This window comes from Gossypium arboreum, unplaced genomic scaffold, assembly GCF_025698485.1.
Source record: "Gossypium arboreum isolate Shixiya-1 unplaced genomic scaffold, ASM2569848v2 Contig00265, whole genome shotgun sequence".
Lineage (NCBI taxonomy): Eukaryota > Viridiplantae > Streptophyta > Magnoliopsida > Malvales > Malvaceae > Gossypium > Gossypium arboreum.
Window position 1 is genome coordinate 29,679 of NW_026440381.1, and position 72,089 is coordinate 101,767.

The 72,089-nt window shown below is 33.7% G+C and overlaps 3 protein-coding genes, 3 long non-coding RNA genes and 1 pseudogene across 6 annotated transcripts; all 7 read right to left on the reverse strand.

The window, feature by feature from the left end:
• Nucleotides 1–4,418: 4,418 nt before the first annotated feature.
• LOC128288704 (uncharacterized) lies at nt 4,419–4,898 on the reverse strand. Its single transcript, XR_008278784.1, has 2 exons — nt 4,807–4,898; nt 4,419–4,738 (listed from the first exon to the last, which is right to left on the reverse strand). It is a non-coding gene; the product is annotated as an uncharacterized LOC128288704 (long non-coding RNA).
• Nucleotides 4,899–7,545: 2,647 nt separating this feature from the next.
• On the reverse strand, nt 7,546–8,540 carry LOC128288707 (putative UPF0481 protein At3g02645). Its single transcript, XM_053024926.1, has 2 exons — nt 7,890–8,540; nt 7,546–7,809 (listed from the first exon to the last, which is right to left on the reverse strand). The coding sequence occupies exons 1-2, from the start codon at nt 8,469–8,471 to the stop codon at nt 7,546–7,548; spliced, it is 846 nt and encodes a 281-aa protein (XP_052880886.1). The 5' UTR covers nt 8,472–8,540.
• A 12,268-nt stretch (nt 8,541–20,808) lies between these two features.
• LOC128288706 (uncharacterized) lies at nt 20,809–21,288 on the reverse strand. The gene is made up of 2 exons (XR_008278786.1): nt 21,197–21,288; nt 20,809–21,128 (listed from the first exon to the last, which is right to left on the reverse strand). It is a non-coding gene; the product is annotated as an uncharacterized LOC128288706 (long non-coding RNA).
• Nucleotides 21,289–23,812: 2,524 nt separating this feature from the next.
• Nucleotides 23,813–24,931, reverse strand: LOC128288708 (UPF0481 protein At3g47200-like). The gene is made up of 3 exons (XM_053024927.1): nt 24,281–24,931; nt 24,002–24,200; nt 23,813–23,955 (listed from the first exon to the last, which is right to left on the reverse strand). The coding sequence occupies exons 1-3, from the start codon at nt 24,860–24,862 to the stop codon at nt 23,813–23,815; spliced, it is 924 nt and encodes a 307-aa protein (XP_052880887.1). The 5' UTR covers nt 24,863–24,931.
• An 11,921-nt stretch (nt 24,932–36,852) lies between these two features.
• LOC108452669 (uncharacterized) lies at nt 36,853–37,234 on the reverse strand. Its single transcript, XR_008278787.1, has 2 exons — nt 37,004–37,234; nt 36,853–36,930 (listed from the first exon to the last, which is right to left on the reverse strand). It is a non-coding gene; the product is annotated as an uncharacterized LOC108452669 (long non-coding RNA).
• Nucleotides 37,235–63,276: 26,042 nt separating this feature from the next.
• Nucleotides 63,277–66,217, reverse strand: LOC128288710 (disease resistance protein At4g27190-like). The gene is made up of 3 exons (XM_053024928.1): nt 65,241–66,217; nt 65,034–65,145; nt 63,277–63,372 (listed from the first exon to the last, which is right to left on the reverse strand). The coding sequence occupies exons 1-2, from the start codon at nt 66,215–66,217 to the stop codon at nt 65,136–65,138; spliced, it is 987 nt and encodes a 328-aa protein (XP_052880888.1). The 3' UTR covers nt 63,277–63,372; nt 65,034–65,135.
• LOC128288709 (probable disease resistance protein At4g27220) lies at nt 65,172–69,269 on the reverse strand (annotated as a pseudogene).
• Between the last annotated feature and the right edge of the window lie 2,820 nt (nt 69,270–72,089).

The window sequence follows — 72,089 nt, forward strand, 5'->3', positions numbered from 1 at the left end:
TATTTTATATTGATTAGGATAAGGTGTTTCAATCCTCTAGAATATGGCTTTGCAAGCCTATAAATAGACATAGTCTATTCCTCTTGTATTTGAGTAAAAATTTTTGACATAGTGAATTTTCTTCTCCTCCGTGGTTTTTTTTCCGAAAGGGTTTCCCTAAAATTTATGTGTTCTTTATTTTTATTTATTTTATTTATTTTTTTTCACAAATTGGTATCGAGCTTAGGGTTATTCATCTCGATCACGGTAATGGCGTCTTTGAAGTATGAAATTCATTGTTGGATCGCAACACCATTTGTGTTGTGGCAAATTAAGATGCAAGCGTTCTTCAGATGGATCTAGAGGATGCCCTAGAAGATAAGATGCTTGACATTAAGATGAAGAGAAGGCGTAAGGATCGGCATTAACACAATTACATGCATTTGTCCAACGAAATTTTGCGGGATGTGATGAAAGAAAACGCCTTTGCATTATGGAAGAGGCTAGAACAAATATGTATGAAAACTCTAACAAGCAAGTTGCATTGGCGGCGTCTTTATGCTCATCGTTTGGAGGAAGGTGCTTTGAACGAACACAACGTGTTTAAAGAAATTCTCTCAAACTTGGAGGCCATGGAGGTTCAATGATAAGGAAGATCTAGGGTTGATTCTACTTTGTTGGCCCCGTCTTATTCAACCTTTAGAACACGATTTTATATAGCGAGTCTCTCCGATTGATGAGGTTTATGATTCTTTAACCTCGTATGATAAGATGAAGCATCTTGTGGTTAAACCCAACTCTGGGAGAGGGTCTCATTGTTCGTGGGAGACAAGACCGGAATGTTGATGATGATCGTGGTAGAAACAGGCGGAATCCTCGTGGTAAATCTAAGGGTAGATCGAAATCTTCAAGCAGGTAAAACTTGCAACTTGCAGAAGAAAGGGACATAAATCGGTGCTATAAGCTACAAAATAAGATTAAAAGGCGCAAATCAAAAGGGAAAATAGCCGAAAATTCGGTGGGCGATGTTGTAGAAGACTACGGGATGGTGAACTTCTAGTTGCCTTTCAATGATTCTAAAGTAGCGAGTGGATACTTGATTCAGTGCACCTTCCAATGAGTCCCAATGGGATTGGTTTACAACTTAAAACGAGTCAAGGGTTGTTTTGATGGGAAATAATGCTTCATGTAAAATCGGGTGTTGGAACAATTAAAGTTAAGATGTTTGATGGAGTTGTCGAACACTTAGTGCGTCGGCATGTTCGAATTGAAAAGAAATTTAATTTCGTTGAGTACTCTTGATTCAAAGTTGAGATACAGGTGAAAGTGGGGTTTTAAAGATTTCCAAAGGGTTTGTTGTGATGAAAGGGCAAAGAAAGATTGCCAAGTTATATGTTTCTGGGGTTTCTTTCTTGGTGATGATTTGCTTCCTCTTCCTTGTCGGATGATATTTACTAAACTTTGGCATATCGCCTAGGGCATATGAGTGAGAATGGCGGGAATTAAGCAAAAAGGACTTCTTAATGGGCAAGGAATTTGCAAACTAAATTTCTGAAAGTGTTTTTGGGAAGCAAAAGAGTTCGATTCACTAGAGGAATCCATAACCGAAGGAAATGTTGGAGTATATCCATTACGATCGTGGGGCCGTCGAGTGCCTTGAGAGGTGGAGCTAATTATATGCTAACCTTTATTGATGATTTTTCCGGAAAAGTTTGGCGTTCCCAAGCGAGCGATGTGTTTTCTACATTTAAGTCTTGGAAAATTATGATTGAAAAAGCAGGCGGAAAAGCAGATAAAATACCTCCGTGAGACAATGGCTTAGAGTTACATTACGATGAGTTTAATAGATTGTGCAAGTCGAAGGATCATGAGACACTTGAATTCGTCATACTCCAAAAACGGCGTTGCGAGCGAATGAACACGATCATGGAGAAGGTTCGATGTATGTTGTCAAATACCAACTTAAAAGTCATTTTGGGAACGACCTCTTGCATGTTTTTGATCAACCGATCTCCATCCGTTGCCATTGAGAAAAAGACTCCCAAGAGGTATGGGCGTAATCCGCTAATTATTCGATTTAAAGATTTTTGGGTGTCCTGCGTATGCTCATGTTGATAATGGAAAATTGGAACCGAGATCCATTAAATCGTTTTCTTGGTTATAAATGGTGTAAAGGCTATAAGTTATGGTGTCCCGAAAATAGAAAAGTTGTGATTAGGAGATGTTGTTTTTGATGAAACGCTATGCTACCTAACTTATCTCTTAAAGACTCTTCCAATAAAGAAAACCAAAAGCGGGTGGAGCATCATTAATGAATCAACTCCTCAAGCCGTACAAAATTGAGAATAGAGTTGCTTCTTCACCCAATACTCTATCGCCAAAAAGGAAAGAAGAAAATTAAACCTCCAAAAAGTGTCGAGGTTGATCTAGTTGCTTATGCTTTAAATGTGGTGAAGATATAGATGCGAATCAAGAGCCATTTAATTATTCGGCGATTAGGGAAGACTCGAAAAGTGGATGTTTGCTATGCAAGAGGAGATGGAATCACTCCACAAAACAGAAATGGGATCTTGTAAAACTTCCTAAAGGTAAAAAGGCTTCGTTGTAAATGGGTGTTTAAAAAAAAGAAGGACTCGGGAGTTGAAGAACCGGATATAAAGCAAGGCTTGTTGCAAAGGGTTCGATCAAATTCGAGTGGACTTCAATGTGTTTCTCCAGTTGTTAAGCATAGTTCGATTCGAGCTTTGCTTGGTATTGTTGCCATGCATGATTTGGAGCGAGCGGTTAGATGTAAAAACCTTTTGCATGGAGAACTTGAGGAAGATATTTACATGCAACAACCGGAGGGTTTTATAGTCTCGAAAAAGAGGACTATGTTTGCTTCTTAAAAAGTCCCTTTACGGTTTAAACATCACCAAGCAAGGGTACAAGAGGTTTGATTCCTTTATGACTTCTCATGATTTCAAAAAAGTAGTTTTGAGGTTGTGTCTACTTTAAGAAAAAGCGTGATGGTTCTTTTGTGCATCTACTTCTTTATGTTGATGACATGTTGATAGCGACAAAAGATAAAAAGAGATAAGAAAGGTTAAAGCCCAACTAAGTGAAGAATTTGAGATGAAAGATTTAGGACCAGAAAAAGATACTTGGTATGGAGATTCTCGAGATAGAAAAGCAAGTAAATTGTACCTAAGTCGGAAGGGTACATTGAAAATTCTTTGGGTTCAATATGAGTCTAAGCGTTAGTACTCCTTTGACCCATTTGACTTTCATCGGCCTTATCTCCTCAATCGGATAATGAAATTGAGTACATGTCACATGTTCCATACTCTAGTGCATAGGATCTCTCGTATGCTATGGTTTGTTCCGTCCGTTATCATATCGGTCGGTGGATTAGCGAGATACATGGCGAATCCGGTAAAAACCTGGAAAGCGTTCGGGATTTTAAGATACTTACGAGGCACTACTAATGTTTGCTTACGTTTGGAAGAACTAAAGATGGAGTTATAGGGTATGTTGATCGATTTTCTTTGGAGACCTTGATAGAAGAAGATCTCTCGAGTTACGTCTTTAAATCGGAGGTTGTGCAATTAGTTGGAAAGCCACTTTGCAAACTACTGCTTTGTCTACCAAAGGGAGTACATGGGATTCTTGAGGCTTGTAAAGCTATTTGGTTGAAGGACTATTTAGTGAACTCAATGAAGACCTTCAAATCAGCACATTATTTTGTGACGGTCAGTGCCATCTTTCTTACAAAAGATCAAATGTTTCATGAGAGAACAAAACACATTGATATTCGGTATCATTTTGTTCGTGATATTATTGCTCGTGGTGATATTGTTGAGCAAAATTAGCACTCATGAAAATCCTGCAGATATGATGACTAAGTCACTTCCTATAACCAAGTTTGAGCATTGCTTAGACTTGGTTGGTGTTCATGTTGAAGTTAAACCCTTAAGGGGTTTTTGGAAGAGGTGAAGAACTTGTTTATTGAAAGTTCGCGATGAAGAACTTGTTCATTGAGAATTTGTGTCAAGGTGGAGATTGTTAGAATTAAGTGACCAAATTCTTATTTAAATAAAATACGATGGAAAATAAAATAAAAGTAAAATCCATATAGAACTAGACTTCTTTTATTTTATTTTAGAATAAGGTTTTAAACCTTATTAAACTCCATCTATTTTATATTGATTAGGATAAGGTGTTTCAATCCTACTAGAATATGGCTTTGCAAGCCTATAAATAGACATAGTCTATTCCTCTTGTATTTGAGTAAAAATTTTTTACATATAGTGAATTTTCTTCTCCTGCCCGTGGTTTTTTTCTCGAAAGGGTTTCCACGTAAAATTTATGTTTCTTTATTTTTATTTTATTCTATTTTATTTTTCACAGCGTTTATTAGATGGAGCTATGGATGGGTGGCAGACAGAAACATGATAAAATTCTTGTCACCAGAATCAAGCTCTCAATGTATATAAAATGCTAGATTCAAGTGCGCAAGAGTTCATTACAGAATATTAAGAGGTAAAATGTTCAACAGTCTGAGATTTCAACATTATATTGCTTCTGGGTAGCTCTTTTTGTATTAATTTCTATCTATGATAGATTATGTCTGCTATTCTGTCTTAAAATCTAAAACTGTTGATAATCAGTAGAGGAAATCATTGCCTTATTACCTGACTTAGTGGCTGAAAAGTGTTGAGAGATTAGAACAGAAAATGAAGCAGTGAAGTTGACTTCGTTGACTATCATACAAAGCTAGCTGCAATAACAGTAGCAGATAATCAAAAGCAAAGAAAAGCATGAATTAAGCAAATGAAAGAAAATTACCTTGACTGGATGCTTGATAGACCTTGGAGATGGAAACAAATTAAAAGCAGTGAAGAAGAAAGAATGTTGTGGGTACAGTAGCCACAAATAAGAAGAGTGAAGATAAAAACAGGGAAATTATGAAGTCAGTGGTGGGTTGCAGAAAGGCAGAATTATTAGTAAGAAATCCTATTTTTATTACTTTTCTTTTGGCTTTTTCTTTGCTGTCTGCCATTACAGATGGCATTTTAATTATTCTAATTAGCCAATGAATTTTATTGACAACCAGGTCAAATTGTAGTAATGTAATTGCTATAGTCGAGTTTTTTTTTTAATATAAAGTCAGGTCAAAATTTTATTTTACCAAAAAATTACACTATTAACAATTAGATAATAAACTATGAGTATTTTCGTTTTGGTTACTACATTGGTTTTTTTTATAAATATTTTATTTATAAATTATAAATTTATTTAACAACATTTTAAATAATTATTTTAAAATACATTATTAAAATTTTTAAATTTGTTTTAAATTATGGCACGTTGTTGGTGGATCAATCTTTGCATTTCCATTTGCATGTAATGAGCAAGGAAGCTATGAACAAGTAATGAGCAAACTTATTTTGCATATGCATGTGCCATAGAATAGTGTTGAATAGGGATACTCAAATGATTAACTGAATTGAATTATTTAAAATGTAAATAATTTTAATTGTTAACTTCATTGAATTTTTTCAAATACATTAATTGAATCAAAATATTTTGGTAAGTTAATTGATGTCATTAGGTAAAAGGCAAAAAATGATGTCATGAGTTGATAATAAGCAAACAAATTTTCCAATGAGCTGAGTTGCATATTTAAGGATCAAAGAATGGGAAGCACAAATTATCTAACTTAGAAAAGTCTTGAGAGATTAGAACTGAAAATGAAGCAGTGAAGCTGACTCCCTTGACTATAACTGAAGCAGATAATAAAAACAATCATTGCATAGTCATGAATTAAGCAATGAAAAGCATGTCATGGATTAAGAAAATCAAAGGAAATTACCTTGACTGGATGCTTGATAGAAACAGTGAAGAAGAAAGAATGTTGTGGTTACAATAGCCAAGAAGAAGAAGAAGACAAGACAAAAAAAAATAATGAGGCATTCACTTCTGTGGTGGGTTCCACAAAGGCAGAAATCCCATCTTTTCTTTTAGCTTTTGCCGTCTGACATTATTAGTTTGCATTTTGGGTACTTCATACTGACTTTTCTACTTGATACTAAAACCTTTGATCTGCTCTCAAAATTTGGAAGAAAGATATGAGGTCTAAAACCATGGAAATGTCCTTTCCATTATAGTATATTAACCGACAATACCAACTTTATTGGCACAAACATAAAAAATGTGATTTTTTAATAAAAGATATTTTAAAGATAAAATGTAAAATTGATACCAATAGAAAATTTTAACACGAATATTTTATGGCATTATCAATAATTTAATTTGAACTGAAATTAATTGAAAAAAAATGAGGTTTAAGAGGAAGTAAAAGTTTTGAAAAAAAGTAAAAAAATGTTTTTCGAGTTTGGGAAAAGTAAAAGTTTTAGAGAAAATAAAAGGAAAATTTTTGGGAGTAAAAGGGTTTATGAGGAGAGGGGTTGGGATATGGAAAGTAAAAAGATTTTATATTTAACTTTTGAGTTATTCTAATTCGAAAATTTAACTCGGTTCAAATTCAAAAATTTAAAACATTTGAGTTGATTCAGTTAACTTATTTAACTCAATTAATTCAATTCAGATAATTTTAATTTTTTTTTACTTTTGAAATCAAATCAAATTTTGTTCACCTACTTCACATGCCTATTACATAATAATGTTATTATCCTTTAATATTTGGTGACAAAATACCAATCACTATTTATAATTTTAATGTAAAAAGTTAATTTCAATTTGTCACAAGCATTTCTCTTGATTTATAAGTTTATATGATGTCCACAAAATCAACTAAAAAAATCAAATTAATGCCATACCAACAAGTTAGGATTTTCTATTTTCAAGTTATCATATATGTCAATAATAAGTTATGAATAGTATAGGTATTTTGTAAGAAAAATTCAAATCCTTTAAGATTAACTAATGTGATTAACTTAGAGAGAGAAGTAAAAAAGTTTTTGTACATTTGAGATATGATACAATAACAATAATAGTAGAAGAACTTAGATCAAATCGAATATATCCAAATGTTATTCTCATTCTTATCGCTTATTTTGAAAGAAAACAAATGACTAAGAGGTAGAAGTAGGCAATGAATTAGGTCATGATGAAAGGGTTTGTTAAGATTCTTGGATCTTTTACAAATGTAAATCCCGTTTGAATTAGTGAGAGATAAACAACTATAATAGCTCCAAGGGTGGAGATGCCTACCACCCAACTTCTGAAATAATGGTGTACCAACCGCTCTAAACCAAGCATAGGAGCCATTGCAATAAGTGTTCATATCGTGTACTACTTTGCATAAATAAGACTCCCCACAATCCATTGCTATTTCCTTGCACAGTCCATTCAAAAGTTTGGCCACTTCTTTGTTGCTACCTAAACAATGGTGAAGAACCCTTTGTGGTGAAGAAATCCCACATCTTCAGCTGAGTTAATCAAACCATCGAAAAGAACAAATACGATGTGACATAAGGTCTGCACTTGGGATGGCATTGTTCATAGGCCACCATGTTTCGAAACAGGGTTCCCTTGTGATCATCGACGTAGAGAGGAGGGACTTTAGCCACCTCCCTCAGAGCTTACATCTAGTGGAGGACAATTAACAGCTTTCTCAATCACGACACCAGCTTCCATTAGCTCCGTCATGGACCGCACCATGTCAATCCCCTCTTCTGCTGCATTGCTCGAACCGCTCGTCTTGATACTTTTTAGTCCTTGTGATAAGTTTATAGGAAATGGGAGGATACTTTGCCTGAAAAGGCCAAGAAAATGCAACGTGTTCTGAATTCCTTGTGCATTCATGGCCCGCACATCCCTTTGAGACTGCAATAGAGGATTGAAAAACAAAAGGCAAGCTGTTCCAAGCAAGTGCTTGATTCATCTGATCTTTTGTCAGCTCAAACAATTTCTGCAAAACAAAAGGAAAGCTGGTTTTCAAGCATGATCAGATCCCGACGAAGAGTAGGCAGCATCCACCTTTGAACAGAGGAGCACACTGAAAGTTGTTGTGCTTCAACTCTCAAGAGCTCCACAATAAAGCAGCCATCAACCAGCATCATCCTAACAAATTTATCCTTACTATGTTGTTCAGCATTGTCCCAGTAGCATCTACGAGCATCCTGCTCCAAATCTTCCATGGCTTTCATCGCTGGGTCTAGTTCCACCCCATTAGGCTGTTTTGGACGAAAGAGGCAGTGAAAGAATTTCCATTTTAGCTCTTCCATTGCTTGTAACCTTTGTCCAAGATGGTAAGGACTGATTGAGATGATAGTGGGAGCATAGGCGTCGGGTTGCACCTTACGCATGTTAATGGGGACCTTGTATATGCACGCATTTTCTCTATCATTGGGAACATTAATTGCCAACTCCTCCTCCAATGTGGTTTTCCACTTTGATAAATTTTGTTGATTCCAAGCTTTGGTAATGTCATGAAAGGTTCTGCTTGTCTTGTGCAAAAGCAACCTTGTAAGGGAGCAGTTTCTCATTTCCAGATGTGAAGATGTTACAAGAAAAAGAGTAACTGAGTCACTTAGGATAAAATTGACAAGGAAGAATAGTTCAACTCTTAAACAGTAAGGTTAAGTTGTCTATTAATTGAATCTATCCTCAACAAGTGTGCAAAAGCAACAGTTATTGCAATGGCTCCTATGCTTGGTTTAGAGCGGGGTTGGTACACCATTATTTCAGAAGTTGGGTGGTAGGCATTTCCACCTGTTACAATATGTAAATAATACACACGTTTCAATAAGGTGGTTAGGCAGTTGATAAATTAGTTTTATTGTTAAGGGTTGTTAACAGCATTTACATCTCTCTGTTTGTGTATGTGAAACCATTTTTTAAATCGAGTTTTAAAAATAGGAATCGACTTTAAAAACAAAATGGAGTCGCCACCAATCTTTTTAGGTGTGATTGGATCACCTTTAAAACATTTTGTTTTAAAATCATTAGTTTTGTCTCGAAATAAAAGAACGAGTTCAGAGTTGGTTACGTTCGAGGAAGGATTAGCACCCTCATGCGCCCAAAATTGGTACCTAATTAATTATCAAATGTCTTTAAGGTCGGAAATTTAAAAATTTTGAGATGCAATCCTCTTTAAAATATTTTGATTTTGAAAATTGAGATTCACTTGTATCAAAATATTGACACTAAGTTAGCCCCTTTTTTTTTGAGATCCTATCTCAAACAACAAAACATACATCCAATAAGTTAGGATACAATGCTTTGAAATTCCAAGACATTGCTTGTATTTTAAAAATCTTAAAAATTTAGAAGGGTACTTGACTATTCGAACTCAACGAGAAAAGTTGCAACCCAATAAGTTAGGGCACTACTTTTCTAAGTTTCCAAACATCAAGCATTGCCTTTTATTTTTAAAAAACCTTGGAATATTATTTTAAATGATGTTTTAGGATGACATATTAATGCATCATGAAGCATAGATGTACAAAATATTCTAACATTTCCATACAAACATAAATAATATCATTAAGACAAAACTAAATAACATGAACATCGTTTAATAAAAAAATCATACTAGGGTAAATATAAGATAATAAACAAATAAAAGAGTAAACTAAGAGAAAACATATAATACATGCAAAAATTATACAACAATATATATCATAAAATAGCACATAAAAGAAATAATTAAACATAGCATATAAAAAAATGAAACTATGCACAAATAAGATAAATGACTTACACTAAAAAAATGAATAAATAAAACATTTACAAATTATAAAAATATAATGCAATAGTTCAAAATACATGAAATGATAATATAATATATATACATGCATAGAAAATATATATTTGAAAATAAACTATATAAAAGGTTAAATATTATAATATATAAAATACATAATCAAATGTATAAAAGATAAGAATAAATATACATATTTGAAAAATGAAGAAATTAAAATAAAAAAGGTTGAAAAACTAAGATAGACAAAGAATAAAATAAGAACAAACCACAGTAAGAGCATGAGAGGAGAGAAATTTGAGTGAATGCTCTCAAGAATTCTTATTGCTTCCCAAAACTCAAGTGATTTACAATGGAGGAAAGGCCTCTATTTATAGTTGAGCCTCCCAAATCCAGCAGTGCAGATCAATTACATCAACGGTTAAGATTAAAGGATATCTACAAATTAAATCTTCAAGATTACAAAATCATATCTTCTAAGATTATATATCATATCTAAGATTGCAATCATATCTAAGATTGCATCATATCTAAGATTGCAATCATATCTAAGATTATATCATATCTAAGATTGCATATCACATCTAAGATTGCATATCATTGAAGATTATATTTCCATATGAGTCAAACTTGTAGATGGACCTTAAATCTTTTCAAGTAATGGGTCATTCGATCGGGCCAAATTATATTTGTAATCTGGATGAACTTGGACTTCGTTTTTTTGGGTTTATTATTTTATTTTGGACTTATTTGGCTCGGGCAAAATTGAGTGTCTATAGCTGCCCTTTTGCTCATTGTTGTATATGAGGAATAGAGCAAAGACTATAAAATGACCAATTTTGCCCGAGCTTGCCGACTTCAGACTTCATGGTCCTCAATCTGCTCCTTGCAAACTCAAGATTGTTATGTTGATATCTTCAATCGCTCTCCATCAAACACGAGACGCCTAAATTAACTTCTTCAATTTGTTCCACGACAATACGGAGATGTCAAATCATCTTAGATTTGCTTTAACGTAAGCACGTGAAAGCCAAATCAGCTATGTCTTTGATCAGTTCCACGTAAGCATAGGAATGCCAAATCATTATCTTCAACGTGTTCCCAGCAAGGTTTGAAATTTTCGATCGCTTCGCAAACTCGGGAAGTCAAGATCCGCATTCTTCAACCTGCTCCTTGCAAACTCAAGGCGCCATGATGAAATCTTTAACTTTGCTCCCGCAAACTCGAGAACGCCATGCTAATATCTTGACACCTTTGCTAACTCGAGAAGTCAAAATCGCTTTCTTCAACCTGCCTCTTGCAAACTCAAAGACGCCATCTGAAATCTTCAACCTGCTTCCTACAAACTCGGGAGCGCCATGTGATATCTTCGATGCTTTCTTGTGAACTCAAGAAGTCAAGATCGCTTTTCTTTGCTCTTGCAAACTCAAGGACGCCATCTGAAATCTTCAACCTGCTCCTCGCAAACTCATGAGCGCATCTTTTTTTGATCTGCTTCATTGCTGAAAGTCAAGATCACTTCTCTTCAACTGCTCCTGCAAACTCAAGGATGCCATCCTATCTTCAACTTGTTTCCGCAAATTCGAGAGGCGTCATGCGATATCTTGATCGCTTCTGCGCGAACTCGTAAAGTTAAGATCTTTCTTCAACTCTCCTCTTTAAACTCAAGGACGCCATGCTGAAATCTTCAATCACTTCTGCAAACTCAAGAATGCCATGATGAAATTTTGATCTACATTGTCCCCAGGATACATAACCTAGAATGCTTATGCTTAATGATTAGGATGCCATAATTGAAATGAGTCAAATGCTTTCCTAATTAAACATACTATGATGCAATAAATGTCATAAGAATGATTCCTATTTCATATGTTATCACTCATTCATCTATCGAGATTTCCACGTTGTTCTCGACGTATCAATCATACTCTACTTGTGTGTTTTGTATTTCTCCCATCAATTTGGTCCATTGTACCATTCCCCAAATGTTACACCCGAGATATTTGTGAAATGACCGTCTCTTAGGGTCAATACTTGCTTAATTTGTCCCATTTGGGATAATCTTAATTTCTTTATTTAACTTCTACACGAGAATCCTTTAAACAAATATCCCGTTTCATTTCTTGTATTATCTAAAACTTCCAAATATATATAAAACTTCTTTTGTAAAATATTATCAGTCATTAATTGATACTTCAATATAAAATGCTTGAAAAAGGTCACAATAATGGACGAGAAAGAAATTAATTAGGAGCATAGCTCGAGATAATTAATCAAAGATAGCCAAGAAACTAATTAGGGCTTATCTTGGAAAAGAAAGTAATTAAAGTTAGCAACTTCAAAAATAGGTAAGATGAAAATTAGGTGCCTGCATTCAAACTGGTTTCTTTGTACCAACCTCTTGAGGACCATTTTGAGTTCAATATGTGTTTAGGGATCCAAAGTACTTTGTCGATGCCCCAAGTCGTAACATACTTCTTCTTTGTCAATTTAGGTATAGCGAGACTACCATTCGCCCCACTTTGATCGAAATTTGAGCCGCTTTTCGGGTTTTCAACTCAAAACCCCTTTGGTCTCAAAGCGCCCTTTGGGTTTTCGCCTTGCTTCTCTTTTTTTTTTCTTTTCCTTTTTTCTTTTTCTTTTCTCTTTCTTTTTTTTTTTTTTCATTTTTTTTTTCTTTGAAGGTCACAAAGTGCCTTTTGGGTTCGCCTTGGCCTCTCTCTTTTGATATCCGAATCCGAGTTTGCGAGAATTTATCTCAGTCAAACTCAATGCTCCTCCGGAAAACCCTACATAAGGTCCTTCCTCATTTTGGCATTCTCCTTCATTTGAAATCCTTTTGAATAGAAATGATCTTCCTCAATATCAAGTCCATCATGAATCGGCCTCATTCGTTTACATTGTGCATACTTTCAAGCCCTTTTTTCAACTTCATCGACTCGACTAAATCAAAGTTTGAAAATGAATCTCAATGGGCAGAACCACCTCTATTCTATAAACTAAATGGAAAAGTGTTGCCCAATGAAAGTCCTAGTCATTGTAAGCATAGAGGGTAAGTGATAGCTTCTCATGCCAATCCTTGCAAGTCTAGGTCACCTTCCATAATTTTGTTATTTTCTTTCTTTTGTGCTTTTCTTTTTAGCATCCTTTCTTTGTCTTGTAATATGCCATTTGATCTTTGAGCAATTGTAAATTTTGTTGTTTTGATTAATTTATTGAACATGATCATTTTGGCATTCTTTGAAAAATTTCTTTCTTTTTCCTTTTTTTTGAAATTTGGTATTGTTGACTTTGCAATATTGGCATAAAAGCAACATTCACCCTCTTGATAACTTGATGTCAATGGCCTCATAACATGCATGCCCTATATATGAAGGAAATGAAGAAGTCACGTAACCCTTGTCTCTTGTAATTAGTCTTTTAGCATAGCTCATGCGATCCCCTTCCATGGTGAACCAACAATGCTCAAACCTCATATTTAGCCTTACCATTGTAAACTCCTGCATCGTCCTGGCTCTCTTTTAAGCTTTTGACATACTCGCGTCTCGATAGCCCAAACATGTCATTGATATGATCATGCAAAAGACCCTTGAATTCTCGAAAATGTCTTATTTTATTTTTGTGATGAGCTAGACTTCAATAATATCCATGACCCTTTGTAAAGTAAGATCCATTTCATCTTTATTCAACCATTCTTAACAAAGAAGATAGGTTATAATCTATGTTATCTTCAAAGTTCGAGAGATCCCAAAACACATTTCACTCAAAAAGAAAATTCGAGTCAACAGCAGACATTGCTCATATCATTGATATCTGGGGACCCATTGTGGATTCAAAGGAATATTCCAAAGAATAAATGATTCAAAGAATGATTGTTATAGGTATGAACATAAAAATATGCGAAAGAAAGTCTAGAGGATAAAAGAATTTATACATGGTAAGAATAAAAGAATATCGTATTCAAAAGATACATTTTATTGAAATAAAAATTTGGACACAAGCCTATTTCACAAAAGGATTCTTATTGCCTCTAGGCTTAAGGCAACAAGCATGTTTTGAGTATTACTCAGATTAGTCCTAAAATACAAGGATTACTTGGTTTCATTATTCAAAACACTCCTTAATATGTAAAAGCTAATGCCCATGATTTTTTGCTCGATCATCAATCCTCTTCATTTCATCTTCAATGGGGTTCTTATTTCTAAATATCCCCCATTGAACCTTCTCTAATCCTTCAATCAATTACACTTACCCCTTTGTCACCAAGGTTTTGTAATAGGCTCTTTGTACCGGGGTATCATTAAACTTCACAATCCCCATCTGATAAGTCTTTCAAGCTGTCTTCTTGAAAGCGGTGCAATTTTCTATTGAATGCCGTACTCCCGCATGGTAATCATGCAGCGTTTGAATCATACCATTTGGGGTATGGGGTACAGCAGTTCTATATAAAGCGGAGAGACCACATGCGCGTTAAATAAACTTTGATATACTTCCTTATACGACATTGGGATTGGTAAATTAGAACTTTGAGTTTTACCTTGTATCGATTCTGCCTTGTCGACCTGTTGCCCCAGTGGTTACTCTAGGTTGGTAACGATAATGGCTTTTGAATACCCTTTGTTATATGTACGTATTATTCACTTCATTCTCTTTTTCTTGAGAACGTGCCTCTTAGTAGCTTCACCGATTTTGCCACCTCTTATGGTATTTTCGATCATTTCACACCATGACTATGTCAAAAAGCTTTTAGTAGTACTTCCAATCATGTGAGTAATGAATGGAGCTTTCAAAGTATTGATGAACAACATAGTAGTCTCCTTTTCCAAGAGGTGGTTGAACTTGCATAAACCTCCTCCATCTTTGTGCATATTGCCTAAAATTCTCATTAGGCTTCTTCTTTATGTTCTAGCGTAATCCTATCGAGTCATGTCATCACATTATATTATCGTATGAAGGCTCACGAATCTCTCTATGAACTGATTCTGCAGCTCAATGATTGTACCACCTAGCATTGCCCAAACCAAACTATCTTGGAAACAATGGATCAACAATTGATCATTATTTACATCCTTCTATAGAACATAGTAATATGGGCCTCCGGACAAGTAGTCCCATTATGGGGAAGCACCGGATCTGGGACTAAGTTCAAACCCTTAGCGTCAATCCCATGATGACTACTAGCACCCTTTAAAACACGAACTTTTCTTCCAACCATTTGCAGCGATCCTCCAATTGTTTAGGATTCCATTGCTATTCTTTCTTTTTCAACCACATCAAGGTCAGGGTGATAGGATTAGTAGAGTTATCTCAAATTAAGTCCCAAACCAGTGGGAAATTCATAGGGATTACGTATCGCAGACTCATGTTGTGGCCTTATAGTGACAGACCTCCAGGGTACCTCACTTGTCTTGCACATGGGGTGGGGTAAACACGGAGGGTGATCTCGCCATCCCCCAATGATAGCCATAGGGGTTTTCCTTATCGGTGGCTCTCAGGTGATTGATTTTAGCCATCATATTCCTTTAGGACTCTAGCATCTGTTCCCTCATATCGCTTCGCATCTTCATAACCGCTCTTGCAAGCTGGTCTTGCATTTCCTTCTAAAATTGCTCAAATCTCGATCAATATTCTTAGTCTTATAAGTGCAGTTAGATGTGTAGATTCCAGTTAGGCCTTACTATAATAATTTTAACTAATCGAGGCTCTCTAAAATTTTAAATGCATATGATGTAATGTCATGCAAATGCATGAATGCAAAAAGCATCGATCTCGATTCAATTTCATTTAGAAAACTTTATTTAGAAAAGAATATCTTTACATATGAATGGATTACAAATCGCCTTAGCATGGACCAAAGCTTTAACTCTCCTAAACAATGAGCTAACTCTTGACCACGATCGGTGTAGCTTGTATTTCGCTCAATGTATCAACTTGTACCTTCAAGGTCCGTAAATAATTTACTACCATCTCGAATTTGAGCTATAGCTTTACCCATGAGATAATCCCTATAGCCATGGACACCTCATCCATTGTTTGTAAGGTTATTCCGATTATCTTGAAAGGAAGATTGTGAACAAGTAGGCATTTCTACTTCTCGATCTTGCCTTAAAATGATATCCAGCACCTTCAGTGTTTCTTGAGAGCTTTCAGTTCTGTCGCAAAGCATTTTGAAAACATGGGTATCTTCTCAGCATAGCTAATCTCTCTACTAAAGGTCTTTAAATGATATGGTCTTCTTTAATCTCTTTCTTTTCGTCCATTTGGGCAAGCCATCAAGGCTTGCATTTCCATTCTCTGATAGGTACAACATAGTAAACTCATGATTGTTGTTTGGTAGCGGTCCTATAGTAAATAAGCCTTTTACCATCATAGGCTTAATTTTTCCATCCAACTCACTTTGTAGGTCTCATGCATTCATCGATCACTTTCCTTCAACAATCTTACCATTGACCATCTTCTTATGAAAGAGAAATGTTGTAATGGTAGAAGTGTCCATCAATACTCTTCTTGTTCACCTTGAAATGATTGGTGAGTACATACATTCCGTCCTTTAGTTCCTGTACGCCTTGCCATAGGGTATCGAACAATCTTCCTCGTATCCAATTCGCTTTGATTGGAAACAACATTGAGATGCACCGATTAGCGAAAAGAAGTGGGAATTCCAAGACGCCTTTTCCTCCTACTCTTTCTATTTTAGCTCTCCCTCTCCCCACGTTCATCAACTTCCTCACAAAATTTGGAATCTGATCGACCTTTGAGTAAACTTTATCAACTTGAATCATAGGACAACACCACAAAATCGAATATTCCTCCACCACGGGTACCATATCGGTAAATAAAGCAAGCGTATTCAAGATTCCTATCTTGAGTGATGGCCGAAACAAATTCTTGTCTATTCCCAAGTCAAGCAAGTCTCAAATCCCCAAGGTTGTTGTAGAACAAGCGCTTGCTTTACCCATTGATCCCATATTTCCTTTAACTCATCTGATTATCCTGTGGATGATATCTGAATGTAGTCGATAGCTCGACACATATCCCATGGCTAGACTATTTTCTTTACTAACGAGTTTGCTCGACCATATATGGACGTTAGCATTGTCTTCCACTCTATCAAGAAGTCCGTTCTCCATAATAAAACTCTCTAACTTAGAAACCTGACCAAAAATCGATACCTTTTAAATGCGAAATGATATGCAACAAAAGAAATAGTTAGTATCACATGATAACAATAAACTCAAAGATAACCTGCAAGGGTAATAATTACGGTATAATTCTATCTAGGTTGAGCTCTTACGGTTTTTCTATATGTGGTTTGTTTCTAAAGTTTGAGGTACCCGAACTAGCAGATTCCTTGATCCTCACCCATTATAGGCTCATTTGAATCGAGTTCAGTTCGGGGAATTCATTTCCCTATGGCTACGAGATGAAAATCTCATGAAACCATAGAATGCGGATGTATCCCGAAAGTGATCCACTATCTGCAGGCGAAAACCTCACGAGCGTAGCTCACTTCCACTTAAGGGTGTGACCACAACGGTCATGCAAATGCAATGCGTGTCGAATATAGCAACATATGTAATAATACAAACACATGTAATGCAAAGAGGATTAAATTTTAAAATTTTAATTTCCGACATTAAGACAAGAGATAATCAATTACGGCTTGACTCTCTTATTAGTCCCCAGTGAGTTGCCAAGTGTCGAAACCATTTTTAAATCGAGTTTTGGAAAATGCGAATCGACTTTAAAAACAAAAGCGGAGTCGCCACCAATCTTTTTAGGTGTGATTGGATCACCTTTAAAACATTTTGTTTTAAAATCATCGTTTAGTCTCTGAAAATAAAGAACGGGTTAAGGAGTTACGTTCGAGGAAGGATTAGCACCCTCATGCGCAAAAATTGGTACCTAATTAATTATCAAATGTCTTTAAGGTCGGAAATTTAAAAATTTTAAGATGCAATCCTCTTTAAAATATTTTGATTTTGAAAATTGAGATTCACTTGTATCAAAATATTGACACTAAGTTAGCCCCTTTTTTTTGAGATCCTTATCTCAAACGACAAAAGCATACATCCAATAAGTTAGGATACAACGCTTTGAAATTCCAAGACAGGTTGCTCGTATTTTAAAAATCTTAAAAAAGAAGGAAACTTGACTATTCGAACTCAACGAGAAAAGTTACAACCCAATAAGTTAGGGCACTACTTTTTGAAGTTTCTAAACATCAAGCATTGCCTTTTATTTTTAAAAAAACCTTGAAATATTATTTTAAATGATGTTTTAGGATGACATATTAATGCATCATTAAGTATAGATGTACAAAATATTCTAACATTTCCATACAAACATAAATAATATCATTAAGACAAAACTAAATAACATGAACATCGTTTAATAAAAAAACCATACTAGGGTAAATATAAGATAATAAATAAATAAAAACATGAGTAAACTAAAAGAAAAACATAATACATGCAAAATTATACAATAATATATATCATAAAATAGCACATAAAAGAAATAATTAAACATAGCATATAAAAAAATGAAACTATACACAAATAAGATAGATGACATACACTAAAAATGAATAAATAAAACATTTACAAATTATAAAAATATAATGCAATAGTTCAAAATACATGAAATGATAATATAATATATATACATGCATAGAAAATATATATTTGAAAATAAACTATATAAAAGGTTAAATATTATAATATATAAAATACATAATCAAATGTATAAAAGATAAGAATAAATATACATATTTGAAAAATGAAGAAATTAAAATAAAAAGGGTTGAAAAATTAAGATAGACAAAGAATAAAATAAGAACAAACCACGAGAGATTAAGCAAGAAGAGGAGAGAAATTTGAGTGAATGCTCTCAAGAATTCTTATTGCTTCCCAAAACTCAAGTGATTTACAATGAAGGAGAGGCCTCTATTTATAGTTGAGCCTCCTCAAATCCAACGCTGAGATCAATTATATCAACGATTAAGATTAAAGGATATCTACAAATTAAATCTCCAAGATTACAAAATCATATCTTTTAAGATTATATATCATATCTAAGATTGCAATCATATCTAAGATTGCAATCATATCTAAGTTGTATCATATCTAAGATTGCATATCACATCTAAGATTGCATATCATTGAAGATTATATTTCCATATGAGTCAAACTTGTAGATGGATCTTAAATCTTTTCAAGTAATGGGTCATTCGATCGGGCCAAATTATATTTGTAATTGGATGAACTTAAACCGTTTTTTTGGTTTATTATTTTTATTTTGGACTTATTTCGGACTCGGGCAAAATTAAGTGTCTCGATTATATAAACTATGCCTATGTACTAAATAAAGTAGCTAAGAAATACAGTATTACCTTTAGATATTTGTCTTGAGAATTTGTTTAGTTTCTATTATGGTATCGATCGCTCCGTAATTAGGTTTCTATCACCACCCTTGGAGATATTATAGTTGTTTATCTCTCACTAATTCAAAGGATTTGTATTTATAGAAGATCGAAGAATCTTAACAGACCCTTTCATCATGATCTAATTCATTGCCTACTTCTACCTCTTAGTCATTTGTTTTCTTAAAAATAAGCAATGAGAATGAGAATAAAATTTGAATGTATTCGATTTGATCTAAGTTCTTCTACTATTATTGTTTCTTGAGTTATTTCGATGGTTAATGTAATCTTCATAATCTGATTGTAACGTTTAGATCAAATTTAGGAGATTACAATTTAAATTTTAATATTTTTCTCACGAAATTTATGTATTTAATATATTCAAAATAGTAAATTCTTGTGAAAAAACTAGTAAATAATAAGAAGAAAGTGAAAATAAAAGCAAGCAAAATTCTGAGTCAATATTAATAGGCCCGGCTGCCACTTTCGTTGTACTGCAGAACAAAATTAAATGACATATATTTTTTTTCCTTGTTTTCTTGTCTGCCCATGTCACATGTTCCATACTCTAGTGCGATAGGATCTCTCATGTATGCTATGGTTTGTTCACGTCCGTTATCATATCGATCGGTGCGATTAGCGAGATACATGGCGAATCCGGTAAAGAACCTTTGAAAGCGGTTCGGGATTTTAAGATACTACGAGGCACTACTAATGTTTGCTTACAGTTTGGAAGAACTAAAGATGGAGTTATAGGGTATGTTGATCTGATTTTCTTTGGAGACCTTGATAGAAGAAGATCTCTCAGAGTTACGTCTTTACAATCGGAGGTTGTGCAATTAGTTGGAAAGCCACTTTGCAAACTACGGTCGCTTTGTCTACCAAAATTGAGTACATGGCGATTCTTGAGGCTTGTAAAGCTATTTGGTTGAAGGACTATTTAGTGAACTCAATGAAGACCTTCAAATCAGCACATTATTTTGTGACGGTCAGTGCCATCTTTCTTACAAAAGATCAAATGTTTCATGAGAGAACAAAACACATTGATATTCGGTATCATTTTGTTCGTGATATTATTGCTCGTGGTGATATTGTTGAGCAAAATTAGCACTCATGAAAATCCTGCAGATATGATGACTAAGTCACTTCCTATAACCAAGTTTGAGCATTGCTTAGACTTGGTTGGTGTTCATGTTGAAGTTAAACCCTTAAGGGGTTTTTGGAAGAGGTGAAGAACTTGTTTATTGAAAGTTCGCGATGAAGAACTTGTTCATTGAGAATTTGTGTCAAGGTGGAGATTGTTAGAATTAAGTGACCAAATTCTTATTTAAATAAAATACGATGGAAAATAAAATAAAAGTAAAATCCATATAGAACTAGACTTCTTTTATTTTATTTTAGAATAAGGTTTTAAACCTTATTAAACTCCATCTATTTTATATTGATTAGGATAAGGTGTTTCAATCCTACTAGAATATGGCTTTGCAAGCCTATAAATAGACATAGTCTATTCCTCTTGTATTTGAGTAAAAATTTTTTACATATAGTGAATTTTCTTCTCCTGCCCGTGGTTTTTTTCTCGAAAGGGTTTCCACGTAAAATTTATGTTTCTTTATTTTTATTTTATTCTATTTTATTTTTCACAGCGTTTATTAGATGGAGCTATGGATGGGTGGCAGACAGAAACATGATAAAATTCTTGTCACCAGAATCAAGCTCTCAATGTATATAAAATGCTAGATTCAAGTGCGCAAGAGTTCATTACAGAATATTAAGAGGTAAAATGTTCAACAGTCTGAGATTTCAACATTATATTGCTTCTGGGTAGCTCTTTTTGTATTAATTTCTATCTATGATAGATTATGTCTGCTATTCTGTCTTAAAATCTAAAACTGTTGATAATCAGTAGAGGAAATCATTGCCTTATTACCTGACTTAGTGGCTGAAAAGTGTTGAGAGATTAGAACAGAAAATGAAGCAGTGAAGTTGACTTCGTTGACTATCATACAAAGCTAGCTGCAATAACAGTAGCAGATAATCAAAAGCAAAGAAAAGCATGAATTAAGCAAATGAAAGAAAATTACCTTGACTGGATGCTTGATAGACCTTGGAGATGGAAACAAATTAAAAGCAGTGAAGAAGAAAGAATGTTGTGGGTACAGTAGCCACAAATAAGAAGAGTGAAGATAAAAACAGGGAAATTATGAAGTCAGTGGTGGGTTGCAGAAAGGCAGAATTATTAGTAAGAAATCCTATTTTTATTACTTTTCTTTTGGCTTTTTCTTTGCTGTCTGCCATTACAGATGGCATTTTAATTATTCTAATTAGCCAATGAATTTTATTGACAACCAGGTCAAATTGTAGTAATGTAATTGCTATAGTCGAGTTTTTTTTTTAATATAAAGTCAGGTCAAAATTTTATTTTACCAAAAAATTACACTATTAACAATTAGATAATAAACTATGAGTATTTTCGTTTTGGTTACTACATTGGTTTTTTTTATAAATATTTTATTTATAAATTATAAATTTATTTAACAACATTTTAAATAATTATTTTAAAATACATTATTAAAATTTTTAAATTTGTTTTAAATTATGGCACGTTGTTGGTGGATCAATCTTTGCATTTCCATTTGCATGTAATGAGCAAGGAAGCTATGAACAAGTAATGAGCAAACTTATTTTGCATATGCATGTGCCATAGAATAGTGTTGAATAGGGATACTCAAATGATTAACTGAATTGAATTATTTAAAATGTAAATAATTTTAATTGTTAACTTCATTGAATTTTTTCAAATACATTAATTGAATCAAAATATTTTGGTAAGTTAATTGATGTCATTAGGTAAAAGGCAAAAAATGATGTCATGAGTTGATAATAAGCAAACAAATTTTCCAATGAGCTGAGTTGCATATTTAAGGATCAAAGAATGGGAAGCACAAATTATCTAACTTAGAAAAGTCTTGAGAGATTAGAACTGAAAATGAAGCAGTGAAGCTGACTCCCTTGACTATAACTGAAGCAGATAATAAAAACAATCATTGCATAGTCATGAATTAAGCAATGAAAAGCATGTCATGGATTAAGAAAATCAAAGGAAATTACCTTGACTGGATGCTTGATAGAAACAGTGAAGAAGAAAGAATGTTGTGGTTACAATAGCCAAGAAGAAGAAGAAGACAAGACAAAAAAAAATAATGAGGCATTCACTTCTGTGGTGGGTTCCACAAAGGCAGAAATCCCATCTTTTCTTTTAGCTTTTGCCGTCTGACATTATTAGTTTGCATTTTGGGTACTTCATACTGACTTTTCTACTTGATACTAAAACCTTTGATCTGCTCTCAAAATTTGGAAGAAAGATATGAGGTCTAAAACCATGGAAATGTCCTTTCCATTATAGTATATTAACCGACAATACCAACTTTATTGGCACAAACATAAAAAATGTGATTTTTTAATAAAAGATATTTTAAAGATAAAATGTAAAATTGATACCAATAGAAAATTTTAACACGAATATTTTATGGCATTATCAATAATTTAATTTGAACTGAAATTAATTGAAAAAAAATGAGGTTTAAGAGGAAGTAAAAGTTTTGAAAAAAAGTAAAAAAATGTTTTTCGAGTTTGGGAAAAGTAAAAGTTTTAGAGAAAATAAAAGGAAAATTTTTGGGAGTAAAAGGGTTTATGAGGAGAGGGGTTGGGATATGGAAAGTAAAAAGATTTTATATTTAACTTTTGAGTTATTCTAATTCGAAAATTTAACTCGGTTCAAATTCAAAAATTTAAAACATTTGAGTTGATTCAGTTAACTTATTTAACTCAATTAATTCAATTCAGATAATTTTAATTTTTTTTTACTTTTGAAATCAAATCAAATTTTGTTCACCTACTTCACATGCCTATTACATAATAATGTTATTATCCTTTAATATTTGGTGACAAAATACCAATCACTATTTATAATTTTAATGTAAAAAGTTAATTTCAATTTGTCACAAGCATTTCTCTTGATTTATAAGTTTATATGATGTCCACAAAATCAACTAAAAAAATCAAATTAATGCCATACCAACAAGTTAGGATTTTCTATTTTCAAGTTATCATATATGTCAATAATAAGTTATGAATAGTATAGGTATTTTGTAAGAAAAATTCAAATCCTTTAAGATTAACTAATGTGATTAACTTAGAGAGAGAAGTAAAAAAGTTTTTGTACATTTGAGATATGATACAATAACAATAATAGTAGAAGAACTTAGATCAAATCGAATATATCCAAATGTTATTCTCATTCTTATCGCTTATTTTGAAAGAAAACAAATGACTAAGAGGTAGAAGTAGGCAATGAATTAGGTCATGATGAAAGGGTTTGTTAAGATTCTTGGATCTTTTACAAATGTAAATCCCGTTTGAATTAGTGAGAGATAAACAACTATAATAGCTCCAAGGGTGGAGATGCCTACCACCCAACTTCTGAAATAATGGTGTACCAACCGCTCTAAACCAAGCATAGGAGCCATTGCAATAAGTGTTCATATCGTGTACTACTTTGCATAAATAAGACTCCCCACAATCCATTGCTATTTCCTTGCACAGTCCATTCAAAAGTTTGGCCACTTCTTTGTTGCTACCTAAACAATGGTGAAGAACCCCTTTGTGGTGAAGAAATCCCACATCTTCAGCTGAGTTAATCAAACCATCGAAAAGAACAAATACGATGTGACATAAGGTCTGCACTTGGGATGGCATTGTTCATAGGCCACCATGTTTCGAAACAGGGTTCCCTTGTGATCATCGACGTAGAGAGGAGGGACTTTAGCCACCTCCCTCAGAGCTTACATCTAGTGGAGGACAATTAACAGCTTTCTCAATCACGACACCAGCTTCCATTAGCTCCGTCATGGACCGCACCATGTCAATCCCCTCTTCTGCTGCATTGCTCGAACCGCTCGTCTTGATACTTTTTAGTCCTTGTGATAAGTTTATAGGAAATGGGAGGATACTTTGCCTGAAAAGGCCAAGAAAATGCAACGTGTTCTGAATTCCTTGTGCATTCATGGCCCGCACATCCCTTTGAGACTGCAATAGAGGATTGAAAAACAAAAGGCAAGCTGTTCCAAGCAAGTGCTTGATTCATCTGATCTTTTGTCAGCTCAAACAATTTCTGCAAAACAAAAGGAAAGCTGGTTTTCAAGCATGATCAGATCCCGACGAAGAGTAGGCAGCATCCACCTTTGAACAGAGGAGCACACTGAAAGTTGTTGTGCTTCAACTCTCAAGAGCTCCACAATAAAGCAGCCATCAACCAGCATCATCCTAACAAATTTATCCTTACTATGTTGTTCAGCATTGTCCCAGTAGCATCTACGAGCATCCTGCTCCAAATCTTCCATGGCTTTCATCGCTGGGTCTAGTTCCACCCCATTAGGCTGTTTTGGACGAAAGAGGCAGTGAAAGAATTTCCATTTTAGCTCTTCCATTGCTTGTAACCTTTGTCCAAGATGGTAAGGACTGATTGAGATGATAGTGGGAGCATAGGCGTCGGGTTGCACCTTACGCATGTTAATGGGGACCTTGTATATGCACGCATTTTCTCTATCATTGGGAACATTAATTGCCAACTCCTCCTCCAATGTGGTTTTCCACTTTGATAAATTTTGTTGATTCCAAGCTTTGGTAATGTCATGAAAGGTTCTGCTTGTCTTGTGCAAAAGCAACCTTGTAAGGGAGCAGTTTCTCATTTCCAGATGTGAAGATGTTACAAGAAAAAGAGTAACTGAGTCACTTAGGATAAAATTGACAAGGAAGAATAGTTCAACTCTTAAACAGTAAGGTTAAGTTGTCTATTAATTGAATCTATCCTCAACAAGTGTGCAAAAGCAACAGTTATTGCAATGGCTCCTATGCTTGGTTTAGAGCGGGGTTGGTACACCATTATTTCAGAAGTTGGGTGGTAGGCATTTCCACCTGTTACAATATGTAAATAATACACACGTTTCAATAAGGTGGTTAGGCAGTTGATAAATTAGTTTTATTGTTAAGGGTTGTTAACAGCATTTACATCTCTCTGTTTGTGTATGTGAAACCATTTTTTAAATCGAGTTTTAAAAATAGGAATCGACTTTAAAAACAAAATGGAGTCGCCACCAATCTTTTTAGGTGTGATTGGATCACCTTTAAAACATTTTGTTTTAAAATCATTAGTTTTGTCTCGAAATAAAAGAACGAGTTCAGAGTTGGTTACGTTCGAGGAAGGATTAGCACCCTCATGCGCCCAAAATTGGTACCTAATTAATTATCAAATGTCTTTAAGGTCGGAAATTTAAAAATTTTGAGATGCAATCCTCTTTAAAATATTTTGATTTTGAAAATTGAGATTCACTTGTATCAAAATATTGACACTAAGTTAGCCCCTTTTTTTTTGAGATCCTATCTCAAACAACAAAACATACATCCAATAAGTTAGGATACAATGCTTTGAAATTCCAAGACATTGCTTGTATTTTAAAAATCTTAAAAATTTAGAAGGGTACTTGACTATTCGAACTCAACGAGAAAAGTTGCAACCCAATAAGTTAGGGCACTACTTTTCTAAGTTTCCAAACATCAAGCATTGCCTTTTATTTTTAAAAAACCTTGGAATATTATTTTAAATGATGTTTTAGGATGACATATTAATGCATCATGAAGCATAGATGTACAAAATATTCTAACATTTCCATACAAACATAAATAATATCATTAAGACAAAACTAAATAACATGAACATCGTTTAATAAAAAAATCATACTAGGGTAAATATAAGATAATAAACAAATAAAAGAGTAAACTAAGAGAAAACATATAATACATGCAAAAATTATACAACAATATATATCATAAAATAGCACATAAAAGAAATAATTAAACATAGCATATAAAAAAATGAAACTATGCACAAATAAGATAAATGACTTACACTAAAAAAATGAATAAATAAAACATTTACAAATTATAAAAATATAATGCAATAGTTCAAAATACATGAAATGATAATATAATATATATACATGCATAGAAAATATATATTTGAAAATAAACTATATAAAAGGTTAAATATTATAATATATAAAATACATAATCAAATGTATAAAAGATAAGAATAAATATACATATTTGAAAAATGAAGAAATTAAAATAAAAAAGGTTGAAAAACTAAGATAGACAAAGAATAAAATAAGAACAAACCACAGTAAGAGCATGAGAGGAGAGAAATTTGAGTGAATGCTCTCAAGAATTCTTATTGCTTCCCAAAACTCAAGTGATTTACAATGGAGGAAAGGCCTCTATTTATAGTTGAGCCTCCCAAATCCAGCAGTGCAGATCAATTACATCAACGGTTAAGATTAAAGGATATCTACAAATTAAATCTTCAAGATTACAAAATCATATCTTCTAAGATTATATATCATATCTAAGATTGCAATCATATCTAAGATTGCATCATATCTAAGATTGCAATCATATCTAAGATTATATCATATCTAAGATTGCATATCACATCTAAGATTGCATATCATTGAAGATTATATTTCCATATGAGTCAAACTTGTAGATGGACCTTAAATCTTTTCAAGTAATGGGTCATTCGATCGGGCCAAATTATATTTGTAATCTGGATGAACTTGGACTTCGTTTTTTTGGGTTTATTATTTTATTTTGGACTTATTTGGCTCGGGCAAAATTGAGTGTCTATAGCTGCCCTTTTGCTCATTGTTGTATATGAGGAATAGAGCAAAGACTATAAAATGACCAATTTTGCCCGAGCTTGCCGACTTCAGACTTCATGGTCCTCAATCTGCTCCTTGCAAACTCAAGATTGTTATGTTGATATCTTCAATCGCTCTCCATCAAACACGAGACGCCTAAATTAACTTCTTCAATTTGTTCCACGACAATACGGAGATGTCAAATCATCTTAGATTTGCTTTAACGTAAGCACGTGAAAGCCAAATCAGCTATGTCTTTGATCAGTTCCACGTAAGCATAGGAATGCCAAATCATTATCTTCAACGTGTTCCCAGCAAGGTTTGAAATTTTCGATCGCTTCGCAAACTCGGGAAGTCAAGATCCGCATTCTTCAACCTGCTCCTTGCAAACTCAAGGCGCCATGATGAAATCTTTAACTTTGCTCCCGCAAACTCGAGAACGCCATGCTAATATCTTGACACCTTTGCTAACTCGAGAAGTCAAAATCGCTTTCTTCAACCTGCCTCTTGCAAACTCAAAGACGCCATCTGAAATCTTCAACCTGCTTCCTACAAACTCGGGAGCGCCATGTGATATCTTCGATGCTTTCTTGTGAACTCAAGAAGTCAAGATCGCTTTTCTTTGCTCTTGCAAACTCAAGGACGCCATCTGAAATCTTCAACCTGCTCCTCGCAAACTCATGAGCGCATCTTTTTTTGATCTGCTTCATTGCTGAAAGTCAAGATCACTTCTCTTCAACTGCTCCTGCAAACTCAAGGATGCCATCCTATCTTCAACTTGTTTCCGCAAATTCGAGAGGCGTCATGCGATATCTTGATCGCTTCTGCGCGAACTCGTAAAGTTAAGATCTTTCTTCAACTCTCCTCTTTAAACTCAAGGACGCCATGCTGAAATCTTCAATCACTTCTGCAAACTCAAGAATGCCATGATGAAATTTTGATCTACATTGTCCCCAGGATACATAACCTAGAATGCTTATGCTTAATGATTAGGATGCCATAATTGAAATGAGTCAAATGCTTTCCTAATTAAACATACTATGATGCAATAAATGTCATAAGAATGATTCCTATTTCATATGTTATCACTCATTCATCTATCGAGATTTCCACGTTGTTCTCGACGTATCAATCATACTCTACTTGTGTGTTTTGTATTTCTCCCATCAATTTGGTCCATTGTACCATTCCCCAAATGTTACACCCGAGATATTTGTGAAATGACCGTCTCTTAGGGTCAATACTTGCTTAATTTGTCCCATTTGGGATAATCTTAATTTCTTTATTTAACTTCTACACGAGAATCCTTTAAACAAATATCCCGTTTCATTTCTTGTATTATCTAAAACTTCCAAATATATATAAAACTTCTTTTGTAAAATATTATCAGTCATTAATTGATACTTCAATATAAAATGCTTGAAAAAGGTCACAATAATGGACGAGAAAGAAATTAATTAGGAGCATAGCTCGAGATAATTAATCAAAGATAGCCAAGAAACTAATTAGGGCTTATCTTGGAAAAGAAAGTAATTAAAGTTAGCAACTTCAAAAATAGGTAAGATGAAAATTAGGTGCCTGCATTCAAACTGGTTTCTTTGTACCAACCTCTTGAGGACCATTTTGAGTTCAATATGTGTTTAGGGATCCAAAGTACTTTGTCGATGCCCCAAGTCGTAACATACTTCTTCTTTGTCAATTTAGGTATAGCGAGACTACCATTCGCCCCACTTTGATCGAAATTTGAGCCGCTTTTCGGGTTTTCAACTCAAAACCCCTTTGGTCTCAAAGCGCCCTTTGGGTTTTCGCCTTGCTTCTCTTTTTTTTTTCTTTTCCTTTTTTCTTTTTCTTTTCTCTTTCTTTTTTTTTTTTTTCATTTTTTTTTTCTTTGAAGGTCACAAAGTGCCTTTTGGGTTCGCCTTGGCCTCTCTCTTTTGATATCCGAATCCGAGTTTGCGAGAATTTATCTCAGTCAAACTCAATGCTCCTCCGGAAAACCCTACATAAGGTCCTTCCTCATTTTGGCATTCTCCTTCATTTGAAATCCTTTTGAATAGAAATGATCTTCCTCAATATCAAGTCCATCATGAATCGGCCTCATTCGTTTACATTGTGCATACTTTCAAGCCCTTTTTTCAACTTCATCGACTCGACTAAATCAAAGTTTGAAAATGAATCTCAATGGGCAGAACCACCTCTATTCTATAAACTAAATGGAAAAGTGTTGCCCAATGAAAGTCCTAGTCATTGTAAGCATAGAGGGTAAGTGATAGCTTCTCATGCCAATCCTTGCAAGTCTAGGTCACCTTCCATAATTTTGTTATTTTCTTTCTTTTGTGCTTTTCTTTTTAGCATCCTTTCTTTGTCTTGTAATATGCCATTTGATCTTTGAGCAATTGTAAATTTTGTTGTTTTGATTAATTTATTGAACATGATCATTTTGGCATTCTTTGAAAAATTTCTTTCTTTTTCCTTTTTTTTGAAATTTGGTATTGTTGACTTTGCAATATTGGCATAAAAGCAACATTCACCCTCTTGATAACTTGATGTCAATGGCCTCATAACATGCATGCCCTATATATGAAGGAAATGAAGAAGTCACGTAACCCTTGTCTCTTGTAATTAGTCTTTTAGCATAGCTCATGCGATCCCCTTCCATGGTGAACCAACAATGCTCAAACCTCATATTTAGCCTTACCATTGTAAACTCCTGCATCGTCCTGGCTCTCTTTTAAGCTTTTGACATACTCGCGTCTCGATAGCCCAAACATGTCATTGATATGATCATGCAAAAGACCCTTGAATTCTCGAAAATGTCTTATTTTATTTTTGTGATGAGCTAGACTTCAATAATATCCATGACCCTTTGTAAAGTAAGATCCATTTCATCTTTATTCAACCATTCTTAACAAAGAAGATAGGTTATAATCTATGTTATCTTCAAAGTTCGAGAGATCCCAAAACACATTTCACTCAAAAAGAAAATTCGAGTCAACAGCAGACATTGCTCATATCATTGATATCTGGGGACCCATTGTGGATTCAAAGGAATATTCCAAAGAATAAATGATTCAAAGAATGATTGTTATAGGTATGAACATAAAAATATGCGAAAGAAAGTCTAGAGGATAAAAGAATTTATACATGGTAAGAATAAAAGAATATCGTATTCAAAAGATACATTTTATTGAAATAAAAATTTGGACACAAGCCTATTTCACAAAAGGATTCTTATTGCCTCTAGGCTTAAGGCAACAAGCATGTTTTGAGTATTACTCAGATTAGTCCTAAAATACAAGGATTACTTGGTTTCATTATTCAAAACACTCCTTAATATGTAAAAGCTAATGCCCATGATTTTTTGCTCGATCATCAATCCTCTTCATTTCATCTTCAATGGGGTTCTTATTTCTAAATATCCCCCATTGAACCTTCTCTAATCCTTCAATCAATTACACTTACCCCTTTGTCACCAAGGTTTTGTAATAGGCTCTTTGTACCGGGGTATCATTAAACTTCACAATCCCCATCTGATAAGTCTTTCAAGCTGTCTTCTTGAAAGCGGTGCAATTTTCTATTGAATGCCGTACTCCCGCATGGTAATCATGCAGCGTTTGAATCATACCATTTGGGGTATGGGGTACAGCAGTTCTATATAAAGCGGAGAGACCACATGCGCGTTAAATAAACTTTGATATACTTCCTTATACGACATTGGGATTGGTAAATTAGAACTTTGAGTTTTACCTTGTATCGATTCTGCCTTGTCGACCTGTTGCCCCAGTGGTTACTCTAGGTTGGTAACGATAATGGCTTTTGAATACCCTTTGTTATATGTACGTATTATTCACTTCATTCTCTTTTTCTTGAGAACGTGCCTCTTAGTAGCTTCACCGATTTTGCCACCTCTTATGGTATTTTCGATCATTTCACACCATGACTATGTCAAAAAGCTTTTAGTAGTACTTCCAATCATGTGAGTAATGAATGGAGCTTTCAAAGTATTGATGAACAACATAGTAGTCTCCTTTTCCAAGAGGTGGTTGAACTTGCATAAACCTCCTCCATCTTTGTGCATATTGCCTAAAATTCTCATTAGGCTTCTTCTTTATGTTCTAGCGTAATCCTATCGAGTCATGTCATCACATTATATTATCGTATGAAGGCTCACGAATCTCTCTATGAACTGATTCTGCAGCTCAATGATTGTACCACCTAGCATTGCCCAAACCAAACTATCTTGGAAACAATGGATCAACAATTGATCATTATTTACATCCTTCTATAGAACATAGTAATATGGGCCTCCGGACAAGTAGTCCCATTATGGGGAAGCACCGGATCTGGGACTAAGTTCAAACCCTTAGCGTCAATCCCATGATGACTACTAGCACCCTTTAAAACACGAACTTTTCTTCCAACCATTTGCAGCGATCCTCCAATTGTTTAGGATTCCATTGCTATTCTTTCTTTTTCAACCACATCAAGGTCAGGGTGATAGGATTAGTAGAGTTATCTCAAATTAAGTCCCAAACCAGTGGGAAATTCATAGGGATTACGTATCGCAGACTCATGTTGTGGCCTTATAGTGACAGACCTCCAGGGTACCTCACTTGTCTTGCACATGGGGTGGGGTAAACACGGAGGGTGATCTCGCCATCCCCCAATGATAGCCATAGGGGTTTTCCTTATCGGTGGCTCTCAGGTGATTGATTTTAGCCATCATATTCCTTTAGGACTCTAGCATCTGTTCCCTCATATCGCTTCGCATCTTCATAACCGCTCTTGCAAGCTGGTCTTGCATTTCCTTCTAAAATTGCTCAAATCTCGATCAATATTCTTAGTCTTATAAGTGCAGTTAGATGTGTAGATTCCAGTTAGGCCTTACTATAATAATTTTAACTAATCGAGGCTCTCTAAAATTTTAAATGCATATGATGTAATGTCATGCAAATGCATGAATGCAAAAAGCATCGATCTCGATTCAATTTCATTTAGAAAACTTTATTTAGAAAAGAATATCTTTACATATGAATGGATTACAAATCGCCTTAGCATGGACCAAAGCTTTAACTCTCCTAAACAATGAGCTAACTCTTGACCACGATCGGTGTAGCTTGTATTTCGCTCAATGTATCAACTTGTACCTTCAAGGTCCGTAAATAATTTACTACCATCTCGAATTTGAGCTATAGCTTTACCCATGAGATAATCCCTATAGCCATGGACACCTCATCCATTGTTTGTAAGGTTATTCCGATTATCTTGAAAGGAAGATTGTGAACAAGTAGGCATTTCTACTTCTCGATCTTGCCTTAAAATGATATCCAGCACCTTCAGTGTTTCTTGAGAGCTTTCAGTTCTGTCGCAAAGCATTTTGAAAACATGGGTATCTTCTCAGCATAGCTAATCTCTCTACTAAAGGTCTTTAAATGATATGGTCTTCTTTAATCTCTTTCTTTTCGTCCATTTGGGCAAGCCATCAAGGCTTGCATTTCCATTCTCTGATAGGTACAACATAGTAAACTCATGATTGTTGTTTGGTAGCGGTCCTATAGTAAATAAGCCTTTTACCATCATAGGCTTAATTTTTCCATCCAACTCACTTTGTAGGTCTCATGCATTCATCGATCACTTTCCTTCAACAATCTTACCATTGACCATCTTCTTATGAAAGAGAAATGTTGTAATGGTAGAAGTGTCCATCAATACTCTTCTTGTTCACCTTGAAATGATTGGTGAGTACATACATTCCGTCCTTTAGTTCCTGTACGCCTTGCCATAGGGTATCGAACAATCTTCCTCGTATCCAATTCGCTTTGATTGGAAACAACATTGAGATGCACCGATTAGCGAAAAGAAGTGGGAATTCCAAGACGCCTTTTCCTCCTACTCTTTCTATTTTAGCTCTCCCTCTCCCCACGTTCATCAACTTCCTCACAAAATTTGGAATCTGATCGACCTTTGAGTAAACTTTATCAACTTGAATCATAGGACAACACCACAAAATCGAATATTCCTCCACCACGGGTACCATATCGGTAAATAAAGCAAGCGTATTCAAGATTCCTATCTTGAGTGATGGCCGAAACAAATTCTTGTCTATTCCCAAGTCAAGCAAGTCTCAAATCCCCAAGGTTGTTGTAGAACAAGCGCTTGCTTTACCCATTGATCCCATATTTCCTTTAACTCATCTGATTATCCTGTGGATGATATCTGAATGTAGTCGATAGCTCGACACATATCCCATGGCTAGACTATTTTCTTTACTAACGAGTTTGCTCGACCATATATGGACGTTAGCATTGTCTTCCACTCTATCAAGAAGTCCGTTCTCCATAATAAAACTCTCTAACTTAGAAACCTGACCAAAAATCGATACCTTTTAAATGCGAAATGATATGCAACAAAAGAAATAGTTAGTATCACATGATAACAATAAACTCAAAGATAACCTGCAAGGGTAATAATTACGGTATAATTCTATCTAGGTTGAGCTCTTACGGTTTTTCTATATGTGGTTTGTTTCTAAAGTTTGAGGTACGAACTAGCGATTCCTTGATCCTCACCCATTATAGGCTCATTTGAATCGAGTTCAGTTCGGGGAATTCATTTCCCTATGGCTACGAGATGAAAATCTCATGAAACCATAGAATGCGGATGTATCCCGAAAGTGATCCACTATCTGCAGGCGAAAACCTCACGAGCGTAGCTCACTTCCACTTAAGGGTGTGACCACAACGGTCATGCAAATGCAATGCGTGTCGAATATAGCAACATATGTAATAATACAAACACATGTAATGCAAAGAGGATTAAATTTTAAAATTTTAATTTCCGACATTAAGACAAGAGATAATCAATTACGGCTTGACTCTCTTATTAGTCCCCAGTGAGTTGCCAAGTGTCGAAACCATTTTTAAATCGAGTTTTGGAAAATGCGAATCGACTTTAAAAACAAAAGCGGAGTCGCCACCAATCTTTTTAGGTGTGATTGGATCACCTTTAAAACATTTTGTTTTAAAATCATCGTTTAGTCTCTGAAAATAAAGAACGGGTTAAGGAGTTACGTTCGAGGAAGGATTAGCACCCTCATGCGCAAAAATTGGTACCTAATTAATTATCAAATGTCTTTAAGGTCGGAAATTTAAAAATTTTAAGATGCAATCCTCTTTAAAATATTTTGATTTTGAAAATTGAGATTCACTTGTATCAAAATATTGACACTAAGTTAGCCCCTTTTTTTTGAGATCCTTATCTCAAACGACAAAAGCATACATCCAATAAGTTAGGATACAACGCTTTGAAATTCCAAGACAGGTTGCTCGTATTTTAAAAATCTTAAAAAAGAAGGAAACTTGACTATTCGAACTCAACGAGAAAAGTTACAACCCAATAAGTTAGGGCACTACTTTTTGAAGTTTCTAAACATCAAGCATTGCCTTTTATTTTTAAAAAAACCTTGAAATATTATTTTAAATGATGTTTTAGGATGACATATTAATGCATCATTAAGTATAGATGTACAAAATATTCTAACATTTCCATACAAACATAAATAATATCATTAAGACAAAACTAAATAACATGAACATCGTTTAATAAAAAAACCATACTAGGGTAAATATAAGATAATAAATAAATAAAAACATGAGTAAACTAAAAGAAAAACATAATACATGCAAAATTATACAATAATATATATCATAAAATAGCACATAAAAGAAATAATTAAACATAGCATATAAAAAAATGAAACTATACACAAATAAGATAGATGACATACACTAAAAATGAATAAATAAAACATTTACAAATTATAAAAATATAATGCAATAGTTCAAAATACATGAAATGATAATATAATATATATACATGCATAGAAAATATATATTTGAAAATAAACTATATAAAAGGTTAAATATTATAATATATAAAATACATAATCAAATGTATAAAAGATAAGAATAAATATACATATTTGAAAAATGAAGAAATTAAAATAAAAAGGGTTGAAAAATTAAGATAGACAAAGAATAAAATAAGAACAAACCACGAGAGATTAAGCAAGAAGAGGAGAGAAATTTGAGTGAATGCTCTCAAGAATTCTTATTGCTTCCCAAAACTCAAGTGATTTACAATGAAGGAGAGGCCTCTATTTATAGTTGAGCCTCCTCAAATCCAACGCTGAGATCAATTATATCAACGATTAAGATTAAAGGATATCTACAAATTAAATCTCCAAGATTACAAAATCATATCTTTTAAGATTATATATCATATCTAAGATTGCAATCATATCTAAGATTGCAATCATATCTAAGTTGTATCATATCTAAGATTGCATATCACATCTAAGATTGCATATCATTGAAGATTATATTTCCATATGAGTCAAACTTGTAGATGGATCTTAAATCTTTTCAAGTAATGGGTCATTCGATCGGGCCAAATTATATTTGTAATTGGATGAACTTAAACCGTTTTTTTGGTTTATTATTTTTATTTTGGACTTATTTCGGACTCGGGCAAAATTAAGTGTCTCGATTATATAAACTATGCCTATGTACTAAATAAAGTAGCTAAGAAATACAGTATTACCTTTAGATATTTGTCTTGAGAATTTGTTTAGTTTCTATTATGGTATCGATCGCTCCGTAATTAGGTTTCTATCACCACCCTTGGAGATATTATAGTTGTTTATCTCTCACTAATTCAAAGGATTTGTATTTATAGAAGATCGAAGAATCTTAACAGACCCTTTCATCATGATCTAATTCATTGCCTACTTCTACCTCTTAGTCATTTGTTTTCTTAAAAATAAGCAATGAGAATGAGAATAAAATTTGAATGTATTCGATTTGATCTAAGTTCTTCTACTATTATTGTTTCTTGAGTTATTTCGATGGTTAATGTAATCTTCATAATCTGATTGTAACGTTTAGATCAAATTTAGGAGATTACAATTTAAATTTTAATATTTTTTTTATTCTTTGTCGTGTTCTTTAGTTAATTTTAATTTTAATCAATCACTCCAATTTGTCGGTTAAATAATAGAAAGACTGTAATTATTAGTGTTTTTAGTCCTCGTGGAAACGATATTTTTACTCATCGTAGCTATACTATCAATTGATAAATGCACTTACCTTAATCAAACTTTTAACCGGTTTACACGCAATCGATACACATAACTTTAAAAGATTAGTTGATGAAGTTGAAAGACTAAAACTATCACTATAAGTGTTCTAAAACAGTATCAATGAATAATAACTCAGTCTTAACGTCAAATAAAAAACTTGTTATTTTATGCAAATTTAATTGTTCTAAAACTATTGCTTAGGGTGCAAATCTAATGTATACAATCAAGTAAATATTTATAATTTTTTGAAAATTATTATTTTAGAAAAATTTAAAATTTTAATTTTATTTATATATTTTTTAAGAATTTTTTAAAATATAAATTATGAAATTTTATAAATATTTTAAAATTTAAAATTATTTTGAATTTCTTTTATGTGGCGAGAGACCAATTTTTTTCCCCTTTTGATTATTTTTCCTATCTCAAATTTCTTTTCATCTTCCAAATTCTCTCATCTAAGGCGAACCCTAATTCTCTAATATATTAACCGTCAATTCACAGCCTAGCTAGAATTTTTGTTTCCATTTTGGTAAGTTCAAGCAAAGGCCTTTAATAGATGGAGTTATGGATGGGTGGCAGACAGAAACATGATGAAATTCTGGTCACCAGAATCAAGCTCTCAGTCTATAAAAAATGCTAGATTCAAGTGTGCAACAGTTCATTGCAGAATATTAAGTGCTAAAATGTTCAACAGTTTGAGATTTCAACATTATATTGCTGCTGGCTACCTCTTTTTGTATTAGTTTCAATCTCAAGTCGATTATGTCTGCTGATCATCCTATAACCTAATACTGTTGATAATCAGTAGAGGAAATCATTGCTTCAGATCTTATTACCTGACTTAGTGGCTGAAAAGTGTTGAGAGATTAGAACTGAAAATGAAGCAGTGAAGTTGACTTCCTTGACTATCTTACAAAGCTAGCTGCTATAACAGTAGCAGATAATCAAAAGCAAAGAAAAGCAAGTCATGAATTAAGCAAATGAAAGAAAATTACCTTGACTGTATGCTTAAAACTTGTGATAGACCTTGGAGATGGAAACAAATTAAAAGCAGTGAAGAAGAAAGAATGTGGTGGGTAAGAAATAAGAAGAAAGTGAAGATAAAAACAGGGAAATTATGAAGTCAATGGCAGGTACAGGGAAATTATGAAGTCAATGGCAGGTTCCACAAAGGCAGAATTATTAGTAAGAAATCCTATTTTTTACTACTTTTTCTTTTAGCTTTTTTCTTTGCTGTCCGCCATTACAGGTGTCATTTTAATTATTCTTATTATCAATTGATTTACGCTTACCATATAAAATTATAATTGTAAAAATTTTAGAAAAATTTTACTATATAAATTATAATTATTAGTTAAATTTATAATTTTTTAGATATAGTATAAGCTAAAGAAAATTACTATCAATAGTGTTAATTGTTATGCCAAATATAATTTGACATGGACTAATTGATAAGAGACTTTTCTAATTTTGATGTTGAAGGGGAATAAAAACAAAATAATAAACAACGAGGGTTTACAAAGAAATTAATTCTATTTAAGATTTTTTGCCGCCAACAGTCATGCACCATCTTTAGAGCTTATTTTCAACAGCCAATCAAAATAAAAAATTTATATATCAAGTCTCTAAATATTTTACGTCAGGCGACACTAGCAGAACATCATAGCAAATGTTTTATTTTGTAATTAATTTACTTTCCATATTATTTTCGTAATTAATTATTTTTTGTATGATTTGGATAAAAAATCCTATGTTGAATAATATACAATTTTCTATTTTATAAATAATTTTGAGTTTTTTATACAAAATCAGTGTCAAATTTTCGTTTTACCAAAAAAGATACATTATTAGTTACTAAACTATGAGTATTTTCGCTTTGGTCACTTAAAAGTTATAATTTCATCACTAATGTTTTTAAAATTGTTTTTTTGTCACTCAAGTGTTAGTGGCACTTTTTTAATTGATACAATAACAATTTTAATCCTTAAATTTTATACTTTCAGTCAATTTGATCTTGATAATATATAAAATGGTAAAATTAAAATTACTTTTAAAATTTTAGAACATTATAAAATAAAAAATTAAAAAGTAGATAAAATTTCAAAAATAAATAAAGAGGACTAAAATTATTAACATACCAACTAAGCCAAGTGCCCTTAACAAGTAAGACAAAAACAATTTAAAACATTAGTGTTCAAATTGTAATTTTTTTAGTTAAGTGAACCAAACAAAACTTACCTATACCTTAAATGGCTAATAGTGTAATTTACCTAAATTCTTTTAAAATTTTAGTTTAAAACTTTTTTTCATCTATATTATGTATTAGGCCTTTTATTATAAAACCTATTATTATTTACAAAGATATATGATTATGAGGATGTTTTCATCTTTTCATAAATTAATAAAAAACTTATCGATAATGAAATTTAAACTAAAATATTTTCATTTAAGCTAAAGCAATTTAAGTGTCATAGGTCAAGGCCATGTTGTTTCACACTACCTTGGAATCCACCATCTTTAGCTCCTTTAAGCTCTAGGGTCCACCACGAAGATTTTGATGATCTAAAACTGCGAGTGCAAAGAGAAAACAAGATTAAAAAAAAAAAAAAAAAAAACCAAAATTGGGAGTCAATTATTAATGGTGGATGCCACCAGATAAGATTAAACTTTTAGTTGTGGTTTAGGGTACCAATTAAACTTTTAATCACTCAATTTTAATTAATTTTTAATTGACACATTTTATTTTGGATAATTATTTGTATTTTATTATTAACACTTGCATGTTTACTATAATATTGGTTTTTTCTTCTTAATTTGCTAAGGAATGAAATATTTTATGTGGGTTGAATTAATTAATTTCTTTTGATTCGTAATATTATTATTTTTACATAATTTAATTAATTAAATTTATCTCTAATTCCGTCACAAAATGTTGTTTAAAAATAATTTAAAAATTGAGAGGATTTTAACAAAATATGAAGTCGCTTTTATATATAGATCGGTTTTGGACAAATTTTTTATTCAAATTGACATTGCTCAAATATATTATGTTATAAAAATATTATATTAATTATATATATTAAATAATAATTATATATATACATTAAATCACTAACCCAATTATAATTAAAACTCATTACCTAAAATCTAAAAAATTCTTATCCAACTAAATAACCCAACCTAAATATTAGAACGTTTTTTAGTGCATATAGTGTATCATATTTATTTAAAGGAATATTTTTAAATAAAAATAATCTAAAATATCAAATATGAATGTGTCAATCTGAATTTACCTTTCTTAAATTGGGTATGACTTAAATGTAAAATAAATCCAATTTTTAGATCAAACCAGTAGCTACGTAAAAATTTTGCTTAGCTTCATCGCTAATTGTATGCATTTATTGAAAAAGTTTGAAATTTGACTTTTGATTTTTGAAATAAATAGAGTCGCAACCATCCTTTTTCCTAGGTATGATCGGACACCTATTAGATCTCTTATTAAAACAAATAAAAGCCGAGTTTAGGTTCACGTTAAAATCCAGAGAAAATTTGGGTTCGGGAGTCGGGAAGACGCTGCAAGGAAGGTATTAGCACCTCATGACGCCCAAAATTGGTATCTTATAAACAAGTGTTGTCTTGATTTTAAAAAATATGAGTTCAATATAACATTTAGTCGTGCATTTGAAAAGACAAGAATTTTCAATCTTTTGATTTTTTTAAGAAGGATATACCGCTTTAACACGAGTAGATTGATGTTCACCCAACATAGCGATGAAAACGATTTAACTTAGTGTTAAACCGATATGTTGCCTTTGATTATTGAAATTAATTAGAAACAAGAATGTGATTTTAGAAGTAATGTAAAACAAAATTGATATGGAATAAAATAAACAAATGAAAGAGCTAGGTACACATTGAAGCAGATAATCAATGTGTCAATAATATTAAAACGTAATAACAAGTGCATGCAAGATCAAATGTAATGATAGTATCAAATACGAGAAAAACAATGAATATACATATGTAAAATGACATTAAGAGCATGTACATAATATATACTTATACATATATAAATATAATTAGTAATAATGTTAGAGATATACTATATATACTATTTGAAATATACATGAAGTGATAAAACATATATAAGTAACTAGTAATGTTAAAGTATATACATAATATGTATATATATATATATATGTATAAAATGAATATTGAAAATGTATGTACATAACATATATGAAAAATATATAAACATGATATAATATGTAAAATATAATATAGTATTCGTATGAAATGTAGAAATACAATATAAATAGTACAATAACGTAATACATAAAAATACATATATAATACGCACACTAAATTATTTACATAACATATATATATTGGAAATAATGACGATGAAGAAAACTATTACAATATTATGTGAATATATACTTATATATATATTATAGATATATAATAAGACATATACTAAGGTTAATGATAATAACAAAGATGATATAAAATATATACACATATGACAAAAAACATTCACTATATTAACAATAATAATTATAATAGTAATAGTATTAAAATACAAAAAGGACAATAATATAGTAAGAGTAATACATGTATAAATCTATATACATAAACAAAAATACACATTATTATATAATAATAATAAGGGTAATATTGAAATACGACAACAAATACAAAAAAGATATTGAAATAAAGTAATAAAATTAACCCATACGTGAAAATATATATATACCTATGTACTAAAACCATATACAAATATTGATAATGATAATGATCGTGATAATAATATTGAAATGTAAAAGCATTAATAAAATATTACAATAAAGTGGAAAAAATACTAAATACAAATACACGATATATATACGCATATAATAAGAGTATACACTAACATATAATAATAATAATAATAATAATAATAATAATAATAATAATAATAATTGTATATAAAAAAAGAATATTTAACGAAGAAATGAAAATAAACGAAAAAAGGACTAAAATTAAATTAAAACAAAGTTGTGGGGCAGATTAAAAAGAAAATAATGAGAAAGGGCCTATTTGAACACGGGCAAAACCAAGGGGATCAAAATGCAATATTACGAATTTTTCAAAACGCAAAGAGGAGGGATTAATTTACAAACCATTAAATTTTAGGCCAATTTATAAATAAATATAAACCTCGATTTGAAATACCAAAATGCGGAAGGATCGACAAGCAAATAGCCCACTAAGTTAAAAACACGCGGACCCCGCAAGGGTTCAGTCGAATCAGTAGGGCCAAGTGAACGACGCTGCTTTGGGTTAATGAGCAGCCCCAAAACGACGCTTTGGTGGGCTATATAAGGCCCTAATTTGACAAAAAACATTTGATGAAGAGAAAAGAAAAAAAGGAGAGAAAGAAGAGAGAATGTGAGAGGGAGAGAGAGGGAGTTCCGGCTGGGGTTGGCCACCGTCCACAACGGACCTCGCAGACGCTGCTGTCAGCCACTGCACCTGGGCCGAGAAGGTAAAATTTTAGATTTTTTGTTTTTTGTTTTTTTTTATAGTATTGTATATATATATTTGAGTGTATTAGAGTATAGAAAAAGAAAAAAGAAAAGCCAATGAAAAGAAGAAAAAACGATTCGGTAATAGGAAAGAAAATAGGTTTTTCACCTTTTTCCTTGATCTGAGTTTTGATTTGAACAATATCCAATATTGATCTGTTGTTGTTCCTAAAAACTAATGTGTGTATTTTGTTTTTATGACTTCCGAAAATCAGAAAAGAAAAGAGAACCCTTTACATTTCATTTCATGGCTTTTATAGCCTTTACAATTTTATTTCCTATTATTTCGCTCTTTCTCTACTGTGTGTGGGATGGTGGAGGTGACCCGGAGCAGTGTGGCGAGGCAAGTGGTCAGGGTAGGTGGCTGGTGTCGTGGGTGGTTGCGCGGTTTGCTAGGCGTAGGTTAGGTGTTTTGTTTCGATTTGTGTTTTAGGGTTGGGCTAATTTTGGGTTGTAATTTGGGCTTAGTGGGTAGGTTTAATTGGTTAGTAGTATGTAGGTCCTGTGGGTTTAAGTTAGTAAATGGGTTTTAATTTGTAAATGAAATCGGCTAATGGATATTGTAATGGGTTATGGGTTTTGGGGCATAAGGGTTGTTAAATGGGTAGTTTTAGGTTTAATTTGAAAATGTGATTGGCCGAGTAATTTAAAACGGCCCAAAATTGGCCTATATAGTTGCTTCTTCTTTGCTCATTGTCGGTAACGAGAATAGAGCAAAGACATGAAAGGCCAATTTTGCCCGCCTTGCCGAGTCTTGACTTCATTGGTGCTCTTCTTATTCAGAGAGTCTCCTTCCAAATTCGCCTCTTGTAGCTTGGTTCAATCCATCGCATCTTCCGATGTACGCCTTGTAGCTTCAATCTTCTCGCATCTTCAAGGGTATGAGGTTCAGAGCTTCGATCCGTTTCATCTGTAACCTTAGAAAGATAAGACATACATCTTCAATCAGCTTCCTATTGCTTCAAAGGAGATAGGGTTTATGGTCTTTTTTCTTCAGAACTTTAAAAGGCAAGATTTGATATCCTTGATCGGCCATCGCAACCTGTGGGGACAAGACTTGCAACTTTGACCGCTCCATCGCAACTTCGGGGATCCAAATCGTGTCTTCCATCGCCTTCAATCTTTATTCTTTGCTCGGCATGTGATCTTGAGCTCGACCTTTCTCGCAATATAAGTTGATTTTGGAAAATAAAACCTGAAAATACCTCAATGTGTCTCGAGACTCAACTCACCTCTCGCAATATGAGTTGATTTTGAAAACATAATTAAAAGGCTCAACTCACCTCTCGCAATATGAGTTGATTTTGAAAAACATGAATTAAAAGGCTCAACTCACCTCTCGCAATATTAGTTGATTTTTGAAAACATGAAGTAAAAGGCTCAACTCACCTCTCACACTATGAGTTGACTTTTTGAAAAATGTAAATTGAAAACGTAAATTGAAATTACCTCAACAGGTTTCAAGCTCAACTCACCTCTCGCAATATGAGTTGACTTTTGACAAACAATAATTGAAAATACCTCGATGGCCCCGAGGCTCAACTCACTTCGCAATATGAGTTGAATTTTGAAAATGAAAAACATCAAAATACTAAACTCGTCATCCGTGGAATTGTGTGTCTTTTCCTTTGATTCAAGACATCTATCATCACATCTTCTTTCTACTGAGTACCAGATATGTCATGTATGTCGTTATCATGATATGTACATGTTGGTCTTAAATGCTTTCATGCCTACATGATTATGCTATGCCTTGGGCTTGTTTGTCGATGTCCTTTTTCGTCACGATTCATCATGATGATCAGATTCATGACTTCACTCTTGACTTTCTTTAAGCTTTGTACCGCCTCCAAATTTCATGAGTAATTTGTGTTCTTCAGATATCACACTCTTGTCCCTCGATTGAACTTTGTCATTACTTTGAAGCTCTTGTATTTGTCAAATTTTCATCCGTAATGCTTAACATTTCTTTTGTTTAGAGTATGTCATTTCACTATTTATCATGTAAATAAACACATAATGAGATGCATGAAAATGGTTAAGTAGAGGCAAAAGGCTATCTCACATTTATTTATTTCAAATGTAGCAAAAAATAAAGTTAATCAATGGTAGTAAAAGTGTCATAAAGAGAAAAGGGATCGATTCAACTGATACAAATGCTCTAGATATTCAACATATGAACTCTTCCACGCTCCTTCATCAAGAATCTTTTCGAGCATGGCTTCTGCGTAGAAGATCTCGAGCTTTCATAAATGCTTCAAACACTGTAGTCTCGCTATTTGACCCACCGCTCAAATGCCTTGTTCTTTAAGCCTGTGTTTGCTTCATTAGAATGCCCTTTTGGGTTTTCATCCTAATTTTTTTCTTTTCACCTTAATCCCTTTTTTTAAGATGCCCTTTCGGTTTTAATCTTGATTTTCTTTTCTTTAAGCATAATATTTCTTTACAAAGATCTCGAAGCCATCGGATTCGGTAACTCCTTCCCATCCATCTCGGTGAGAATCAAAGTCTACCGAGAATGCCTTCTTTACGACGTATGGACCTTCCCAATTTGGTGCCCATTTTCCTAAGTCTTTTTGTATTGGGAGAATCTTTCTCAAAGACGAGTTCTCCTTCGTGGAATTCTCTTGGTCGCATTTTCTTATCATGGGTGTGGATCATTCTTTTCTGGTACATCCGTCCATGGCGATTGCCTTCAGACGCTTTTTCTTCAATAAGGTCGAGCTCGAACCCATTCTACTTCTTCTAGTTTTGATTCCATTAAGACTCGTAGAGAGGGATATCGACTTCGATAGGTAGCATGCCTTCCATTCCATAGACCGAGAGAGGAGTTGTTCTCAGATGATTCGCGACAGATATGCGATATGCATACAAAGCAAATGGTAGCTTCTTGTGCCGCTCTTTATATGTCTCACCATTTTCCCAATAATCTTCTTAATATTCTTATTGGCCGCTTCAACAGCCCTGTTCATTTTCGGGCGATAGGGTGATAAGTTATGATGCTTTATTTGGAATTGTTCACACACCTCCTTCATCATTTTGTTGTTCAGATTCATGGCGTTATCTGAAATGATTCTTTCAGGCAAACCATATCGACAAATGATTTCCTTTTTCAAAAACCTACAAACTGCAATCTTCGTCACATTGGCAAACGAAGCGGCTTCTATCCATATTGTGAAGTAATCCATGACCACAAAATGAACCGTGTCCATTAGAAGCTTTTGGGAAGATCGGCTTATAACATCCATGCCCCACATAGAAAAGGGCCACGAAAAGTCATGATGTGAAGGGGCGACGGGCTACATGAATCTTATCGCCATAAATTTGACATTTTGGCACATTCTGCAAAACTAATGCGCCACTTTCTATCGTCAACCAAGAATAACCGAGTCTCATAATCTTCCCGGCTATAGTAAAACCATTGGAATGTGTCCCACAAATTCCCTCATGGACATCTTTAAGTATTTTTCTGGCTTCAACAGCATCCACGCATCTCAAGAGCACCTGATCTTTTCCTCTTTTGTACAGGATGTCCCCATCAAGAACAAATCCCGCTGCCATTCTTCTGATTGTTCTTCTGTCGTTCTCATTTGCTTGCTCGGGATACCTTTGATTCTTGATGTATTCTAAGATATCATGGAATCATGATTGCCCCTCTCGCTCCTTCTCAATGCTGAAACAATGTGCAGGGACTACATATATGCTCATTTGAAGAGGCATTATTTCGCTTCGCTTTGCTTTAAACATTGAAGCTAAAATGGCCAGGCATCGCCTAACTAGTTTTCTTCTCGTGGGAAATAATTAAAATTTATTTTTTGAATTCTTTAATCAACTCTCGCCACGAGATCATCAGATTTGACTAATTTTGAATCCCTTACTTCCCAATCTCCACGATCTCGATAAATCACCAATGCCGAGTCTCCAGATACCTTTAAAGTTTGATGTTTCGCTCAATTGTCGCACGAAGTCCCATGATACAGCTTCATATTCCACTATGTTATTGATACGTAAGAAATTCACTGGCGTTGAATGGATAATGGTTCCTCTCGTGATACTAAGATCGCTCCAATCCCATGCCCCAATGCATTCGATGCACCATCAAAGCTCATCTTCCATGACTTTTCTTTTGATAACTCACATTCTTTTTCCGTAATGCACATCAAGTCTTCATCTGGGAAATCAAATCTCAATGGCTCGTATTCCTTTGTTGTTCGAGTTGTTAAGAAGTCAGCTATTGCGCTCTCTTTTATCGACTTTTGGCTCACATAGACGATATCATATTCTGATAGTAAGATCTGCCATCGTGCTATTCTTCCTGAGAGTATAGGTGATTCCATTATGTACTTTATTGGGTCCAACTTTGAAATTAGCCATGTCGTATGATACAGCATATATTGCCTCGAGTCTCCGAGCTACCCAAACCGAGCGCAACAAGATTTTTCTATGGACGAATATTTTGCCTCATATTTAGTGAACTTTTGTCGAGGTAGTAGATTACATTTTCTTTCTTTCTTGACTCATCATGTTACCCCAGTACGCAACCCATTGAATTCTCGAACACAGTCAAATATAATATCAATGGTCTTCCCGGCATTGGTGGTACTAGCACTGGAGGACTAGACAAATACTGTTTTATCTTATCAAAAGCCATTTGGCACTCCTTGCTCCATTCTCTGGGATTATGTTTTTGAAGGAGTCGAAAGATTGGGTCGCATTGGTTGGTAAGTTGAGCGATAAATCGGGTGATGTAGTTTAATCTCCTAAAAATCCTCGACTTCCTTTTGCGCGTGTGGGGTGGTAACTCTTGAATGGCTTTTATTTTATCCGATCCACCTTGATACCTCTTTTCACGACAATGAAGCCTAGCAACTTTCCCGAGGTAACCCCAAACATACATTTGGTCGGATTAAGCTTTAGCTGAAACTTTCTCAGTCTTTCGAACAACTTCTTGAGGTTCACCACATGTTCTTCTTCCCTCAGATTTAGCAATCATATTGTCGACGAGACCTCTATTTCTTTATGTATCATGTCATGGAATAGCGCCACCATAGCCTTTGATATATTGCCCCAAAGATTCTTTTATCCGAACGGCGTTACCTTGTAGCGTAATGTTCCCACATTGTTATGAAAGTAGTTTTCCATATCCTCAAGGGCCATCTTCATCTCGATTATAACCCGAGAATTCATCCATGAACGAAAATAATGAATGCTTGGTCAGATTATCCACCAATGTATCGATGTGTGGCAAAGGAAAATTATCTTTAGGACTTGCTCGATTCAGTCACGATAATCTACGCACATTTGTACTTTGCCGCCTTTCTTTGGTACCGAGACAATGTTAGCCACCCATTCTCGATATTTGAGGCTTGTAGGAAGCCAAGATCAAATTATTTCTTGATTTTTTTTTATTTTCAGCAACATCTCGTGTCTCATCTGTCTTAGCTTTTGTTGAATGGGTTTGTATTCGCTTTAATGGGAGCTTATGGACCACTACATCTTCATCTAATCTCGCATGTCCCGATATGACCATGCAAATACATCTTTGTACTCGAGGAGCAGAGCAATCAAATTATGCCCGGTGCCCCTAAAATAGAAGTGCCAATCTTCACTTCTTGCTTCCTTTCTTCGCTCCCAAATTTATTGTTTCAACAGATTCATGATGAGGTAAAATCTGCTTATCCTCTTGTTCCACCATTCTTAGCAAGTCGAGACGAGACATAGTCTCAAAGATTTTCTTCGGCCAATTCTCCTAAACAAACAAACCTTCTCAAAATCAATTTCAGACTCAAGAACGGGTTCATTCATGCCATTGATATCCTGAACACCGAAAGTTGAATGGAAAAGGAAACTATAGAGGGATCCAAGTATTGGAACCAAGAAACGAAATGTCATGGCATGGCATGAGGCAAATGCAAGGATAGGCTATGAAATGAGAAAATGATTATGAAATTAGCGATAATGCGAAAGACCGTGACAAAATGCATCTTCATTGATGTTTATTTAAATGATAAAGAGCAAATCATAAGTTTTTACAAAAGAACCCCTACTATTAATTAGGGGCACATAAAAGAATAGTGTTAATATTGAGCATTGCTCTAGAGAAGATTTAGAAACTACAAGGAGCTTCATAGAAGTCCAATTGTTCAAAACAAATCCAGAAGACAAGGTCGATCGTTGAAACATCCTTAATCAGATCATCCTTTGTCAAAGACATTTATACCGACATTCCAAGACCCCTTTCAATAATTAATAAGATGCTTCGTGGACTATCTTCCCGGTATATCATTCCTCGCAGATGTAAATGTTTTGACAAAGGAGGGTACGTTATGGGCTCATATTCTATTTCTACCTAAGGTTCTTGCGATCCTTCTTTCCCGATCTTTCTTCCATTGTTTTCTTTGACGATGTTTATCGAACCCCAAACCAGACGGCCTTGTGGTGTATCGCCCTAAAGCTCTAGCTATTCCTTGCTGAAAATTTCCCAAACTTTTCCTCGCCTGCCTCTTCTCACAATCACTTGATACCCATCCCGGTATTTCTTGACAAGTTTGGCACGGAATTTGCTTCCTCAAGGATTTAATGTGGCATTGACAATTCAAGGGATTTGAAGGAACATTCCATCGCGCTTTGCTTACTTCAAGGTATGGCGATCAGCAGAGATAGATGCGATAATGTCTTTTCTCCTCGACGGTGACCAAACACCATCCATGATAAGTTTCACCTTTTGATGGAGGGATGATGGACCGCTCCAGCAGAATGGATCCAAGGTCTTCTCAAGAGACAATTGTATGATGGTGTAATGTCCATGACTTGAAACTCGACATCATATATGTAGGGACCCACTTTTAGAGGGATCTCAATTTTTCCCATGACTTCTCGCCTTGTTCCATCAAATGCCCTTATCGTGGAATGGCAAGGCCTTAGATAGGACAAATCCATTGGAATCCTAAAAGTGTGGCCAAAGGCATGACGTTGAGTGTCGATCCATTGTCGATGAGCACGTTCAATATTATATAACCCTTGCAGCGGGTTGTGATATGCAATGCTTTCGAGGAGCCTCTACCATTGGGTGGTATTTCATCATCACTAAAGGAAATGAAATTATCCTTGTTTAGGTTATTCACCCATCTGTCAAGCTTCTCAACGGATATATTGTTTACCACGTAAGCTTGATTCAACACCTTTAACAAGGCGTTCCGGTGTGGCTCTGAATTTAACAGCAGAGTCAATATCGAGATTCGTGCTGGCTGCTTACTCAATTATTCCATCACGTTGTACTCACTGTGCTTGATAAATTTTAAGAATTCCTGTACTTCCTCCTCGTCCACAGGCTTTTTAGCTTCTTGTTCAGTACGCTTCATGCTCATCTTTGGTCACATGTATCGGTGCTTTTCTTTCGCTTTCAAGTCACTATTCTTCTTCACCGGTTCGACCTCTTTCGAATAACATCTTCCACTACGAGTGAAATGACCTACTTCCCCAATACTTTCAATATGGCTTTGGGTTTTTCATCTTCGTGTGACGATATTGACGTCGATTTCCATGGTACTACTTTATTGTCCTTGTAGGGAAAGGAGATGGCACCTCGATTATCAATTTTGGTTTCACCGACTTCTTCTTCACATCGTAATAAATTATTAATGGTCGATCGGCGCTTATACGGAAACCCGACGATTGATGGTTAGAGGCGATATTTCTTCCATCGGCCTCTTCGCCTTTATAAAAGATCTCAATCTTCTTATTATCCATCATGTTTTGAAGTAACCTTTAAATTCCTCACATGACTGAATGTCGTGCCCTACAATTCCATGGAAATCGCAAAACCTTGACTTCCTTCCTCGAAATTTCGCTTGAGCGACAGAGCAATCCTTCTTAATCAAGATTCTCCTGTGATTTTCTCAGAGACGTTTTATTTCATAAACCCTTCTTCTACTTTGCCGCTTGTCTTCTTCTCCCATCAGCCACATTCTTCTTCTGGTGTGATTTGGGAATGGGTTCGCAGCTTGTACCGCCAGACCATTAAATCGCAGAATGCCCGCATCGATGAGTCCTTGAACTCTCATTTTAAAGGTAAGGCGCTTCAGAGAGTGCCCCCGATTCCCAAGATGGTATACACAACTAGCATTTGGATCATACCATTTGGCACGGAGGCTTAATGGGTGCCATGTAATGGGGAGATATTAGTTGTTTCTCCAAAATTTTGGGTATAATTTCCCATACGACATGTGGATAGGAGTAAATTGCGCTTCTCGTAATTGGGCCTCGGTCTTGGTTCATTTCTTGGTTGGCTTTGAATGGTAGAGTGTTTTGTGGGAATGTGGTGACGGGCCTTTGGTTGTTCATGGCGATACAGTGGTAGGAAGGAAGTGGTGCTTGGTAATAAGAGGTCCGAGGAGGATAATAGAAATTCAAAATTGATAATTTCGAGGTCGGGTTGGTTTGGATATGGATTAGGGGCATAATAAACTTCTCATTCCCACCATGTGGGCTTCTCGTTCTTTCTTCTTCATGGGCACTACCTTTTTGAACCTTCTAAACCTTTCATTTTACAACTCTTAACGGATTCTCTATTAGCTCACCGGATATTACAATATCCGTAAAATCCTTCGTGGCACTTCCCACTAGTTTGTCATAAACGGCGCTTTCAAAGTGTTGATGAAGAGAATGGTTATCTCCGCTTTTGTTAGTGGAAGCTCCACTTCAATGGGATATCTCTCCACCTTTGCGCATATCGCTCTAAAAGTTTTGTTGGTTTCTTTTCCATCATTTGTAGGGTCATTCGATCGTGCACCATATCTCGATACATGCTTGTATCGCCACGTAAGGTCGACGCCAAGTCCTTCCAAGATCGGATCTTTTCCTACTAAGTCGGTTGTACCAATCAAGAGCCGATCCTACTAGACTATCCCGAAAACAATGTATGAGTAGCTTATCTTCGCTCACATAACCCATTATTTTCGACAAAACATGACAAGATGCGCTTTGGACATCTCGTGTTATCATATTTTTCAAAATCGGTACCTTGAACTTCTGGAGGCGAACCGGATCGGGCACCAAGTCGAGTTCTTTGGCGCTCAATGCAGAGAAGGCTTCAGACCTTCTATCGCTTTGAGCCTTTCTTCCAAGCTCCTATACTTGTGTTGAACATCATGATCATTCATTTTCAACCTAGTTATCTTTTGTAGATCGTCCAAATCGAACGAGTGGATTAGCAGGACTAGCCCCGGTTTGATACAAACATTCCTTGCCCTATGTGAGTAGGTGGCACCGCCTGCTGCTCTGTGTCCTGGGTTCCCTTGGGTATACCCTCTTTGTGTTGTGTAGGCATGCGCAGAGTGAATCTTAGGGGATAGAGCGATCTTGATCTGTGATTAACTCTTGATCGAGGTTCCTCGATGTCAAGGCTCGCATGGGTCCCTTTCCTTTAACTAAAGTCGACATCATCTCCATCATCTTGGCCATTTGGTCTCTTTGTTCAAGCGATTCTTCTCGAGACCTCACCATTAAATCTCTTGTCTCTCATCGCGACTTGGCCAATCGCTCTTGTAATTCCCTCTCAATTCTTTCCATCCTTTCAATTTTTCATTGAATTCAACCTCCATTGCCCTAACTTGTCGACTCGCTCTATACTGAATGACGTGGTTTCATCTCGTGGTATTACAACCGCGAGTTGTATGTTTTAACCTCAATAACGATTATGGGATATGCAATGAATGAATGAATGAATGAATGCATAAATGTCAAATAAATGTTAGTCATGAAAGAAATGCAAGAAGTTGGTGTGGATTTCAAGATAGCCCTTATTTTAGGCATTTCATTCATCAAAAGAGTTCATTACAAAACATTTTGCCATTTTCAATTCAAATATTACACAAACTTCCTAGCTATATCGCCGTAGTTCTTTACTCGCTAAGAACTCTAATATATTTGATCTTTGACTTGAAGGGAATTGGCAAATGAGAATTTCAGCTTCTTCCGATAATTGTACCAATGCATGGCTACCCCACTAACTTCATTAATCAAATAGTTGTTGCATTTCTTTTTCTTGGAGGCCCTCTTCAGAATACGAACGCCTCTATCATATCGACTATCTTTTTCTTCCAAAGCCTTCAAGAGAATATCTAGTCGTTGTTGACGATCTTGCAACATATCTTCTAACTCTCGATCCTTTCTTTTAGTTCTTGACATTTAGATCGACTAGTCATTACCTCGCAGATACGCCTTCATATTCGGCGCTTTTTCTTCCTCGCTTTTATCATAGCCCGCGTAGCCTTTTCCTCCTCTTTCGCTTTTCCTTTCCAAAATTCCATCCCACCTTTCATGTTGCTTATTTCTTCCTTCTATTCTACCGACGACTTGCTCATTTCCACTATTCTTTATTGTGCTTCTTAACTTCTTATTTTCCAGATGAAGATCTCTTAAGTCATTTCTTACGACTTCACCTTTTTTGCACTTTCTGCTCGATCTTTCAATCAACGTCAATATTCAATTGGTAGTTTTCCTCTTGAAGAGCACTAAGGTCCCGAGACATCTTGGCCTTTTCTCATTCAAATTCTTGTCTTGCCATTTCTAGCTCGACGGCATTTCTCGAGAAAGGATTCGGACTCGGATAGTTCATTGACGAGATTTTCGACTATTCACCCGTTGTTTCCTTCAGATGTCGTAATCTTGGGTGAGGTATCAGATATAGAGCCAATTCCATCGATGAATTTTCGCCAAGACTTTGCGTGTCTCGGACCCTCTTCATATACCCTTCTCCTCAAAAGCGAACTCAGATCTGCTAATCCTCCAAAGCGGGTATGAATTGTCACGAAGAAAATTGTCTTTGGACTAATAGCGGGCATATCCAACTCCTCCCCATAACCCAAGTAGTGGTACCCAATCTTGATTTCGACCTTGTATAATAGAACCAAGGCGGATCCACTTGCTTTCCACGTTATATCCTAGGCCAAGGTTCTAAAATCGAGATCCAATATCGTTTCGATGACTTCCTTGGCCATTCTTTCTTGAGATAAGCTTCCAACGGGAAAATGTTTTGAAAACATATGGAACGATGTGCGCCTACTTTCCAAAAGTGACTCAAAATCTAGACATTTAGTAATCATAAGATCCGATAAAGCGTCCCTTCCCCATTTTCCTACAATTGTTTAAGAATCTGAAGGTCTCGGCTAAGATAGTCGGGACAGGGTTGATTTATTGCTTTAATCTTTCGAAGAAATCCACCACCGCAACTTCTATGTATCCTAGGACTTTCGGGAAGATGATCAAACCGTAAATGGCTAGAGCAAATAGATTCACTCTTTTCAACATGTCGGGATGGTTCAGAACCAATTCTCGTAGGGAAGACCATGGAATGCAAATGGTTTCATTCTTCTTCTTTATCTGCTTTTTCGCCCATGCGCTACCATGTCTGTCAATCTCATTAACTTTTTCCTCAAGGTCATTGGCTTAGTCTCTTTCACGATACTTTATAGAATTGCGATTTTCAACACGAAGCAAAGCAACGCATCTCTATAGTCGAGTCATATCTTCTAGATTGAAGGTAAAACATTGGTAAGCCGGATCCCAAAATCGACCATGGCTTGGATCAATCATTCGCTCACGCTGACAACAATCAAATTGGCTATGTCTCCATATCTCTGGTGAAGATACCCTAGTGTCCGAGTCCCACCGATTCCAAACCCGAACCAAATCTTCAAGGTTATTCGCGAACATTCACAGCTACGTGTTCGGTAGATTAGCAATACATTCCTCCACTAGACTATCTCCTTTTTCTTTCTCGAGTTTTAGAGACCATCCCGAACCACGGATTCTTCTCTGTTGTTTGTATAATTAACTCTTCCATTAGAAACCCATTTTTGGCAACCAAATCTCTAGTCAATGCCTTCCTAGTATGATGCCTATAATGCATGATGCAAAATAAGAACATGCACAAATATCTTGGTTAGTACAATAAACATGAATTACGGAAAATCAAGATAGAAAATGTAAATGTCAAGGAAATTAAAGGTAAGAGGCGTTCCTCCCATGTACTTATTTTGGTGACTATTAATGACGGAGGTTCGGCATGGCTCTAGTTAGGTGATTCTGACGGTTCACTATATGCGGTTTCTTGTTCTAGATAGGTACTCAAATTGTCCGCATGTCATCTAAAGATTAGTACGAAACCTGGTCGTAGCCCATCACAGCTTACGAGTTCAATTCGAGGATTACATTTCCTTATGCCTATGCGGAGGGACAAGTTAACTCACTAAAGCATAAGTCATATGTAGCCCGAAAGTATTCACTAGCCTTGTATGAGGGACGAGTTAACTCACGAAGGCATAGCATTTACTTTCACTTAAACGGACGGAGCCCGGGTATAGAGCTCATGTTATGCAAGAATGCAGTGCACGATGTGTGGGGAGAAACTCACAAACCTTTACGTTTTATTTAAAAACTAAACCAAAACTAAAATCATAAGAATTTAAAGCTTTAAAACAACCGGACAAAACAAGTTAGAAGAATATATACAACACGATGCAAATGCATGATTTTTCAAAAACACAATTTTAGGATCACGACTAAATGTTAATTTGAACAAGGAATTTTGAAAATTTTGACAACAAACGTTTAATTCGACTCAGCGGAGTCGCCAGCTGTAGCGACGTAAAAAAATTTGCTTAGCTCGGTCACTAATTGTGGCGATTTATTGAAAAAATTTGAAATTTGACGTTTGATTTTTGAAATAAACAGGGAGTCGCCACTGATCCTTTTTTCTAGGTGTGATCGGACACCTATTAGATCTCTTATTAAAACAAATAAAGGCTGAGTTTAGGTCTACGTTAAAATCCAGAGAAAAATTTGGGTTTGGGAGTTGCCACACGAGAGGAAGGTATTAGCACCTTGGGACGCCCAAAATTGGTATATTGTAAACACGTGTTGTCTTGATTTTCAAAAATATGAGTTCAATATAACATTTAGTCGTGATTCATTTGAAAAGACAAGAATTTTCAATCTTTTGATTTTTTAAGAAGGATATACCGCTTTTAACACGAGTCGATTGATGTTCACCCAACATAGCGATGAAAACGACGACTTAGTGTTAAACCGATATGTTGCCTTTGATTATTGAAATTAATTAGAAACAAGAATGTGATTTTCAAGTAATGTAAAACAAAATTGATATGGAATAAAAATAAACAAATGAAAGAGCTAGGTACACATTGAAGCAGATAATTAATGTGTCAATAATATTAAAACGTAATAATAGTGCATGCAAGATCAAATGTAATGATATTATCAAATACGAGAAAAACAATGAATATACATATGTAAAATGACATTAAGAGCATGTACATAATATATACTTATACATATACAAATATAATTAGTAATAATGTTAGAGATATACTATATATACTATTTGAAATATACATGAAGTAATAAAACATATATAAGTAACTAGTAATGTTAAAGTATATACATAATATGTACATATATATATATGTATAAAATGAATATTGAAAATGTATGTACATAACATATATGAAAAATATATAAACATGATATAATATGTAAAAATATAATATAGTATTCGTATGAAATGTAGAAATACAATATAAAAAGTACGCATAACGTAATACATAAAAATACATATATAATATACACTAAAATATTTACATAACATATATATATATTGGAAATAATGACGATGAAGAAAACTATTACAATATTATGTGAATATATACTTATATATATATTATAGATATATAATAAGACATATACTAAGGTTAATGATAATAACAAAGATGATATAAAAATATATACACATATGACAAAAAACATTCACTATTAACAATAATAATTATAATAGTAATAGTATTAAAATACAAAAAGGACAATAATATAGTAAGAATAATACATGTATAAATCTATATACATAAACAAAAATACACATTATTATATAATAATAAAAGGGTAATATTGAAATACGACAACAAATACAAAAAGATATTGAAATAAAGTAATAAAAATTAACCCATACGTGAAAATATATATATACCTATGTACTAAAACCATATACAAATATTGATAATGATAATGATCGTGATAATAATATTGAAATGTAAAAGCATTAATAAAATATTACAATAAAGTGGAAAAATACTAAATACAAATACACGATATATATACGCATATAATAAGAGTATACACTAACATATAATAATAATAATAATAATAATAATAATAATAATAATAATAATAATAATAATAGTATATAAAAAAGAATATTTAACGAAGAAATGAAAATAAACGAAAAAGGACTAAAATTAAATTAAAAACAAAGTTGTGGGCGATTTAAAAAGAAAATAATGAGAAAGGGCCTATTTGAACACGGGCAAAACCAAGGGGATCAAAAACTAATATTACAAATTTTTCAAAACGTCATAAAGAGGAGGGATTAATTTACAAACCAGATTAAATTTTAGGGCCAATTTATAAATAAATATAAACCCGATTTGAAATACCAAAATGTGGAAGGATCGACATGCAAATAGCCCATCGAGTTAAAAACACGCGACCTCAGAAGGGTTCAGTCGAATTGGCGGGCCAAGTGAAACGACGCTTTTGGGGTTAATGAGCAACCCCAAAACGACGCTGCTTTGGTGGGTTATATAAGGCCCTAATTTGACAAAAAAAACATTTGATGAAAAGAAAAGAAAAAAAAGGAGAGAAGAGAGAAGGGAGAGAGGAGAGGGAGCTCCGCCAGGGGCTTGGCCACCGTCCATCATCAGACTTGCATACAAGGCACGGCCACCTTGAGGAGGTAAAATTTTAGATTTTTGTTTTTGTTTTTTATAATATTGTATATATATATATATTTGAGTGTATTAGAGTATAGAAAAAAGGAAAAAAGAAAAGCCAATGAAAAGAAGAAAAAAAAAACGATTCGGTAATAGAAAAGAAAATAGGTTTTTCACCTTTTTCCTTGATCTGAGTTTTGATTTGAACAATATCCAATACTGATCTGTTATTGTTCCTAAAAACTAATGTGTGTATTTTGTTTTTTTGACTGCCGAAAATCAGAAAAGAAAAGGGAACCCCTTTACATTTCATTTTATGGCTTTTATAGCCTTTACAATTTTATTTCCTATTATTTCTGTCCTTTCTCTCTACTGTGTGCAGGGGATGGTGGAGGTGACCCCGAGCAGTGGCGAGGCAAGTGGTCAAGGGTAGGTGGTGGTGTCGGGTGGTTGTTGCGCCGGTTTAGGGGTAGGGTTAGGTGTTTTGTTTCTGATTTGTGTTTTAGGGGTTGGGCTAATTTTGGGTTGTAATTTGGGCTTAGTGGGTAGGTTTAATTGGTTATGTGGGTCTGGTGGGTTTAAGTTAGTAAATGGGTTTTAATTTGTAAATGAAATTGGCTAATGGATATTGTAATGGGTTATGGGTTTTGGGCATAGGGGTTGTTAAATGGGTAGTTTTAGGTTTAATTTGGAAATGTGACTAGGCTGAGTAATTTAAAACGACCCAAAATTAGCCTATAACAAAACCGACTCAAATTTAGAAAATTGGTCTACATACTTGCATGGGTGAAAAGCTTGTAAATTATCGTTCGTTTTGACTGTTTTTGGATCAGAGGCGAATTCTGATTTGGGTTGGGACAAGTTCTGGCTGTCTGATTAACATGAAATTTTGTCCAAGGCTTGTGATAGAACTTTTTAGTTTGCTTCAAAGAAAGAGCTTTATCAGCTCCTCTGCAACCCTGTTCTTATTGCTGATGGCAAAATGGTTAGTTTCCATTTAAACCCCGTCTTAAACAACAAAGCTGCTTATAAATTTAATGATGTCTTTTTTTTTCTTTTTTTTTAATCATCATCTTTTTCATGAAAATGCAGAGTTTGAAATTAGATGGAGCAAATGGAAGAAAATTATATATTTTATCAGCAATGCAGCTTTCTATAAGTTGGAGCAACGATACAATGGTTGGGACTTAGAAATCCAACTCTGAATCAAGGTCAGTAATTTAATTATAAAACTCAATATGAATCAAATTCAAAATGATCTAATTCGAGTCGAGGATCGAACCAGTAAATTTAAATGACCCGAATTTTAGTAACTTGAATTTGAAAACTTTAAAACTCAATAAACTCTAAGAAGCCAGATTCTAGTAGATTTATGTCGTCATATTTCTAGGATTGCAATCAACTCCACTCAATTACGCAAGATCTACTATTAAATAGGGTTTATTCCTCCTCCGATTTAAGCACATCAAACATGGATCAATAATCTAAAAATATTAAACTAAGAATTAAGCACATAATTGAGAATAAGATCTAAGTATTTATTGTGTAAAATAAAAATTAAAAGACGTAATCATCATAGGGTTCATCTCCTCGTATTTAGAAAATTAGTTCATGATCACAAATAAAAACATCCCAAAGACAATATAAGCATAAGAAACAAAGAAAATCATAATAACCTCCTTAGAAATCAACTAGAAATCTTTAATCTTGACAGAAACCTACTTCAAAATCGACTTCAATGGTGTTTTCAGAGTTGTTTTCTTGAGCATTCTATGACGACTCACTCTTATCTTCTTTTTTTTTTTTTACATATGTATGTATTAGAATGCCTGAAAAAACCTAAAATCACGTTTTTGCTGTTTGGGGTGCAGATTCATAATCAACACACGTACCGTGTGTCCAAATTTCGTGTTGTCCTCAGATCATACTCGAGTTTTGATTTTCTGGTCGATTTTCACTTTTTTTTCTCCCAAATGCTCTCCTAAGTATAGAAATATGAATGTAAAAGATTATGAGCATAAAATTCATAATTTAAATTGAAAAATCTCTAAAAACTTATTAAGAACGAAATTAAAACATGTTACTTTTAGCACTTATCAAAAACAGAGAGACCAAACAAGAATGTACAATAAATCAATATTGTAAGATAAGGTTCAATTTGTTTTTGTTTTCTCTCACATTAAATCGATATTTATAATTGAATAATCTTAAGTCAATTTAGATACATTCAAATTTATCAATTTTTTATTTTATGAAATTATATTAAATATGTTAAGATAAACTTCAAAAAAATTAAAAATATTTATTATGTAAAATCAAGAATTTGAATATAAAAAAGTTATGTTAGGTATGCTAAGATAAAAATTCTTATGTTAGGTATGCTAAGATAAAAATTCAGTAAATTTCAAAATCAAAATTTATTATGCACAATCAAGAAATTGAATTTTAAATAAAAAAGTACCGCTGGTTGAAAAGAAAACTTATTTTATCCATTGAATTTAACTTATATAAATAAATTATTTTTAATTATACATAAAAATATATAAGAAATAAATATCAACTTGTTATATTATATATAATATGATTTGTTTTCGTATTCCAAACTATAATGTTTGAACTTAAAAAATATTATAATATTAATATTAAAAATATATTAAAATTCAATTTTAGATATAAAGTTACCTCATATATTTATTGAATACTTTTATTAATCATTATCGACATATAAATTTTTTGTTAATATTACAAGTAAATTTCTAAATTTACGAAAAACATAATTATATGTATTTCATTAATAATTATATGTATTTCATTAATAATATTAATTAAAACAACCTACTGAAAATAATTTTTATATGACTATTAAAGCAAAACTAACTGTTGTTGAGAAACAAGCTAAATGCTTGGAAGAAATGACTAAGGAGTGGACACTTTTTCAAGCATTACGCTAACTAGAATAAAAGAGAGGATAACTTAATTTGTTTATGTAGTTTGATTTTCTTATATATGAGCCTAGCTCGTTGAGAAGTTTTCACTATCTTTAAACAATTATCACAAATGCACTCTCACAAATAATGCTCCTCACTGAATAAATTAAGGGCTCTCTATATCTTATATATAGAAATTGGTAGAATTGCTTTTCCCAAAAAATTATAATTAGAAAATAAATTATCACTATTTTAAAGCGTAATAACAATGTTGAAAACTATTGTGTATTTTTAACTCTCCTAGTGCCATCTATTTATAGGGAAAGATAGAAGAATCATGATAAAATTAGTAGAACACAAATAACACTTATTTGAAAGAGAAACTAGTCTCCTAGTTTAACTAGTTGACATGGGCGGCACACTCTAGTTAAATATACTAGGGTTGCCGCCCCTTATATGTATTATGAAGGGATTTTGGTCTTTCATGTATTAGATTCAATTATATGTGCTTCCTAGACTTTTAATTGACATTTTATAATTTAATCCAACCCAATATATGTTTTTCTATTTTCTAAAATAAGTATTATTTATTAAATTAATTTAACTAGATAAATTAATTTTTCAATTAAATAATTTTTCAACCCAATTCTAATTCCATTAAAATCATGACAACTTTATCTGTAAAAGAATATATGACAAAATATATTTAATTTTCATATTCAACAGCTTCACAAGGACACTTTAGTTTAATTATATTTTTGAACTTTATTTATTTAATTAAATAATAATTCAAAAACTTAAATTAATTCTCAAGTATTCTCATAGTGAGAAAACGCATTTATTTCCGAATGTGACTCATTTCTCTTCATTCGGTTCTATATAAATTCATTTCTAGTTTCATCGTAGAGGAACCGATTGGACATATATAATTAATGCTCAAATTATTTATAATTAAGTTTTAAGTTTTCGTCTATTAATTATAAACTCATTTAGTCAGAAAGTTATTCCACTATAGTGTCATGACTGAGTTCTCCCTAATTACATATCATTATCAAAGCTACTTAATCAATGTTTGTCCAATGTCCTTGTCATAAGTATGTTACCCTTATAGGATATCATTTATCTCTTTGGGATAAATTCGTTCTCTCAATATGATTTATTCTATCTCATGGTAACCATTACATCTTCATTTATGAAAAGTTAATTAGCATCAAATAGTAATCAAGTCGTTTATTACAAAGACAAACGACCCATGACCACGTTTACTTTTCATTTATCATGTAATTCCAATGAAAGGATATCATTTACCCATTTCTTGGGCAGTAAATTCCACTATTGCGAATGATGCTACATAATGTAGTAGTCATATATGTTGGAAAAATCCAATTCAAAAATGATTTTCTTGTACAACAAAAAATAAAAATTTGAACATCGAGCCGCTTTGGGGAATTTGTAGCAATAAAATCTTCCGAAAAGCATCTATGCTTTGTGCGAGATGGATCCTTGACGTTCTTGGCTTTCAACTAAACTGTATTTTCTATTATTCGCATCACTAATTGCTTCGAGTGTGGGGTCAAATAATTTCAAACCAAACACAAAACCAAAAATAATTTTCATACTTTCAGAGGAAAGTAATTTCTCTTCTCCCCTCTCTTATAAAAACCAAGAGAATAACAATATCTCATAGTTGTGGGTATCTTGTCTTTGTAGCCCTATTAGTGCCATCTTATAGGGTGAGGTAGTAAAACTCTAGTTGAATTAGTAGAATACAAATAATTATTTATTTAATAAAAAAATATGTAGTTCTACTAAGAGAGAGGGCAACTAACCCTAATAAAAGTTATAAGGTTGTCACCCTCATACTTAATGTAAGGGATTTTGGGTCTCTTGTATCGGTTCAATTATATGCTTCTTAAACTTTTAACCCAACATTTCATAATTTAATCCAACCCAACACATATTTTTCTATTTTCTAAAATAAATATCATTTATTAAATTAATTTTTCAATTAAATAATTTTCTCAATCCAAATCTAACTATGTTAAAGTCAAGACAACTTTATCGTAAAAGAATTTATGAGAAAATATATTTAATCTCTACATTCAATGGATTCCCAATGACAAATTAATTTAAAGTGAGAATCCTTATTTACATCTAACAAATTTCTTAGATGTTTGTCAAACTTGAAAGTCTCCTAGAGTGTCTTACATGTTGGAAAAAATTGGTATGAAAAATTGTTTAATTGGTGCGAGAAAATTTTTAAAATTTTCATAAACTATGGTAAAAGTATCATGAAAGTCTCTATACTAAAAGTCGATTTCATTTGCTACCTTTACAAAAAAAAAAGACAAATTAATCCATATATGTTAGATCGAGAAAATTAGTCATTCATGTAAAAATTTCATCCATTTGTACTATTAAAACCGATGCACGATGAACTAATCAGATAGTGACATGTGATGTGTCCCCATGTACCTCATGTTGATGAACTAAGACCAGTTTTTAATAGTAGAAATTGATACATTTTTTAACAGAAAGACCAATTTCTCTTTGATATAACATAAATGGATTAATTTGTACATTTTTTATGCATTGATAGTGCAAAATACAATTTGACTCTTAATACATGGATTTCTATATTACTTTTACCAACAATAAATTCTTGTGATATTAATAATGAATTGATTAAATAAAATATACATGTTTTCAAGCTAGAAAGAAAGGCTAAAAGGCAATATGCCTCGTAGAAGATGTTGGATTTGTTAAACAATCCTATGAAGTCCAAATTCTTTTAGCTTGCAACTAAATGATCTTCTCTATTATTCTTAAATGCTTATAGAGTGAGCAAGAAAATGCGAAAGAAAATTTAAATTCTTTGTGCAACTTAGATATACCTTTCGGTATTTGAATCTTAATCTTGAAGATTCCTTTGTTATAAACAGCTTTCTTCAGACCTATTAATGTTAAACAACATCCAGATTTTGGATATCTTAACCCTTATACAAAGAGTTGGTCAAAGTGTATGTCGGTAAGTCTATCCCAACACTTAGGAAAGTGTAAGCCCAAAAGTGTCGACATAGTGTTGGACAAAACCTACTCTTATTTAAATGTTGTCATAGGCATGCATATCCCAACCCTTATACAAAGAGTTAGTCAAAACGTATGTCGACAAGTCTATCCCAAGACTTAGTAAGTGTCAACCTAAAAGTGTTGGCATAGTGCTAAACAAAGTCGACTCATATTTAAGTTGCCGCCTTCCTAACCCTTATACAAAAAGTTGCTCAAAGCGTATGTTGGCAAGTTTATCCCAACACCTAGGAAAGTGTTGGCCCAAAAGTGTCGACATAGTATTGGACAAAGCAGACTCTTATTTAAGTGTTACCTTAGATATGCATATCCCAACCCTTATACAAAGAGTTGACCAAAGTGTATGTCGATTAAGTCTATCTCAACACTTTAAAAGTGTTGGCATAGTGTTGGAAAAAGCCGACTCTTATTTAAGAGTTATCTTAGGCATACATATCTCAACATTTATACAAAGAGTTAGTCAAAGCGTATATTGACAAGTCTATCCCGACACTTAGAAAAGTATCGTCTTAGGACTATTTTGTTATAGTGTATATGATAGTAAATAATAATAATATATAATTATATTAATTATATTATATACATGATATCCATATTTTTCAAGAGAAACATTACTTTATATGGTACCAAGAAATTAATACATGAAACAACATCTAAATATAATTGATTTTAGCATAGTTTTTTAAGGTGCTTTATCATACCCTCCAGCTTTGACTCTCAATTCCTCAATACTCTTAACCTCACCAACTGCTTCATCATCTTTATTATTTTCACTCACACTTTCTTTCACGACTTCTGCAGTGTGGCTTCTTTCCAAGCTCCATCCAGGGTTTTCTTAGCACTATCCCCACGTTTTCTGCCATCTCCACCCCTTTTTATGCCTTCTTTGGCTCTATCCTCCGTTGTCCTACTCTCTTGTTATGGCGGCGACTGTGCAGCCCTTATTTGGTTTTGAATTGTTATTGATTTTTGACTTGGTACAATATGCCTTCTACTCCTGCATTACTTCCATGCATATTTATATGAACCATATAATTTAGTATTCCAGATTTCTTTTTTCTATTATTACAAATAGAAATACAAAAGCATCAACACTTAAGAAAGTGTTGGTCCAAAAGTGTTGACATAGTGTTGGACAAAGTCTACTCTTATTTAAGTATTACCTTAGGCATGCATATCCCAACTCTTATAAAGAAAAAAAAAAGAACAAAGGAAATTTGGAACTTGACACGCTTTTGGTGCTTCTAGATGAGTCACTTCTTGCGTTTACACTTGTTAGCTTTTTAGGTTTAGTAAAGTTATTTATATGGAATCGAGGGGAAAAGATTGTATCAAACAAGAATACCACATTATCTCGTATTCTTTTTCAATAGTTTTTGCCACATCAATATTTTTCATCCCGAGATACATGATGTGGCGCCACCGTTTCATCCTGAAAAATTAAATCCAAATTAAAATCCTCAAATTCAGATAAAATTACCGATGTTGCATAAAACTATTAGAAATGGATAATATCCTGCTTCATACAATCCTTTCTCTCGAATCGAGTGGAATAATTATTTTATCAAATAAATTTGGCTTGAAAGCATATGTTTGAGTTTAAAAAATCTATTTAAATTAAAATAAATATCCAATTACATCTACATATAATAAAAGGTAAACTATAAGAATAATCAATACAATTGGCAGTATTACTTAATTATTAGTTTTTTTTCAATCATTTAACTATTTTAAATTAAATTTTTAGTCTCTCGAGATAGTTACTGTTAACTTACTTATAAAACTCTACCCCAAGTTTTTTTATAAATGTTATGTTAACAAAAGCATTTATTAGTATTTAAATCTTAGTGTTTCTAAAATTTTACATGAAAATTAAAGAATATTATATCATTTTACAATACTTCGTAACTTTTATTGTAAATAAAATCATCATCATAGTTTTGTCTCACCTTAAATTATTTTGATTAAAATATGTTTATATTTTATCAAAATATTAATAAAAATAGAATATATTCTAATTGGTATGTAATCATATTTATTATATGTTATTTTTAGACACTAAATACGTGATTTCTATACGCATATATGTGTGATAAGATTTCTAGCTTTATTTGAACCTTTCAAACAGTAAAATTTTTAATTATTAGACTCTTGATATACTCTTAAAACAATCTAAAATTTTTTCAAGTCTAGACCCATTTTGGTCTAGCTCGGTCAATCCAAAAAATCATTTTACTATTCAAAATAATAAAATAATAAAAATATAATTTTATATTAATATATTTATATTTATATTTATATTTATATTTAAAAATATTTTTATTATTTAAATTGAATTTGAGTTGTTCTATCGGGTTCTATAGCCAACTTCTATACCATATTTTTGTACTTTAAAATTTGAAGCGATATATATATTTATATATAAAATTTGAAATTTATTAAAATTACGAACTAATAAACTAGTGTTAAATGTGATAAAATACCATAATAATATTAAAATAAATTTATTACTTAATTGTTTTATATATAAATATGAATATTTAGAAGGTTATTTTAAAAGAAAAGAAATTAATTTTTAGAGAAGAATAAGAGAATAGAAGGGATGGTAAGAGAGGAAAATGTTTAAAAGTGGTGGAGGCAGTTTGATTTCTTATTTACCTTAGCCTCTTAGTCTCAATGCTCTTAACCTCTTCCTTCCATCATTCCTTTTCTCCTCTCTTTTGCACTATCCTCCCCCCTACTTCTTTCCCACCAACGCTTTTATCTTTCTCTTCAACACCACAAATATACATCAAATTTTATTAATATGGAGAAATTAGATTTATAAAATAAGAAAAAATAAACTAAACTATAAATGTTTAATACCTTAAAAGCTTCCAAAGGGGTTGAAGAACATTTTTAAAGTTTGAATGGTCATCCCACTCCAACGATTCCCACCATTCTGTGCTTGAGAAGATGGTAAGAGAAGGTGGAGCATATGAAAATGGCTGCCCATTGCCAACAAGGGGAACAAATGGAGGAATTCTCTTCAGTTTATCACAATCTCCCACAACTTGGATAAGTTGGAGAGAATCACAAACCATCACTCCACTTTTGCTGCAAATGCTCTTCAAATTTGGTAATTCCCAGAATGACAACTCTCTCAATTTGGGAAGATGGAATTTGATTAATGCATCACTCCCTTTTTCTTCAACTTCTGATGTTGGTGCTCCCAATATTTCTACTATCTCATCACAATGATTCACTGATATTTCTTCCAGGTTTTGGAGGTCTGGAAGCAACCAATGTGGAAGCAACGTCTTCATAATTGAGCATTTGGATATCGTAATTTCCTTAAGATGGGAAAAGGTGGCAGACGGAGCCAATGTTGATGTTGTTGCTGAACCAATTCCTTCATCTTTCATAATAAGGGCACTCAACTTTGGCAGTTCATAAAGATCCAACACCTCAAGGGTCTGAAATGGATGAGCGGAAGAAGAGGCAAAAGAGGACAGGGAAACAACACACTTTATCCCTTCGCACCTCCAAATCCTACAAACCCTCAAGTCAATCGCATTTGTGAAAGAAGAATTATCATCGACTAAGCTTCTCAAATAGTCGCACATAATAATATTCAACTCTTGAATTTCAATTGGGTGCATAATTAACTCATCTTCCCAATTGTGGACTCCTCCAATTGTTAATACTTTATCTCTTTCCACATCCCCATAATATGAGCCCACCTGTAACTCGTACTTGATGAGACTTTTCTTACTTTGTTGCATTGAGGAGATGAACTTATTGAATTCACTGATGTCTTCAAAACGTCCGGTAAAGCACTCCAACTTCTTCAATGGTTCCATCTCCTCTGCTTTTAGACTTATTTTTCATTCTTCACATCAAAACTCAAGTGCTGAAGGTGAACGAGTTTTGGTAAAAGTCCAGCGGGTATCTCTTTCAGAGTGGACACATGAAGATTAATGTATCTTAGCTTTATCAGCATATCCATGCCTTCAGGGACTTCCTCAATTTTAGTCCCAAAAAGGTCCAACTTCTTCAATTCCTGAAGCATTGAAAGACATGGCAGATCTCTTAATTCATAACAGTTACGAAGCAACAATGTTGTGAGGTTCTTTAGTTCAGAGATGGAATTTGGTAGACTCTCGATCTTTGTAAAGGACAAATTGAGAACACTAAGACAAGGCATATTTGTGAAGAAAGAATTTGGGATCTTCTTTATAGGGTTATGCTGCAATAACAAGGTTGTGAGCAGTTGACATTTTGTGGGCAGCACATCTATAGAAATTTCTGATATGGAGTTACGCATGAGCGATACTTTCACAATATCCGAACTCCATTGCTCCTCTTTTGGTAACTCCTCTAATTGCAAACCTGCTTGTATCATATATCGAGGATTCATTCCAGTGATCGACAATGCCATGTCTCTCACTGCATCATGCATCTTTACACACTTACGAAATCGAGTGGTAACATTTTCCAACAAGCAATTATGTTCTAACTTCTTTGAAATAACATGGCCCTTGTCTTTCATTTCTTGTCTTGTACCCATATCATCTATGAATCCCTCCTCAATCCAGCACTCAATTAGCTTATCTTTTTTAATTTCATAATCTTCAGGAAATAATGCGCAATATAAGAAACAATATTTCACTTTCTCGTCCTTTAAGTGATCGAAGCTAAATTTCAAACGCTCTATCACTTTAGCTTCCACTCCTTCCACTTTTTCTATTCTCTCTTTCAATTCCCTGAGTGTGTTTTTCCAAATAAAAGGGTCCTCTTCTCCTTTGAATGTACCAGCTACGACCACAATTGTAAGAGGCAGACCCGCACATTCTTCGACAACGAGCCTCAAAATTGGCATTAAAGTTTGATTTTGCACTATGTTAGGCCCAACTTTACTCAAAAATAGTGTCAATGCCTGTTGTTCCGAAAGAGGATTCACTTTTATCACCGTGCAACCCATATATTTACAGACATGCTCCGAACGGGTTGTCAACACCAACTTGCAGCCATTGCTGGCACTCGGCTCAGGGATCCCAATTCTCTAGAGAGACTTCATCCCACACATCATCTAGGATTAGAACATACTTTCCTGCGTTCTTCAGCATTTCTGACAAGATTGCTGCTCGTCTGAGCTTGTCCTCTTCTTTGTCTAAATATTCCTTCGACTCCAACGCACTTGCAATATTATCTTGTACCTTCATTACATTGAACTCCTTTGATATGGTAACCCAGATTACCTTTTCGAATCTTTGTTCTTTCAAAAGATCATTGTGGATGTGCTTCATGATAATGGTTTTACCCACACTGCCCATCCCCCAAACCCCAGTCTTGCTCACCTCCTCCTGCATCAAACATGCCCAAATCTCTTTTCTGACAGATTCCTGTCCAACTATTTCTGATATTGGCAATGGCAACTCACCACTTGGACCATCCATCGCAAGACCTTCGGAGGCGTCAGGAGCGTTATCAAGACGTTCCTTCATTTCTCGAGTCCATTCATCAACCAGCTTTCCGTTGCAAGCACGACAGAGATATCTTTCGTTACTGACTTTGTTTTCAACAACTTGTGCTTCACTAATCATCTTTTTCACATCTTCCAACCAATTTTCAACTTCCTTCTTCGGTATCTTCCCCAGAGGACGAAGAAGCTCTGCTTTCAATTGCAGCTTTATATCTTCCATTTTCGAATTCAAATCATCTCTGATCCTCTTGAATTTTCTCACATAATCATTCAGCTTTCTGTGATATTGCAAGTATTTACAAACAGGAGTTCCGAGACAATTTGCAACGCCAAGTACAGGCTCTAAGTACTCCATTGCTCTGTCCCTGCAACGCAATCATATATTAGAATAGCAGATAATGAAAATCTGTGAATGTATTGGATTTTTGATATGTCAGTGTAAGCATGAATCCAAGTTTCAAGCAATGGCGTTTATTAGATGGAGCTATGGATGCAGGGGCGAAGCGGGGAGGGGGCATGGGCCCTGGCCCCTTAAAACGTAAAATTGCTATTTAGGCCCTTAAATTTTTTAAAATTTTAAATTAATAAAGATAAAATTACACTTTAGCTCCCTGAAATTATAAAAATTCGCTTTAATTTTTATAAATTATAAAGATATAAACTATAAAAATTAAAATTTCATCTAGGCCCTGGCTTTGCCCCTGTTTGGATGGGTGGCGAACAGAAACATGATGAAATTTGTATATCCAGAATTGACTTCTCAATGTATAGAAAATGCTAGATTCAAGTGTGCAACAGAATATTAAGGGTAAAATGTTCAACAGTTTGAGATTTCAACATTATATTGGTTCTGGGTAGCTGTTTTGGTATTAATTTCTATCTATAGTAGATTATGTCTGCTTATCATCCAGTCTTGAAATCTAAAACTGTTGAGAATCAGTAGAGGAAATCATAGCTTCAGATATTATTACAATTATTCATCTTTCTTGTTATGTAAAAGCGAAGGAAATCATGTCATGAGTTGATAATAAGCAAACAAATTTTCAAGTGAGCTGAATTGCATATTTAAGGATCAAAGAATGGGAAGAAAAATAACCTGACCTACTGGCTGAAATCTAAAACTGTTGATAATCAGTAGAGGAAATCATAGCTTCAGATCTTATTACCTGACTATCTTACAAAGCTAGTTGCTATGACAGTAGCAGATAATAAAAAACAATCATTGCATAGTCATGAATTAAGCAAAGAAAAGAAAATGACCTTGAGTGGATGCTTGAAAATTAGTGATAGACCTTGGAGATCAAAAGAAAGAATGTTGTGGGTACAATAGCCAAAAATAAAAGAAGAAAGTGAAGATAAAAACAGACAAAATTGTGATAGGTTCCACAAAGGCAGATTTATTATTAAGAAATCCAATCTATTTTTTTTTCTTTTCCGTCTGCCATTATAATTGGCATTAAATAATAATAAAAATAAATAATGGGACGGTTGAAATTATAGAATGCATAATTATAAGTTACCAGTTGAAATTAAATATACAAAGTCAATGAGTTGTGGCACCCTATAAATATATAAGTATAGTTGTGGCGTTGTAGTAAATAAATATTCAGTTACATAATAAATTCCTCGATAAGCTATGCTATTAAATTCAAGTTGTGTTTTATTGGTAAGAATAGTTCGAGTTTAAATTATCTTAGTATAAAAAAAGTTACACTAGTAGTTACTAAACTTTGGGAATTTTGGTTTTAATCAGTTAATTAAAAGAAAGTTACAATTTTATCTCTAATGTTTTTAAATTTATTTATTTTTGTCACTCGATTATTAAGTGATACTTTTTAATTAGTATAATGTTGCGGAAGCGCTTAAAAGAGTAAAATTATTGTATTGAAAAATCACACTAAGTTCAATTCCTGGAAAGAGAGGTGGATTACGAGGATCACTAAGTACAAGGTCTTTCCTAGCCGAATATCTCTATCGTAATTTAATAGCACAATAAATCACTACAATCACACTCACAAAATATGCAAAAATAAACAATAAAGAACACGAATTTTAACGAGGTTTAGTAAATTTTGCCTATGTCCTCTGGCACTACCAAATATATTTCACTCCAAAAATACAAGTGAAATTTACAAATAGGAGAGAGAGAACAATGACTTAAGTAGAGAATGATGATATGGGATGTAGAAAATGAGAAATGATTAGGCCTATTTATAGTTGAGGTTCAAGGATCAACTTGCAAACTCCCTATACAATTAGGGACCAAAATTGAATTATCCCATGCCAAATTTCAAACCAAATTTTGGTGCCTTAAATGTTCTTATTTTTGGTTCCAACTTTCTCGACACCTATGTCTTTGACTTTTCAAAGCATGGATGGTTGCCAATAATCTCCACCTTGAGGATTTGATTAAGATAATCTTATCTTCACACAATTCTTTCTCGCTTTAACAACAATACTTGATAGTGCCTTCTTGAACCATTAAACTTGCAGATATTGATCAAGTTCAAACAATGTTCGAACTTGGTTGATGTTACCACCTTGGTCATCATATCATGGGTTATCTGCGATCTTAATCTTCAAGATGAATTTTCCTTCATTAATAATTTTCCATCGAAATGGAATCGTACGCCAAAATGCTTTGTACGTGCATGATAGATTTGATTTTTTGCTAAATGAATAGCACTTTGACTATCACAATACACGTTAATATGCTCCTGAACCAATCCCAAGGTTTTAACCATACCTTGTAACCAAATAGCTTCCTTTACAGCCTCTGTTACAACCATGTATTCGGCTTCTATTGTTAACAACGCAACTGTAGACGGTAGTGTAGACTTCCAACTTATTGGTCCTCTAGCAAGTGTAAACATATAACCGATGGTTGATCTTCGTTTGTCTAAATCATCGACATAGTCGTAATCAACGCATCTAAAGAACACCTTTACCAAGTGTATTATCATGCTTGATAGTAATCCAACATCCACGGTCTTCTGAATATACCGTAGAATCTATTTCACAGCTTGCCAATGTCTTTTTCCAGGATTATGCATATACCTGCTCACTATACTAACTTCCTGTGAAATGTCGTCTTGTACACACCATTGCATACATCAAGCTACCCATTACATTAGAATACGGAACTTGCAACATGTATTCTCGTTTTGTATTCGTCGAAGGAGATAGTTGTGCATAAAGCTTGAAATGATAAGCCAATAGGGTACTTAAGGTGTTTTGTCCGCCGTTCATGCCAAATTGTTGTAGTACCTTCTTCAAAATCGCTTCGAGACAAGCTAACTCGCCATGAACTCTATCTCTACATATTTCCATGCCAAGAATTTTCTTAGCTTCACCTAGATCTTTCATCTCAAACTCGAGATTGAGTTGAGTCTTCAATCTCTCAATCTCAACTTTGCTCTTAGATGCTATCACGATATCATTAACATATAAAAGCAAGTATATGAAAGTTCCTACTTGTAGTTTTTGAAAATACACGCTAATGATCAAATTTACTTTGTGTACCTTTGCCCTTTTATGAACCGATCAAATCGCTTGTACCACTACCTTGGAGATTATTTCAATCCATAAAACAACTTTGTTAGTTTGCAAACCCAATTTTCTTTATCAACAACCTTGAATCCATTTGGCTGAGTTATATAGATTTCCTATTCCAAATCACCATATAAAAACGCAGTCTTCATATCAAGGTGAACTAGTTCAAGGTCATATTGCGCAACCAAGGCTAGTAAAATCCAAATAGACGAATGCTTCACAACTGGAGAAACCATTTCATTGTAGTCTATTCCTTCTTTCTGAGCGTAACTCTTTGCTACCAATCTAGCCTTGTATCGAATTTCATTTTTACTAGGAAATCCTTCCTTCTTTACATATACCCATTTGAATCCAATTACCTTTTTTCCCTTGGGCAGTGTCACCAACTCCCAAGTCCTATTTTTATGAAGAGACTGCATTTATTCATTCATGGCTTGCTTCCACTTTACACCATAAGGGTTACTTATTGCTTCTATGTAAGTAGATGGAACATCATTATCTGCAATTAGAAGTGCATAGGCCACTATATAATCAAAGCGAGCAGCTTACGAATCTCTTCTTGGCCTTCTATATGCAATTGAATCTTCTTATTGTAGATGTTCTTGGGTCGAACTTCTTCATCATTTATCCCTCCAATATTAGCCGGATCATCATTTACCTTTTCAAGCTCCACCGTAGAAGTACCAATTGGTTTTGTC

Excerpts from the sequence above, each read along its gene's own strand:
- LOC128288708 (XM_053024927.1), bottom strand. The coding sequence starts at position 24,862 with ATGAGAAACTGCTCCCTTACAAGGTTGCTTTTGCACAAGACAAGCAGA. Across the intron at positions 24,201-24,280 it reads CCTTTTGTTTTGCAGAAATT|TCTCAAAGGGATGTGCGGGC; the intron begins GTTTGAGCTGAC and ends CCTCTATTGCAG. Across the intron at positions 23,956-24,001 it reads GACGGAGCTAATGGAAGCTG|CTCTGAGGGAGGTGGCTAAA; the intron begins GTGTCGTGATTG and ends ACTAGATGTAAG.
- LOC128288707 (XM_053024926.1), bottom strand. The coding sequence starts at position 8,471 with ATGAGAAACTGCTCCCTTACAAGGTTGCTTTTGCACAAGACAAGCAGA. Across the intron at positions 7,810-7,889 it reads CCTTTTGTTTTGCAGAAATT|TCTCAAAGGGATGTGCGGGC; the intron begins GTTTGAGCTGAC and ends CCTCTATTGCAG.
- LOC128288710 (XM_053024928.1), bottom strand. The coding sequence starts at position 66,217 with ATGGAACCATTGAAGAAGTTGGAGTGCTTTACCGGACGTTTTGAAGAC.